At 39.3% G+C, this 72,089-nt stretch overlaps 1 protein-coding gene across 2 annotated transcripts; it reads right to left on the bottom strand.

Annotated features, from left to right (window-relative positions):
- Positions 1-36,893: 36,893 nt before the first annotated feature.
- Positions 36,894-62,216, bottom strand: ela3l (elastase 3 like). 2 transcript variants are annotated; one of them, XM_028805158.1, is made up of 8 exons: positions 62,115-62,216; positions 60,331-60,419; positions 56,717-56,814; positions 56,186-56,314; positions 51,965-52,101; positions 41,807-41,952; positions 39,585-39,737; positions 36,894-36,955 (listed from the first exon to the last, which is right to left on the bottom strand). In XM_028805158.1, the coding sequence occupies exons 1-8, from the start codon at positions 62,152-62,154 to the stop codon at positions 36,938-36,940; spliced, it is 810 nt and encodes a 269-aa protein (XP_028660991.1). In that variant the 5' UTR covers positions 62,155-62,216; the 3' UTR covers positions 36,894-36,937. The 2 variants fall into 2 exon arrangements, with proteins under 2 accessions (XP_028660991.1, XP_028660990.1); XM_028805157.1 differs by lacking the exon at positions 36,894-36,955 and having other exon boundaries at positions 39,561-39,737.
- Between the last annotated feature and the right edge of the window lie 9,873 nt (positions 62,217-72,089).

The following is a 72,089-nucleotide window of genomic DNA, read 5'->3' as shown; positions in this document are numbered from 1 at the left end:
ATAACATCATTTGTGATATAACACACATACAAATTATCCTGAACATCTGGACATAGAGGTAAACTGAAAGAACGGTCAGCATGTTAGGTAAATTAAATGCCTTCCTGAACAGATGAGTTTTAAAGTTGTTTTTTTAAAGAATGAATTGAGTCTGCTGATCTAATTAATTTTGGGAGGTCATTCTAAAGTCTGGGTGCTATACAGCTGAAAGCCTTGTCACCCATAAGAGTACAGGTTAGTGTGGGGCACAACAAGATTGCTAGAATCGGAGAACCTTAGTGGGCGAACAGGAGCATAGTAATGGAGAAGGGCACTGATGTAGTCCGGTGCAAGTCTATTTAAAGCTTTGTAGGTTATCAGTAGAATTTTAAATTCAATCCTGAAGAGTGAAGCAGAAGGGTTATGTGCTCTCCGTTGCCGTTGGTCCATGTAAGGACTCTTGCGGCAGAGTTTTGAATCAACTGGAGCTGTGAAATAAGATTAGAAGGGGCACCTGCCAGCAGGGAGATAGAATAGTCGATGCAGGATGTGATAAAAGCATGGACAAGTTTCTCAACATTAGAAAAGGAGAGGAATGATTGAACACAGGATATGTTCTGGCATTTTGAAGTAAGAAAATTTCTTAATGTGGTTTATGTGGGTGGAATAAGAAAGGGAGGAATCAAAAATGACAAGAGGAATCCTCGCAGTAGAAGAAGGTCTGATGAAATCATCACTAAGAGTGATTAAAATTAAGCTCATTTTCTTAAGATGAGTTTTACTGCCAATTTGCAGGAGTTCAGTTTTGTTGCAATTTAATTTTAGAGAGTTCTGCTCCATCCTGGTTTTAATTTTACTGAGGCAAGTTGTGAACTGAGAAAGCTCTGATGAACATTTCACTTTTAACATTGAAATAGAGTTGAGTATCAGCCACATAAAAATGATAACCCAGTCTAAAGCTGTGAATTATATGGAAATGGGGAAGCATATACTGTAGATACAGAAGAGCAGAGGGCAAGGACAGAGCCCAGAGTTACTGCTTGTGTGATTGGTGCTGAGCTGGATCTGCTTTTACCAAGACTAACAAACTTTAGCCTATTATTTACATACTACTTAAACCACTAGAGGGCAGTGCTAGAGATACCCAAAGAGTTCTCCATTCTAGACAGTAGAATGTCATGTTTGACAGTGTCATATGCTGCGCTTAAATCTAACAGAATTAATATGCTGGTTTGTCCAGAGTCTGCTACCATAAGCAAATCATTGGTTACCCAAAGCAGAACAGTTTCACAGCTGCACTGCACTCTGAAACCACACTGAAAGGGTTCCATCAATTTATTAGAAAGTAAATAATTGGTGAGTTGGGAGGCTACAACACACTCAAGAACCTTTTTACAGAAAAAGTAAGTGAGAAACAGGCTGAACATTGTTAAGATTGTCACCATCAAGACCTGACTTTTTTAATGTTGGCATTACAGAAGCAATTTTAAAAGTGGCTGGTACAAAGCCAGTGTTAAGAGATGTATTTATTATTGTTGTAACAGTTGGGATTATGGCATGAAGGCAGGGTTTAAGAAGTGTGGTAGGGATGGGGTCCAGTACTCAAGTAATAGGCCCCATCTTACAAAGCAGATTATTAACAAGTATAGATGTGAGTGAAAACTTAGAAAAGGAGCTGAATGGAGAAGGAAGACAGGGAAAGATATAAATTGGATGCTGGATTTGTATTAGTTGAATTATGTAGACTTTTTGTTGTATTACAGAAAGGATGGAGGAATTTTGTACTGTCTTCAGTAGAAGAGGTAATTGGGCCAGATGTAGGCTGAAGTGGTTTTATTAACTACAGAAAACAAGACCCTCCATAAGGTGTGCTCTTGGCTGCTGTTGGTGTATTTCTGTTACCCCTTTGATGGTCGGAGAAAACCTAGGTATGCACAGTGAGTCTAGTCTTATGTGTCATTCTGATGACAGGATCGCGGGAATTGTGGGAAAGAGGGGTCCTTTCATCGGATTGGCTGGCCCAGCACTGTTTCAGCCGTGGAATGGCCAAATGGGGGAGGCAGCTTGAAGGATGAGGTCTCCAGGACTCTACACAAATCCAAATCTTTTCATGGGATATATCATCTACTGTTAAATTCTGCTCTGTACTTCTAAAATTTATATTTTTTATTTCTTACTATATTGAGGAATTGTTCTGTTCTGTGAACTGCATTGTATTGTATTAACCCCCTTCTTTTGACACCCACTGCACGCCCAACCTACCTGGAAAGGGGTCTCTCTTTGAACTGCCTTTCCCAAGGTTTCTTCCATTTTTTCCCTACAAGGTTTTTTTGGGAGTTTTTCCTTGTCTTCTTAGAGAGTCAAGGCTGGGGGGCTGTCAAGAGGCAGGGCCTGTTAAAGCCCATTGCGGCACTTCCTGTGTGATTTTGGGCTATACGAAAATAAACTGTATTGTATTCTCTGAAGGCGTTGGCCAGCTGCTGTCAAAGACATTAATTCTGAGATATACCATAGAGCTGAACACCTGATGGAAACCTCTTTAAATTTTATTTATTTTATTTATTTATTTATTTTTTTTATTAATTTTATTGTAATCATTCCTTACAAATAGATAAATTTTTACAAAAAATAGGATTGAAAACAAATCAAACCCCACCCCTGAGAAGGAGAGCATGGCCAAAGGAGTAATACTTAAGGCTTGTAAACATACCTAAATTGTTGAGTTTAATAGGGCAAAAAAGATAAATGGAGAACGAAAAGAAATGCGGAAATAATTATTTCTCTTATTCTAAAATAATATTGATTAGATCCTGCCAGGTTTTGGAAAAATTCTGTACTGATCCTTTAACTGAGAATTTGATTTTTTCCAATTTCAAATAATATAAAACATTGGTTTCCCACTGACTTATAAGAGGAGAGTTAGGATTCCTCCAATTTAACAAAATAAGACTGCGTGCCAAAAGTGTAGTGAATGCAATCACAGTTTGCTTGTCCTTCTCCACTTCAAATCCATCTGGAAGAACACCAAATACAGCTATTAATGGGTTAGGAGGGATTGTGACACCAAGGCTGTCTGAAAGGCACTTAAAAATTTTGGTCCAAAATGATGTTAATTTGGTGCATGCCCAAAACATGTGACCCAGTGAGACAGGAGCTTGGTTGCAGCGTTTGCAGGTTGGATCTTGCCCTTGTCAGAAAAATGACTATAAGACATCGAGAAGTTTTGGGACAGCCACACGTATAATTGTCCCCGGTTGCAAAACTGATTAAATAACAGAGACATGTTCATTCAACTGAGTCCAAAACAGAACTGATTCTCAGGAGAGAATATGGCAGCTTTAAAGGCCAGTAGAGGAAGTGATGTCATCAATACTGGAACCGGAAGTGACGTCATTGGCTGCCCCAGAGCCGGGCGGGATTTCCCTAGAATGGTCTGCAAAAGATCAAGAGGGAAAATTAGTGCACTTCGCCACCCCCCGGTCTGGCATGGAATCACATGTATTTAAGCCCTTTAGTTGTCTCCTAAACACATGTCCGTGACACCCTGGAAACATTTTGGACAGTTTTAAGTGAGACAGATGAGCTCGATATATAATTTTGAGTTGAATAATTCTATGCTTTGCGCATATGGAGTGCGAGTGAATTCTCTGCATTGCTACCTTCCACTCCTTTTCTGATATATTAAGAGATCTTTTTCCCATTGTCCTCTTAGATCTTTGAAAGGAAGGGACTCTAATAAAATTTTATATATTGCAGAAATGGTGTCTAAGTCCTCGAAATTGAGCAGTATTTTTTCCAGCATGGTGGAGGGTATGAGATGAGGAAAATCGGGCAGGTTCTGTTTAACAAAGTTTTTAATTTGAAGATAGCGAAAGAAATGTGTAGCTGGAAGGTTAAATTTGGAATGTAATTGTTCAAAGGAAGCAAAGATATTGTCTATATAAAGATCTCTGAGCAATTTAATCCCAAATCTTTTCCAGATATTAAAAACTAGATATGTTTGCGAGGGTTGAAAGAGGTGGTTCTCCTGCAGAGGTGCCACAGATAAAAGATTTTCCACCTTAAATTGCTTTCTAAATTTGTTCCATATTCTGAGTGAGTGAAGCACAATTGGGTTATTAGTATATTTGTGATAACTTGCATTTATTGGAGCGCAGAACAGGGTGTATAAAGAAGTACTGCAGAATTTTACTTCTATTGAGGACCAAGCCTGTATATGTTCATTTGTGTCCAGGTTTTTATAGCTTGTATGTTTGCTGACCAGTAATAAAACTGAAAATTAGGTAGAGCCATGCCACCTTCAGCCTGAGGTCTTTGTAGGGTCGCTCTTTGGATGCGTGAATGTTTTGAGTTCCAAATAAATGAGGTTATGGTTGAATCTAATTGCTTAAAAAATGATTTATTGATATATATTGGAATGTTTTGAAATAAAAAAAGAAGCTTAGGAAGGATATTCATCTTAACAACGTTAATTCTTCCGGCTAGAGCAGGCATGTCAAACACGCGGCCCCCGGGCCGCGGCCCGCAAGAGAAATCTGTGCAGCCCGCATAACAGATCCTAGTTAGCACTGAACTTGTACAAAATGATTACTATCATTTGTGATTGAATCATTCTGCGTCTTTGGTGTTACTTATTGACTTTTCTTACTTCTGCCTTCTGACAAAAGCGTGTTTTCCCATGGCATTACGGTACCTTAAATGTCATCTGCTAGTATAGCCACGAGCCTTGACCAAAGTTAATGAGCCGCAGCGTCACAACTGAAGTGCTAGGCTACAACAGGGGTGGCCTTAGGCATGTGCAAACTGTGCACCTGCACAGTGCTGCCAAATCCCAGGAGCCACCACGCCAATATATATTGAATATAAAACAAAGAGAAAATAATGACACAGCTGACGGCAATGTGGCTGAAAAACATTCTGTTTCTTGTTAATTAGTACGCTGTATTTACAAATGTCGCTAGAGTCGGAACAATAAGCTATATGTAGTATTATAAAGTTTTGCCGTAATGAGAATATCATGGGCCACCACTTGGTTTTCAAGTTACGAACACGCGTATATAGAAGCGTGTCATGAGCACGAGGCAGCTATGCAGTGTCCGCAACGGATGTGGCCATCCGCCGTGCATAAGATACCATATTGACATTGCCAGGCGAAGGGGCCACCACGAGCCTAGAGCCGCCCCTGCTAAGGCTACACTACTGACTGGGCTGCTGAGACTGGCCATTGGGCAGAACTGACCATCACGAGTAGTAATAGCCCGCATATTTTCACATTTTTTTGCTCTAGTTTCATGTAATTTTGTACTAGTATTGTAACGAACAGTTAGTGTACACGAGAAGTTGGTGAGTTGTTTATTAACATATTTTTGTGATTTTGACTTTGTAAAATTATTGTAGGTCAGGTGGCTTTTTGCATATCAGCTTATTTTACAATATAAACTTTGAAGTAAACTTAGTAAAGTAAAATTTGATTTTTGGAGGATTTGTTTTCCACCTTGAATTACTGAGCAATAAATTCAGTGAGCATTTTCGTGATTTCAGTTCACACAAACAGGGCATTGCGCTGTTCTCTTACAACGTTGAGAATGCGCCTGAGAATATCCAAATGGAATTGATTGAAGTGCAGACAGATTCTATTCTGAAGGCAAAATACAACGAAGTTGGTGTGCCAGGCTTGTATGCTTACTTGCCACCCTCGTATGTGCAGATCCGTAAGTTGGCATCGAGAGTTCGGAAGCACTTACCTTTGTGAGCAATTGTTTTCGTTAATGAAAGCTACCAAAACCCCACATCGCTCAAGACTTACCGTTGAGCACCTTTCATCCCTCATAAAAGTTGCAGCTGCACAAGATTTCAAGCCTGATATTGGCGAGCTGGTTGCTAACAAGAGATGCCAAGTGTCGGGACAAAATAAATAAATCTCACACTGGAAGGCTCCTATATAAGCAATGAATATAATATAATGAATATAATATAATAAGGACCTAGCTAAGAGGCTAAGACTCTAATTCTATACTGTTGTATGGAGACTGCATGGAACTAAATTGCTTTTCTTTAAACCTTAAACTTTAAGTGTTACATTTTTTAAAGTTTTCAGTATTGGAAAGAAAGCTACAGTAATTTTGTATAATAGTATAATAGTATTTGTTACAGTACGGCCCGCTGACGCACGTATGGCAGTCGAAGCGGCCTACCAATGGTAGTGAGTTTGACATGCCTAGGCTAGAGTGAGATGAAGGGTTGACCATCTATGCACGTCTTGCTTAATTTTTTCCATACAGACGGCGAAATGTTGTTGATAAAGAGCTTTATGTTTATTTGTGATATTTACCCCTAGGTATTTAAGCTGATCTGCTATGGTAAAAGGTAGGGTATCCAATCTAATATTATATGTTTGTGAATTCACTGGAAAGAGTATACTTTTATTCAAATTAATTCTGAGACCAGAGATCTTTTGAAATTCTGTAAGTGCTGTTAAAACTGCAGGTACAGTGTTTTCTGGGTCTGATATATATAAAACCATATCATCTGCATATAGAGAAATTTTCTGTTCTAGTTCTGCTCTGATAATCCCCTTTATCTGATAAGAATTTCGACAGTGGACCGCCAGTGGTTCAATGACGATTACAAACAGCAGTGGTGACAAGGGGCATCCTTGTCTGGTGCCACGTTCTAGTTTAAAGTAGTCTGAACAAATGTTGTTAATACAAACTGAAGCTTCTGGATTGGAATACAATAGTTTGATCCATGCACAAATGTTCGGGCCAATCCCAAATTTCTCCAATGCAGTGAAAAGGTAGTTCCATTCAATCATATCAAATGCTTTTTCTGCATCCAATGATAATAATATCTGTGGGGTGTTTGACTTTGCTGGTGACTATATTACATTAAACAGGTGTCAAAGATTGGAAGATAAGTGTCAGCCTTTAATAAATCCAGTTTGATCCTCTGATATTACCGAAGGCAGCACTTTCTCCATCCTTCTAGCTATAATTTTTGAGAGTATCTTAATATCATTATTCAGAAGTGAAATTGGTCTGTATGATGCACATTGTAACAAGTCCTTATTTTGTTTAGCAAAGGCGGTGATTAATGCTTGACGAAAGGTTTGAGGTAGAATTTTATTGTCTCTAGCTTCTGTAAATGTTGCCAATAAGAGTGGAGCTGGCTGAGTGGAGAATTTCGTATAAAATTCTACAGGGTAGCCATTAGGGCCTGCTGATTTCCCGCCTTGAAGTGACTTTATAGCATCTAGTAATTCTGATAGGGTCAGAGGTTTATCCAGTTCCTCAGCACTAAAAGTATCTATTTGTGGTATCTGTAATGTATCCAGAAATGCATTAGATTGTGTGTTGTCTTCTTTAAACTCAGTAGAATATAAGGTTTTATAGTAGTCTCTAAATGTGTGCATTATATTTTTATGGTCAATTTCATCTCCATTCGTGTTGGTGATTACTGGGATTGAATTGCAAACTTCTTGCTTGTGGATTTGTTGAGCTAAAAGCTTATTAGCTTTCTCTCCATGTTCATAGTAATGATGTCTTGATTTATAAATTAATTGTTCAGTTTCTTTAGTTGTCAAGATGTTGAGTTCTGTATGCAGAGCCTGCCTTTTCCTATGAAGAGCCTAACTTGGACGCCTGGCTTGTTCATCTATTCTAGTAATTTCACTTCTTAGCTCTGACACTTTCTTGGTTTCTAATTTATTTCTGTGGGAAAGATATGAAATAATCTGTCCTCTTAAGAAGACCTTTATAGTTTCCCAGAGTGTTCCTGCAGAACCCTCTGAGGGTGTGTTTGTCTCTAGGAAGAAACTGATTTGGATATGAATTCTGTACAGTTCTCGTCTGCTAATAGAAGTGGGTTAAGACGCCATCTGCGAGGTTAATGTGAGGGGCATAATGATTTTAGCTCCAAGACTAGAGGTGCATGGTCGGAGATAACAATTGTGTCGTATTTGCACGATTTAATCGTAGGCAGGAAATAATTATCTATAAAGAAATAATCAATTCTTGAGTAACTATGCTGCACTGGCGAGTAGAAGGAATATGTTCTTGAGTTTGGGTTTAGAAACCTCCAGGGGTCTGATGAGTTGTGGTCGGTTACAAATTGTGTAATTGTCTTTGCAGTGTTAGATGTCTTCCCCACTGTGACAGGAGTCCTATCTAAGAGTGAATTTAAAACACAAAGTCCCCAGCCATTATAATTTTATGAGTGTTCACATTGGGAATGGATGCAAATAGATTTTGCATGAATTCCTTATCATCGACATTGGGTGCATAAACATTTATCAAAATCATTTTACAGTTAAATAAGTTGTCCATGACCATCACATATCTCCCTTCAGGATCCGATACTACATCTGATGCTACAAATGGGACTGTTCTATGTATGAGAATTCCCACACCTCTAGTTTTCTTTGTAAAGCTAGAATGGAACATTTGGCCAGTCCAGTCTTTTTGCAGCCAGAACTAATCCTTGCTTAGTAAGTGGGTCTCCTGTAAAAATACTATTTTAGGGTGTAATCCTGGTAGGTGAGAGCATACTTTCTTTCTCTTTAATTCGTGATTCAGGCCTTTAACATTCCAGCTCACAAAATGAACTGTCCCATCATGGAGACATTGATTCTGAATTTTTAATGTCATTTTATAGTCTTAACTGGTAGTGAGGCAGTTTTAATCTTAATTTCCAATTTCCCCACCAGTTATTGCCATACAGCCTATTGTTGCGTTGATAGTTATAATTATAAGGATTAAAAGGATAGATTAGATATAGCCTGCTCTCTTACTCTCCCCCCCTTATCCCCCCACCCCCCATTTTGCCTCACATGAGGCTAGACCCCACTTCACAATGTCCCAGGCCTCTGACATACTGAGAGACAGAGCACGTCCAAAACAAATAACCCCCCACCCCCACCCGCAGAGGTGTTTCACAATTTAAAAGTAGAGATATCTATTGCAGGTAAAGTCTAAATACTATCTGCCAAAAATATAATCATTAAGAGTCTTTATGCTTAAAATATAATCTTCATCAATTTTAAAATATTAAGATAATAAAATAATGAACCCTGGGAATGGTGTTAAACAGTGGTCTAGGATAAGCATAGTAAATCCTAATGCTGAAATAGAAATAACAATAAACCAAGGGTATGATGTTAAACAGTCTCCTTTAGGGTAGTAAAAGAAATTAAAAAAAAAACTACTTTAATTACTTCCACACAATCATGTCTATAACTGTAATTAAAACATAAACATATAGTGTCCAAGTAAAGAAAAGGATTTATGATTATCATACCCGTATCTTTACAAGTGGATCAGACAGCAGGTGATAACTCCTTGCCATGCCATGACAGGATACGGCTCATTATTGTCTTTCAAAAGAGTGTCGGGAACAGCTTCTTTAATTCCTTTTCAGCTTCCTCCTTGCTTGAAAATATGTAATATTGGCCTTGAATTTCCACTTTCAGTTTGGCAGGATACAAGAGGCTGTATTTGATATCGGCTTTCCGTAACAGCTATTTAATGTTGAAGGAGGCTGCACGTTTTGCAGCTGTTAAAGGTGAGAAGTCAGGGAAAATACAAAAGAGATTATTTGCAAATACAATATAATCTCTTGCTTGTGTCTGAGAAGTGCCATCACATCAAGCTTACATCATAATCGCTCAAAGCGAACAATAAAAGACCTAGGTTTAAAGGTGCTTGATCTGCGTATACGATAAGCTGCTGCTATCTTGGTATCTGATTTAAAGTCATCTCCAATTATTTTAGAGAGTAATTCTACTGCAAATTTCACTGGGTTTGTACTTTCTTGTTTCTCAGGTAGACCTTTGATTCTAATATTATTCCTTCTGCACCCATCTTCCAGGGCCGCAAGTCTATCTCCAAGTTTTTTGCATTCGGAATTCGCAGCTTTAGCTTTTTCATCGCCGTTAGATGCCAATTGTTCCGCTGTTTCAATTTGAGCCGTGAATGCCTGCTTAACGTCATCCAGCTGATCGGCAAGTTTTTTCAGTTTGGATTTATTTTCTTCAATGTGTTCCTCTAGTTTCCCCACTATACCTTTAAAGGTCGTGTCAAAATGATTAAATAGACGCATTTCCCAGTCTTTGTTATCCTTCTTGGGCGGCATGGTGGCGCAGTGGGTAGCGCTGCTGCCTCGCAGTTGGGAGACCTGGGGACCCGGGTTCGCTTCCCGGGTCCTCCCTGTGTGGAGTTTGCATGTTCTCCCCGTGTCTGCGTGGGTTTCCTCCGGGTGCTCCGGTTTCCTCCCACAGTCCAAAGACATGCTGGTTAGGTGGATTGGCTATTCTAAATTGGCCCTAGTGTGTGCTTGGTGTGTTTGTGTGTGTCCTGCGGTGGATTGGCACCCTGCCCGGGATTGGTTCCTGCCTTGTGCCCTGTGTTGGCTGGGATTGGCTCCAGCAGACCCCCGTGACCCTGTGTTCGGATTCAGCGGGTTGGAAAATGGATGGATGGATGGATGTTATCCTTCTTAATCTCACTTACGGCTGTAGCCGTGGCAGTAGCCAATGTTGTGATCATCTCTTTCAGTTTGGACAGATCGTTTCGGCTTTCGTGCTCCGCGGGTGGAATTGCAGCTCCTATTACAGCCGATGCTTCGGGCTCGCGAGGAGTAGATGAGAGCACGTACTGCAGGGCCTTTTCTAGTTTCGAGTAATCTTCTGAAATCGGCGATCCATCGTAACCTGCATCACTTGCACCCTCGCTCCCATTTTCGCTCTCGACTGAGACGATGCATTGGGGCGGGGTCCTAGGAAGTCTGTGCATTCGTCTGCCTGTTCCAGGTCAGTCTCCAAGAGGCCGTACCTCGTACTTGGGCTTGATGTCTGTCTAGAGTTTGATGTAGCTTTAAGTTTCTTTTCCAGTTCTTTCTGACCTCTCTTCTTGTTTATATACTGTAGTGGAAGCTCCTCGGGTAATAATAAGAAATACGTGAGAAAATAAAGCCGCTGCTAACGGAGCTCCGCTTCAGATGTCCATCTCCTGTAACGGACGAAACCAACTCCAAATAAAACAGCTGCTTTAAAATTTAAAGAAGGAAACCTCCTTAAATTTTAAAGCAGCTGTTTAATCTAGTGCTGAAAGAAGGTCTGAGTTATATTGGTCAACAAGACTATCTAGTGCAGATGGAATAGAGAAGACAGGAAAAGATCAGAAATGGATCCAGGTGTTGTCGTACAACAACTTTGTTCTCTGCTAGGAGAAATAAAACAAGCTTTCTATAATCACCCCACTTTTGGGATTGTGTCGGCATCTGCTCTGTTCTGGAAAGCTCTACTCTGCAAGACTGGGGAAAAGGACATTGCTTCCAATGATGCCCTATCCTCTGATACACATAACAATGCCCTCTGCTTTCTGAATATTTTTTATTTGTTCTTAGTCATGTAGTGGGTGCAGGCAACACGCTATCAGCACATGCTCCCAACCTCTCACTCACTCACTGTGCTGCTACAGCAGCCAGTGTTAATATTGTTATTAGACTGTTTGGTACATTCCTACCTCCACCCCCTATTTAATTAATACATATTGTTATGTCCCTATCTCGCCTTTTGCTATTGGTGCTGCTTTAGTCTTTGATTTACCATCCGCCATATTGTATTTTAGCTTAAGGAAATTATCGTCCTTTTACCTTTGAGTTGTCAGTGGTTTTTCACATCCTAATACTTGTATAACTTCTTGCCAGAAATCTATATTAAAGTATACGGATTCTCAGCCTTGACTTTCTTGGTGAGTAAAACTATCTGTCCACGTTCACTACAACCAGCAGGGCGACGCACACTCTGTACAGACTGGGTCTTGGGAGAGAAGCCTTGCTAATACGGCATTTGGCGACAGAATACTCACTCTCTCCTAAAGCAGCGGGGAAAATTCACAGTGGCATTTTCCTCCTGGTCACCCGGAGGTAATGTGGTAGGTGGGTTTTGGGACTGGGTGTCTCTCCCCTATAGGTTGCACCCTTTTCTATAAGCAGGCACCAGTTTCTTGTTTTTTTTTTGTAGCCATATGACAGCTTCGATCCCCCTTTGGGTTATAGCAGAAATCTGTGTGGCCTTTAATTTTGCAGCATCCATCACTTTTCTTGGAACAAGTGCTACTTGGTTTCTTTCAGGTGGATCCAGGACCCCTTTGCACTGTGTCCTTTTTTTTCTTCCCAGTTGTACATCATTAGTCTGTGTAACCACCTCTAAAATTTGAGGTTGCAACGTGATTGTGTCCTCTATAATAGTTGTTGGAATGAGTGTTATTTGGTTCCCTTCAGCTAATTCAGGAACCAGTTCACACTGGGTTCCTATATGCTTTACCATACAGGATTCACTCACCTGTATAGCCAATCTATTCCTGGCAGCTGTCCAACTCCCAAACATAGTAAAAACTGGTCAAGTGCTTTGAGTGGAACCTTGGTCATATCCTCAATCCCCTTGATTGCAGCTTCCAAGGTATTTAATACAGTTTATAAAGCCTGCACTGGCTGAAGCAGTTCCTCCAGTTTCCGAAAATTGTCTTCCTAATTGTCTCTTTTACAGTAACTGCAATTCTAGAGGCTGAAAGAACCTTCAGGTGTTTTTATTGAGAGGGCTTGACTGTTGGGGGAGGGGGGGTTGGGCTGCTGAGGCTGGGACAGGGGCAGAGACAGTTTACACAGGACAAGAGTGAACATTAAGACAGGTGAGTGAACTGCTGCAATGATTGGGTATAGCAGCTCTGAACCAACAATTGCTATTCTGAGGCTGTGTTTCTTTTGCAGACAGAATGCTCTATAGAAGAGTGGGAGTCTGCAGGTGTGTATCTTTTGTATTAGAATGCTGTGTAAAAGACTGTTTTTCCTTTGGCCAGAGCTGGGCCAGGAGACGGGGCACAACTTGAACAGTATATATATCAAAACGAGTCTATACAAAGCAAAGCATATAAATCTCAATCAATGTATATATCTGAATGCATGTATTGAAAGTAGTATATTTGAACCGATATATAGTGATGTGTAGGTCACAGACTTGCACAAGAGAGAAGGAGGGAAGTCTAGTTTTCTGCAAAAATCAGCTTCATTGTTGCCAAGATACTAACATTCTCAAAGCATTTATTCAAACAGGAGCTGTCAGTCAAACACATGCAGCATGCAAGCAGTGACAATGACATTGTCCTGGAATTCACTCCCTTCTCAGATCAAAAGAACAGATAGCCTTCCTGCACAAGTGAGGAGACAGAAAATGACCCTAAGGCCACATCAGTCTCTTGTTTTAAATATTCCTCACATCAACCATCGGGCTACAGACACGTTACATGAGGAGCCTGCAAACTTGCAGTTGCACTGGCGGCAGACAACCAATCTCTGCCTGCATGAAAAGAGTTTTGGCGCACAGCACAGTTGGGAGTTTGTCAGGATCTCAAAAATCTCACAATATATGGTGTGTGTGTGCCTGTGTATTTGTTAGATACCATTTTTGAAAAGGACAGAAGGCTTTTTTTCAGAAATGTGTTGGTTCAGGTACCCCTCAAACCTAACTTTACTAAAATGAAAAAGATTAGGTACTAGTAGTGCAAACACATTATAGAACTTTTTCAATTTTAAATCTTTTGGGAAGTATTAATTGTAAATTGACACACAGGTAAGAAAACCCAAAAGAACAATAAGTATAACATTCTTGGGATGTGATTTTTTTAAGCACTAATTAATTTCAGTGTCAGTCATGCATCAGTCAGTCAGGAAACGTTCATTTGCAAATCAGGCAGAGTTTATTTCTTTTCTCACCCACAGATCTCTTCTCTTAAAGACACTGGGTTTACTAAAGATAAAGTTTTTAGCAGTACCTTAATTAACCTACATGTATTTTCTCAGTACAATCAACACCAAATAGTACAAAAACTATTAAAATATCATAAGTACAGTACTACAAGTAAAATGTTAAACTTACCGAACAGATAAACAAAAAAAAAAATGCTTTGAGGCAGATGTAATGCAATTCAGTGCTCACAAACCTCCAAATCAGACATATAGTGAATATGGTCTCGAAAGTCGGAACAACACTGGTTGGTTTCATACAGTACTGTGCAAAAGTTTTAGGCAGGTGTGAAAAAATGCTGTAAACAAAGAATGTTTTCAGAAATATAAATAATGATTGTTTATTGTTATCAATTTACAAAATGCAAAGTGAGCGAACAAAAGAAAAATCTAAATCAAATCAATATTTGATGTTACTACCTTTTGCCTTCAAACCAGCATCAATTCTTATAGGTACACTTGCACAAAGTCAGAGATTTTGTAGGATTATAGTCAAGTGTATGATCAACCAATTATACCAAACAGGTGCTAATGATCATCAATGTCACACGTAGGTTGAAACAGGAACAGCTGTGTAGGAGGTCTTAAAACTGGGTGAGGAACAGCCAATCTCTGCTACCCAGGTGAGGTTGTGGAAGACAGTTTCATGTCATGGCAAAATTGAACACAGCAACAAGACACAAGGTAGTTATACTGCATCAGCAAGGTCTCTCCCAGACAAAGATTTCAAAGCAGACTGGGGTTTCAAGATGTGCTGTTCAAGATCTTTTGAAGAAGCACAAAGAAACGGGCAACGTTGAGGGTTGTAGACGCAGTTGGTCGGCCAAGGAAACTTAGTGCAGCAGATGAAAGACACATCAAGCTTATTACCCTTTGAAATCGGAAGATGTCCAGCAGTGCCATCAGCTCAGAACTGGCAGAAACCAGTGGGACCCAGGTACACCCATCTACTGTCCGGAGAAGTCTGGCCAGAAGTGGTCTTCATGGAAGAGTTGCAGCCAAAAAGCCATACCTCCAACGTGGAAACAAGGCCAAGCGTCTCAAGTATGCACGAAAACATAGGAACTGGGGTGCAGAAAAATGGCAGCAGGTGCTCTGGACTGATGAGTCAAAATCTATATATATAATTCACTAAGCCGGGAGACAAGTAGCCACCCATGGAAAGCATGCCGGAAGGGACGTGGATTCACTAAGCCGTCGACAAGTAAGCCGCCCATGGCGCACGCAGAAAGGAGCCACGCCCACCAACTCTAAGACCATTGGATACGACAACAACTCACAGAGCCACGCCCACCAACTCGGACGCGACGACTGGGAAAAAACGCCATCATTTATGTTCGTCTGGTCTAGAGGCCACATGCATCTCTGAGCCACGTTCACTTTTCATTAGTCAACCTCAGTCGAACCTCGATTTACACAGAGGCAGCGCCAGAGAGAGACAGAGGCACACAGGCAGCCCGAGAGAGAGAGCTGCGCACACACACGGGCAGAGCCAGAGAGAGACAGAGGCACACAGGCAGGCAGTGAGAGAGAGAGCCGCGCGCACACACGGGCAGAGCCAGAGAGAGACAGAGGCACACAGGCAGGCAGTGAGAGAGAGAGCCGCGCACACACACAGGCAGAGCCAGAGAGAGACAGAGGCACACAGGCAGTGTGAGAGAGAGCCGCGCACACACACACAGGCAGCGCTAGAGAGAGACAGACGCAGAGAGACAGAGGCACACAGGCAGCCCGAGAGAGAGAGAGCCGCGCACACACACGGGCAGAGCCAGAGAGAGACAGAGGCACACAGGCAGGCAGTGAGAGAGAGAGCCGCGCACACACACAGGCAGAGCCAGAGAGAGACAGACGCAGAGAGACAGAGGCACACAGGCAGCCCGAGAGAGAGAGCCGCGCACACACACAGGCAGAGCCAGAGAGATACAGAGGCACACACACAGACAGATAGATAGATACTTTATTAATCCCAAAGGGAAATTCACATTCTCCAGCAGCAGCATACTGATACAATAAACAATATTAAATTAAAGACTGATAATAATGCAGGTAAAAAAACAGACAATAAGTTTGTATAATGTTAAATGTTAACGTTTAACCCCCCCCCCCCCCCCCCCCCCCCCAAACCCGGTGGAATTGAAGAGTTTCATAGTTTGGGGGAGGAACGATCTCCTCAATCTGTCAGTGGAGCTGAACAGTGACAGCAGTCTGTCGCTGAAGCTGCTCTTCTGTCTGGAGATGATCCTGTTCAGTGGATGCAGTGGATTCTGCATAATTGACAGGAGCCTGCTCAGCGCCCGTCACTCTGCCACAGATGTTAAACTGTCCAGCTCCATGCCAACAACAGAGCCTTCCTTCCTCATCAGTTTGTCCAGGCGTGAGGCGTCTTTCTTCTTAATGCTGCCTCCCCAGCACACCACCGCGTAGTAGAGGGCACTCGCCACAACCGTCTGATAGAACATCTGCAGCATCTTATTGCAGATGTTGAAGGACGCCAGCCTTCTAAGGAAGTATAACCGGCTCTGTCCTTTCTTGCACAGAGCATCAGTATTGGCGGTCCAGTCTAATTTATCATCCAGCTGCACTCCCAAATATTTATAGGTCTACACCATCTGCACACAGTCATCTCTGATGATCACGGGGTCCATGAGGGGTCTGGGCCTCCTAAAATCCATCACCAGTTCCTTGGTTTTGCTGGTGTTCAGGTGTAGGTGGTTTGAGTCGCACCATTTAACAAAGTCCTTGATTAGGTCCCTATACTCCTCCTCCTGCCCACTCCTGATGCAGCCCACGATAGCAGTGTCATCAGCGAACTTTTGCACATGGCAGGACTCCGAGTTGTATTGGAAGTGCGATGTATATAGTTACAGTTGGTGGGCGGGTCTCTGTTAGTTGCTTTTGCGAGCGGGCACATGACCAGGCAGTGTGTATGCTTCGAGAGCAAAGGTGGACACAAAAGCACCATCTAAGAAGAATCATATTTGTCGTGGATGTGAATCACTGTATGCAGCGTGTAAAACAGTTTGCGAGGGGTATTCCATGGTCTTAGCAGTGTCTGTACTTCGATGTGAATCGATGTATGCAGCGTGTAAAACGCTGTATTGTATGTTGCCCTCTCCAGAGTTACATCTTTTCATTCACCTACAGTTGTATCCTCAAAACCAACCCCATTTGGACAACTGTGTCTTTCAGGAAGTGTTCACCCATCAATTCATAATTATGCGGTGTATGCTATGCCGCGGGTTGGCTAGTTTGAAATATTTGGCTGTAGCAGAAGGAATTTTGTTCGTCGAACGGCTGGAGAGCAGTACAATAATGAGTGTCTGCAGGCAACAGTGAAGCATGGTGGAGGTTCCTTGAATGTTTGGGGATGCATTTCTGCAAATGGACTTGGAGATTTGGTCAGGATTAATGGTGTTCTCAATGCTGAGAAATACAGGCAGATATTTATCCATCATGCAATACTATCAGGGAGGCGTATGATTGGCCCCAAATTTATTCAGCAGCAGGACAACGACCCTAAACATACAGCCAAAGTCATTAAGAACTATCTTCAGCGTAAAGAAGAACAAGAAGTCCTGGAAGTGATGGTATGGCCCCCACAGAGCCCTGATCTCAACATCATCAAGTGTGTCTGGGATTACATGAAGAGACAGAAGGATGTGAGGAAGCCTACATCCACAGAAGATCTGTGGTTAGTTCTCCAAGATGTTTGGAACAACCTACCAGCCGAGTTCCTTCAAAAACTGTGTGCAAGTGTACCTAGAAGAATTGATGCTGTTTTGAAGGCAAAGGGTGGTCACACCAAATATTGATTTGATTTAGATTTCTCTTTTGTTCATTCACTGCATTTTGTTGATTGATGAAAATAAATGATTAACACTTCCATTTTTGAAAGCATTCTTTGTTTACAGCATTTTTTCACACCTGCCTAAAACTTTTGCACAGTACTGTACATGTAAAGGTTAATGCAATACAGGACATAATTTGCACTTATACCAAGTAGTGCAGTATTTTCCAAATTGTCTGAAAGTACTGTTCTACTGATGCCAGATAATTCAGTATGATCAGAGATACTACATGAATAAACCTAAAGATGCTGCAGGAGGAAAGTATTAGTTTCAAATGAAATTCAAAGTTTCATGCTCATGGAAATGCACAATACTGATTTATAAAATACTATCTATGAAATGTTCCTGAAATAGCACTCAAGTATGAGATTAGGGCATTAAACACTCTTAGCTGTTTATTAAATGTTTCTGCGTTGATCAGTACCTCTCATTCCTGCACTAGCAATAGGAATCTGACATTCATGACACTTTGTGATACCTGTGTGTGATATTTTTTCTGAGGTTTGGTTTTATTTATTGATTGAAGTCACAACTGCACTAAAAGGTGAAAAGTACTCAATCAGATAAAGATACAAAGTGTATGAAGAATGTATTCTTTATTTTTTAGACATTCAATCTTTGCAAGCACTTAATAAATCAGAACAATTGGTATTAGATATGAGTTGAATATAGATACTCGGTTGATGCTGGTTTTTGAGGAAGGAGTAAATTACTGCCTCAATTACATTTACATGTGCATCACTTGTGGGAGTTAATCCATCGGGCAGTGAGAGAGGTCTGTGGGAGTGCAGGTTTAGGTAAGAATAGTGAAAAGTTAGTATAGGTTAGTGTGGAGCATAAACTTGCTGACTTTTATTAAGCATTGAAATCAGAATACACCAGTTGAGTATGGTTCACGGAGTAAAATCGATCACTAGGGTGTAGGAAATGTCCGCAGATACTGACAGAGGTGGCAGATTGAAAGGGTTGTTGTGGGGCGCATCTGATGGGTCCTGATGAAGAGCAGAGAAAGAGACAGAGGAACATGTGAGTTTATGTTTCCAAGTTGAATTTTAACCATTTATTGGATTATTTACAATGTAAGAAATACCAAATTTATTTGTTGTGATAATTAACATCCACAAAACCCTGTTGTATGGATTATTTATTGGTTGGACTACACTTTATTGATGGACGCTGTTTATTTTAATAAAAGTACTTTGCACCACCTCTGCTTGTTATCTATCCTCATTGCCTGGCTCATCCTTGGTTCATGACTATGATGGTCTTAGATTCAAGGAGTTTGCCGCCTGCAGCCAACCTGGACTATCACAGACCAAGCTTAAGAAAAATGAATAAATTAAACTTTTAAAACCCTGCCACTGTCACAGTAGAACAGATCCCATCTGTTTCAGGAGGAGTCCCTAAGCCATCTATCCTACACCAAGATGTGAGCCACACATTAAGCATTCTGATGTCTTCAGGCTTACCTGAACTGGTAGGTGGCACAGGCAGAACTTGAGAGGATATTGCCTTGTCAGTTCTGCTACTCCTTGGCATTTAGCTCTTAAAACCTGGATTGCAGAACTGACAGAGTACCCTTGTGTATGTCATTTGTTCTGACATGAATATTGAAACCAGATCCATCCCAGCTCTGGCCAAAAACCTACCCACATTTCCAGAGAGGTCTCCTACCTGTGCACCTGGAAGGCAACCCACCCCACAAGTCTCTCAGTCTCTAGAGCAAACCTGCATCTCAATCCCCCTAAAGCTCTTTTAAATAATTTAAAATGTTTAGAGGGAAATGTTATAGTCATAAGTTACTTTTACTGCCTATATATTAATGTTGATAATCTTACAAATAGCAGAGCACAAGAACAGGAGTTTTTGAAAATAGTCAGCGACTGCTTTTTAACACAGTATATGTTAAAGCACCAATGAGAGGAGAATAAGGTCTAGATTTAGTGTTTTCTAATAATCAGGATAACGTTCATGGAGTGGATTTGATGGAACCATTGGAATCTAGTGATCATAATATAATACATTTCACAGTGTTTTAGCAGAGCACATTCTTAACAACTACAGTGATCCCTCGCTATATCGCGCTTCGCCTTTCGCGGCTTCACTCTATCACGGATTTTATATGTAAGCATATTTAAATATATATCGCGGATTTTTTGCTGGTTCGTGGATTTCTGAGGACAATGGGTCTTTAAATTTCTGGTACATGCTTCCTCAGTTGGTTTGCCCAGTTGATTTCATACAAGGGACGCTATTGGCAGATGGCTGAGAAGCTACCCAACTTACTTTTCTCTCTCTCTCTCTTGCGCTGACTTTCTCTGATCCTAATGTAGGGGGTGTGAGCAGGGGGGCTGTTCGCACACCTAGACGATACGGACGCTCGTCTAAAAATGCTGAAAGATTATCTTCACGTTGCTATCTTCTGTGCAGCTGCTTCCTGAAGCGACATGCTGCACGGTGCTTCGCATACTTAAAAGCTCGAAGGGCACGTATTGATTTTTGACTGTTTGTTTTTTTCTCTCTCTCTCTCTCTCTCTCTCTCTCTCTCTCTCTCTCTCCCTGCTCCTGATGGAGGGGGTGTGAGCTGCCGCCTTCAACAGCTTTGTGCCGTGGTGCTTCGCATACTTAAAAGCCAAACAGCCCTATTGATTTGTTTGCTTTACTCTGTCTTTCTGACAGTCTGTGCTCCTGACGCGCACTCCTTTGAAGAGGAAGATATGTTCGCATTCTTTTAATTGTGAGACAGAACTGTCATCTCTGTCTTGTCATGGAGCACAGTTTAAACTTTTGAAAAAGAGACAAATGTTTGTTTGCAGTGTTTGAAAAACGTTCCTGTCTCTCTACAACCTCCTGTGTTTCTGCGCAAATCTGTGACCCAAGCATGACAATATAAAAATAACCATATAAACATATGTTTTCTACTTCGCGGATTTTCTTATTTCGCGGGTGGCTCTGGAACGCAACCCCCGCGATGGAGGAGGGATTACTGTATAACTGTTAACATTACGTTAAGTATAGACCAAATTTTGAGCAAATGTGGCAAAGTCTAAAAGGGATAAAATGGAATAAAATATTTGATTGTAAAGACAGTTACTCATGTAAAATGTTTGCATTTGGAAATTTAAAGAAAAATCAGCAGTAGGTAAATATTGGAATGCATTGATATGCACTGAGTCTTACATGTAACCACTCCACCAATGAACTGACACCCTAAAAGCTGATGCCAGAGACAGGTAGAGGATTAATAACAAGAAGGACAAAGAAGGTACAATGCCAAGAGGTACTAATCATTAGCATAATGAATAAGGGACACGGATGAACAGAAATTAATTAGTGGTCTTTACTAATTTTGCAACAAAGGTTGCAAAATGCAATTAGGTGTTACCCATTAGCATCTTAGGAGTGTCAGAACATCTTGTCTGTGTTAAGAAATACATAACAGTGGCTCTTTCCACAGACAGAAAACAGCTGTTTGCTATCTTTAATAAATGTCTAAACTGGAACTTTTGGACTCTACATGATTTCCTGGCTTTATATATTACTAGCAAGCCCGCGATTCTCGAAAGAATCGCAAATCCAAGAATGGCAATCACTTTCTCTTCCCTCCGATATTTGGAAGGATGAAATATCATGGAGGGTAGGTGTGTCCTGGGAAAGTTCATTTAATTAAATAAACATATTTGTACTAAAGCGGTTTCTTTTTGGAGCTGTGACTCATCTGGTTCTGGTGTTTCAGAAGCGCGTTGTAGGCGCCTTCGTTTATTGTTTTTATTCATGCAGTCTCTTTTTTGTTTTTCTATGGCTGTGTCGTCAGTGAGAAGTTGTTTGCTGACGGCGGCGGATTCGCGTGCTGAAGTGACCATAGCGGCGGATCCGGGCATGGAGGGCCACATTACTAAACGAACGTGGTATATGCGGTGGTGTGGGCGGTCGCATTCGGGCAGCTGTACAACCTGGCATGCACGCTTTACCTCAGGTGTAGTTCACAGGTCGTAGCCATGGTAAAGTTTTCATTTAATTAAATAAACCTATTTGTACTAAAGCGGTTTCTTTGTGTGGGCGCCTTCGTTCATTGTTTTTATCCATACAGGCTTGTTTACAGGTCGTAGCCATACGGGCTCGTGTTTGTATTACTAATCGTTGAGCTCCTTCCATTTGGAGCCGTGCCTCCTTTGCCTCTGCTGTGTCAGAAGCGCGTTGTGGGCGTGCTCGTTCATTGTGTTTATCCATATGGGCTCATTTTGTATTTCCGTTAGTTGAGCTCTTTCATTGTGGAGCCGTGACATCTTTGCTTCTGGTGTGTCTGAAGCGCATTGTAGGAGCCTCCGTGTATTGTTTTTATCCATGCGGTCTCGTATTTGTTGTCTGGAGCTGTGACTTCTTTGCGTGTGGTGTTTTTGAAGAGCGTTGTAGGAGCCTCCGTTTATTGTTTTTATCTATGCGGTCTCATCTTTGTTGTTCTGTGGCTGTGTCGTTAGGTAGACGTCGTTTACTGTTAGGAATCATAATTGAACATGCCACACAGACTGCTGGCACAGTGGATTAGAGCAAGTTTAGTTTACAGGTTGTGTTGTTTGGGCGCCACCTACTGACTCTGGGAAGCCGCTGCGTTTGACTCTGGGGCGCCGCGGCGCAGTGCGCATGCACTTCGGTGCGTCCGCCGTACATAAATTAAACTGCCGTTTAGTAATATAGATTGGATATTATTGGTTGGGTGTTTTTATTCTACCACAACTGTTTTTATTCTACCACAACTGAAATGCACCAAATGGTTATTCATTTTTTCATAAATCAAGAGCTACTGGTCAAGGAGATGGCCTTGGGATAATTCTCCATGATGAGGTCCTAACTACTTCTAACAAGTAGGTGAATTTACCTCCTTTGAGGCATTCGTATTTGTTAAAACAGATTCTAGTACAGTCAACAGATCAGCAATTTGACAGCTTTTTATCTGATTTATGTCCAAAGAATGATCATATAGTGTTGAAGGGGAATTTTAATATACACATTGATTTGGAAATGAACACTTCAAGCAAGATTTTACTCATTTGATAAACTCAGTAGGATTTTTCCAGATTGTCAGTTGCCTGACTCATTGTTAAAATTACAAATTAGATTTAATTATTACTTACAGAGAATTTAAATATTTCTCCATTAAATTATTTCTGATCAGTACAATTACATTGATTTTATTTTATACACTTTCCAATGTTTGAAGATAATTTCTGCTGATTTAAATAGCTTTTGAAAAACATTATTGGACTTTCTGTAGGAAACGATAAAATATATTTTTCATGAAATAACTGCTAGTCTTAGACATAATGAAACATCTATCACTCTTTTAAATGATTTAAAAATCTGGTGCTACATTTTCCTTCCTCTCCAAGCTCCCTAGTCTGCATGCACTAACCACACCTCATCTTCAAAGGTTATAATAAATATAGAAAAAACGTATTTTAGAATAATAGATTGGAATTTTCTTAACTTCTACAAAAACCCCCATAGTACATGACTCAAACTAATTACCTCCATACTTTTCTGCATTGTCTTCTGTTTTGATTTTGCTTTCCAAGTACATTATCTGCAGGAGAGAAATAACATTTAGCTTTTATCAGTTTGTAATATTAATGGGACTGGTTTCAGGGTTTTCCCTGAGCGATACCCTGTGGCTCCCTATTCCCTCTGGTAAAACATATAGCAAAACTGACACAGACAGACACGGGAGACACACTGATAAAATAAATAAACGTTTAATTTCTATTTCTTCCCACAGGCACAACACAGTCCCCACAATACTTTTGTCTCTTATTCCTCCTCCACTCCTCCTCCCGACTCTGGCCTCCAGAGTAGTGGCTGCTGGCTCCTTTTATAATTCACCTGGAAGTGCTCTAGGTGCTTGATGACTTCTTTTCCAGCTGCAGCACCCCCTGGCGGTGCCTGCAGATTCCAACAGGGTTGCACCAAACTCCAACTCCCATGAAGTCCTGCGGGAGTCTGAGGCACTGCTGTAACCCAGGGGGGTTGGCATCTAGCGTCCCCGCGGAGGTAACGTACTGGCCACACAGAAGCAAAGACTATCTGCCAATAGTTTGAATATTGTGAGGCTCACTAAATTCCTCTTTACTTAGTATTTATTTGGATTAACTTTATTAAATTCAGTATTATGATTATTTACTTGTGATGAAAATTCTTTTCATTAGGTTATATTTTTTATTGAAGATTATAAATAGGAGACATAATTAAAGGAAACTTGCATATTGTGCTTGCCACCTACAGATTTCATTTTTTTCCATTAGAATATAAGTTAGCTAAATAAAACCAGAAACTGGATTAAAGTGACCATCTATTTTATACCTAGTGTTAATATTAATTAGGGGTATCCACAATGAAAAAGGTCTAACATCTCATGGGACATTAATAAGTGGACCAATGCAACAGCTGGGATCAATCTGTAACTTTCAGCAATTACAGATGAAGTATTGGAATAATGACTAAAAATAATCAGGTACAAGCTGCTTTATCTTGATCATTGTAGATAACCGCAGATAAGTATAAACTTAGAATTTGGGCTGTTGTAAATATCTGCAAACAAAGGAAATGTCTAACACGAAGGAGAAACAAACCATACAAGAAGGAGATCAAGCAATGGATCAGGCCATCAACCAATTGAACCTCTGTTTAATGTAACATATTCAAGTTCCAGTTAAAGGGATCATGGATCCCTAATGCAAACAAGTCAATGAAAAGTTTGTGTTATCTGCTGTTAACCAAAAACGAAAAATGATCTTCTTGGTCCTTGAATTGTAGAAGGTATCCACCAGTGCTTGAGTATCATTACTTTCCTACAGCACAGTCTTTCTAAGAGGATTTCAACTGTGAAGTGATGGGTAATATAAGAAGAAAAGTTAATTATCTGCACGCACAATAAGACAATTGATCTTTTAACAACATATACTTATTCAATATTTGTTTTTATTAAGGGAACTACTGCAAGATTATTCTGAATTTCATTTGTTTTGGATTTAACTTGTACAGTATATGAATGGGTATAAATAATAGCAAATAGTTTAGAATAAATGATTAGCATAACATGTTCAGCACCTAGTGCAAAAACAATGTGCACGAGGTAACAATTTTTGGAATAAATTCATTTTATAGACCCATTGACACTTGGTGTGAGAGGGCAATATTGCTGCATTTAAGGATTCATGGTTGTATGCAATCTGGACAGCGTCCACTACCTACCTGACAGCTACTGTATGTAAGAGACTAGCACTAGAACTAGCATTAGAGACTAGCACAACATTAACATTAACAAGATAAAAAATGGAGTCAAATGGTGTGGCAGGCCGTCTGCTCGTCTCGTTAATTTATGTTTTAATTTTGTTTCCATGTGTTAGTATATCCTAGCGGCTATTGTCCATGATTGCATTCAATCACGCAATCCCAACATGACACGCTCCCAACAGCGGCACCAAAGGTGAGTCGGCATTGCTGCTAAACAATGGCAGCTTAATTTTTCCTCACCAGGCTTGAACTCTTGATGCTTGGGAGTTGTCTTTGATGCATGTTCCCTTCTACAGGACGCAAGCCCTGGCCCTCAGGCGTTGGAAACCAGATTTAATTTCCCCAGTGTGTGTTCTAGGGGAGTAAACACTGCTAATCTTCACAGGCTCACCCGAAACTCACCCCACAGCAAGCTTTTCTATGTTTATCAAGGCTGCTCTCCTAAACATGAACATGTCAGTGTCTAATAAAACTCTTATCATGCAAGACTTTATTTTCTCAAAAAAACTGGACTTCTTTTTCATCCCTAAGACTTGGATTGTTAATGGTAACTTTTCTTGTTTTACTGACTTGTTACCACCAGGTTTTTCATTTTTGAAATCTCCTTGGCTGTCTTGCTAAGGTAGAGTGGGGGAGGGGGCAGGGGGGTGTTTGTGGGCATTGCCACTGTTTTTAAAAGTTTGTTTTTGTGTCAGAGCCTTATAAGAGGTCTGTTTAGAAGGTTTGAACTGCAATTTTTTGAAGTATGTAGTTCTTCTTTGTTGCGTGCTGTGGTTTATAGGCCTCCTATAATTAATGATATGTTAGTTTCTGAATTCTCTGATCTCTTGACTGATATTACTCTCTCCTATGATAAAGTATTTATTGTTGGTGATTTTCATATACACGTTTGTTGTCATTCTAAACATTCGGTTAATGTCTTTTTATCATTATTGGAGTCATTTGATTTTATCCAGCATATTAATGCTCCAACTCATTATCTTGGGCACACCCTTGATCTCGTTCTTACATGTAATATTACAGTTAATAATATTGATATATGTGATGTTGTTATTACTGATCATAAAATCTAATGATGGATGTGAATATTACTGTTGATGTTACTACTATGTGTTGCACGCTGTTCTCACTTTATAATTCTAATATATCTGATTTTAAAACCATGTTTTCCAGTTTGGATCTACAAAGGCCAGTGTGATAATATTGATGATTCTTTCTTAACTTTAAATTCATCATATAAAATGGTTTTAGACCTAATTTTTCCCCTCAAAATATACTGCAAAATGGAAAGACCTCCTTGGCTGAATGAGACCAGATAGATAGATAGATAGATAGATAGATAGATAGATAGATAGATAGATAGATAGATAGATAGATAGATAGATAGATAGATAGATAGATAGATAGATAGATAGATAGATAGATAGATAGATAGATAGATAGATAGATACTTTATTAATCCCCAATCTATCTATCTATCTAAGGGAAATTCACATACTCCAGCAGCAGCATACTGATAAAAACACAGTGCAAGTTAAAAAAAAAAAAGAAGCAAGGTGGAGAGTGCGAGGCAGGTATAACAGACAATAATCTTGTTTAGTGTTAACGTTTACTCCCCCGGGTGGAACTGAAGAGTTGCATAGTGTGGGGAAGGAACGATCTCCTCAGTCTGTCAGTGGAGCAGGACAGTGACAGAAGTCTGTCGCTGAAGCTGCTCCTATATCTGTAGAGAGATACTGTTCAGTGGATGCAGTGGATTCTCCATGATTGACAGAAGCCTGCTCAGCGCCCGTCGCTCCGCCACAGATGTCAAACTGTCCAGCTCCGTGCCTACAATAGAGCCTGCCTTCCTCACCAGTTTGTCCAGGCGTGAGGTGTCCCCCTTCTTTATGCTGCCTCCCCAGCACACCACCACATAGAAGAGGGTGCTCACCACAACCATCTGGTAGAACATCTGCAGCATCTTATTGCAGATGTTGAAAGACACCAGCCTTCTAAGGAAGTATAGTCGGCTCTGTCCTTTCTTACACAGAGCATCAGTATTGGCAGTCCAGTCTAATTTATCATCCAGCTGCACTCCCAGGTATTTATAGGTCTGCTCCATCTGCACACAGTCACCTCTGATGATCACGGGGTCCATGAGGGGTCTGGGCCTCCTAAAATCCACCACCAGCTCCTTGGTTTTGCTGGTGTTCAGGTGTAGGTGGTTTGTGTCGCACTATTTAACAAAGTCATTGATTAGGTCCCTATACTCCTCCTCCTGCCCACTCCTGATGCAGCCCACAATAGCAGTGTCGTCAGCGAACGTTTGCCCGTGGCAGGACTCCGAGTTGTATTGGAAGTCCGATGTATATAGGCTGAACAGGATGGGAGAAAGCACAGTCCCCTGCGGCGCTCCTGTGCTGCTGACCACAATGTCAGACCTGCAGTTCCCGAGACGCACATACTGAGGTCTGTCTGTAAGAGAGTCCACGATCCATGCCACCAGGTATGAATCTACTCCCATCTCTGTCAACTTGTCACTAAGGAGCCGAGGTTGAATGGTGTTGAAGGCGCTAGAGAAGTCCAGAAACATAATTCTCACAGCACCACTGACTCTGTCCAAGTGGGAGAGGGATCAGTGTAGCATATAGATGATGACATCCTCCACTCCCACCTTCTCCTAGTATGCGAACTGCAGAGGGCTGAGGGCGTGGCAGACCTGTAGCCTCAGGTGGTGAAGCAGCAGTCACTCCATGGGCTTCATCACATGTGATGTCAGAGCGACAGGACGTGGTACCTTTGGGACTGGGGTGATGCAAGATATTTTCTAAAGCCTCGGGACTCTCCCCTGTTCCAGGCTCAGGTTGAAGATACGCTGTAGAGGACTCCCCAGCTCCAATGCACAGGCCTTCAGCAATTGTGGCGATACTCCATCTAGACCCACTGCTTTGCTGGCACGAAGTCTCCTCAGCTCTCTGCTTACCTGGGCTGCTGTAATTGTGGGAGGGGGGAAACTCTCTCCTATGCTGGTATCAGCAGAAGGCTGGGTGGAGAATGCAGTACTCTGAGGTGAGAGTGGGTTAGGGTGGTCAAACTTGTTAAAGAAGTTGTTCATCAGGTTTGCTCTCTTCATGTCTCTCTCGATGGTGGCACCCCACTTTGAGCTGCAGCCAGTGATGATCTTCATCCCATCCCACACTTCCTTCTTGCTGTTATTCTGCAACTTCTGCTCCAGCTTTCTCCTGTACTGCTCCTTCACCTCCCTGAGCTGGACTCGGAGTTCCTTCTGCACGTGCTTGAGCTCATGTTGATCACCGCCTTTAAAAGCCATTTTTTTCTGGTTCAAAAGGCCCTTGATGTCACTTGTAATCCATGGCTTGTTGTTAGCATAGCAGCTTACTGTTTTTTACTTTAAGTACAATGTCCATACAGAAGTTGATGCAGTCAATAGTGCAGTCAACAACCTCCTCAATGTTCTCACTATATGATCCCTGCAGGATATCCCAGTCCGTAGTTCCAAAGTAGTCTCTCAGAGCCTGCTCTGCCTCAGGGGACCACGTTCTGAATGAGCGTGTGGTTATAGGTAGCTCCCTCACTCTTGGTTTGTAGTGAGGCTGAAGCAGAACCAGGTTATGATCTGCTTTCCCAAGCGCAGGCAGCGGGGTGGTGCTATATGCGTCCTTAACGTTTGCATACAGTAGGTCAATAGTCCTATTTCCCTGGGTGTTACAATCCACATACTGGGAGAAGGCAGGTAATGTTTTGTCCAGCATCACATGGTTAAAGTCTCCAGCGATTAGTACAAGCGCCTCGGGGTGCTGTGTTTGTAGTTTAGCAACAGCAGAGTGGATGATGTCACCCGCTATCTCCACGTCCGAGCAAGGAGGGATGTAAACAATAACAACTGATAGTTTAACAACTGAAACAATAACAAGCAACTGATGTTTGTCTGTAGCATTGCTGAACTGAGGTGGAAGAAATACCAGCTGACCGTATCTGCACAGATTTTTAGGATTTTTGTGTTTAACTTCCAGAAGGCAGTTAAAAACATGAATATGATTACTTCTGTGATTTGGTATGATCTCATTCTAAAAAATCCAGGGTCTTATTTAAGGTGTCACACACATGCGATTAGGGGATGGTTAAGTTCAGGGTGGTAAAACGATAGAAAAAGGGTTGCTGATGAGTATTAATGCTTTCTCTCTTCTCCCTACAAACCTAAAGAAGAATAAACAAAGTTCTTCTCACTTCCTTCCCGTCCTGATGACCTCACCCTACTTCCTGTCGGCTTAATATAAAACCAAGTTCATTCACCTTTTCATTTGTCTTTAGGTAAGACCTGTATCAGTCCTTTGTGAGCGCTACAACTACAATATATGGGGAGGATCCCCAAATCTTTGTTTTGTCTGGCAACCTAGTTATTTATAAAGGCAAATAACGCACCTATTCACCCCCATTCAGAGATGGGATTAATTAGTACTGTTCATTCATGTGAGCAGTATCATTCATTCTTTGTCCACAAAATCAATTCTGTCTGCTTTGGCATTGTTTCAGCTGGCTATGTACTTCCTGTTGTTAATCATGGCGTTATTTTATATCATCTATATGCTACACCGATCCCTCTCCCACTTGGACAGAGGCAGTGGTGCTGTAAGAATTATGTTTCTAGACTTCTCTAGCGCCTTCAACACAATCCAACCTCTGCTCCTTAGGGACAAGCTGACAGAGATGGGAGTAGATTCATACCTGGTGGCATGGATTGTGGACTATCTTAAAGACAGACCTCAGTATGTGCGTCTTGGGAACTGCACGTCTGACATTGTGGTCAGCAACACAGGAGCACCGCAGGGGACTGTACTTTCTCCGGTCCTGTTCAGCCTATATACATCGGACTTCCAATACAACTCGGAGTCCTGCCACGTGCAAAAGTTCGCTGACGACACTGCTATCGTTGGCTGCATCAGGAGTGGGCAGGAGGAGGAGTATAGGGACCTAATCAATGACTTTGTTAAATAGTGCGACACAAACCACCTACACCTGAACACCAGCAAAACCAAGGATCTGGTGGTGGATTTTAGGAGGCCCAGACCCCTCATGGACCCCGTGATCATCAGAGGTGACTGTGTACAGATGGTGCAGACCTATAAATACCTGGGAGTGCAGCTGGATGATAAATTAGACTAGACTGCCAATACTGATGCTCTGTGTAAGAAAGGACAGAGCCGGTTATACTTCCTTAGAAGGCTGGCGTCCTTCAACATCTGCAATAAGATGCTGCATATATTCTATCAGATGGTTGTGGCGAGCACCCTCTTCTATGCGGTGGTGTGCTGGGGAGGCAGCATTAAGAAGAAAGACGCCTCACGCCTGGAAAAACTGATGAGGAAGGCAGGCTCTATTGTTGGCATGGAGCTGGACAGTTTAACATCTGTGGCAGAGCGACGGGCGCTAAGTAGGCTCCTATCAATTATGGAGAATCCACTGCATCCACTAAACAGTGTCATCTCCAGACAGAAGAGCAGCTTCAGTGACAGACTGCTGTCACTGTCCTGCTCCACTGACAGACTGAGGAGATCATTCCTCCCCCAAACTATGCGACTCTTCAATTCCACCCAGGGGGGTAAACGTTAACATTATACAAAGTTATTGTCTGTTTTTACCTGCATTATTATCAATCTTTAATTTAATATTGTTTTTTGTATCAGTATGCTGCTCCTGGAGTATGTGAATTTCCCCTTGGGATTAATAAAGTATCTATCTATCTTTTTTGGAATTCTTTGATGTTATTTCACTTTCACAGCTAAAAAGTACCATTGAGATAGTTAGACCTACTTTTTGTCCTCATGATGTTTGATGCATTTGAGGTGTTTGATGTGCTGGCCCCAGGATTGTTGGATATTATAAATGATTCTATTAGTGAGGGGACTGTGCTCTAATTTTTTAAACATGCAGTGGTGTGACTATGACCCTGTCTTAAAAAGACACAAGATAGATTCTGCTGTTAGTCAATTTTCGCCTGATTTCTCAATTGCCATTTTTGGCTAATATATTATAAAGAACTATTTATAATCAATTGATTGATTATCTTAAAATCAATAATTTTTTTGAGGTCTACGAATCTGGCTTTAGGCATTATCATGGTGCTGAGACAGCCCTCCTGAAAGTATTTAAAGACATCTCTCTTATTACTGACTCAGGAGGTGCTACAGTCCTTGTCTTCCTAGACCTAAATACAGCTTTTGATACTATTGACCATGAGATCTTGCTGTTACGGCTTGAGCATCTGGTGGGGCTAAAAGGGGCTGCTCTTACCTCTTGTCTTTCAGTTCCTCTTTCTCATCTGCTGCTCCTGTTAAATGTAGTGTTCCTCAGGGATCCATTTTGGGTCCTATTTTATTTTCTATGTATCTTCATCTTATTGGAGCTATTTTTAGGAAGTTTAATGTTTCTTTTCCTTGTTGTGCTGATTATATTCCTGTGTGCAATTCTACAATGAATCGGTGGCACAGTTATCTCGAAGAACTAAGATTCTGGATAGCTGACAATTTTTTTGAAATCAAAGTAAAACAGAAGTACTGACAGTTGATCCTGCAGCCAAAGCTCAGACTGGTTATGAATTTCTTGGCTCTTTTGTGGACTTTTGCGATCCTTAAATTGAGAATCTTGGGATTATTTTTGATAGTAACCTGTCTTTCAAGAAACAGATTGATTCTGGGGTTGCTTTTTTCAGCTTCGTCTTTTATCCAAGGTTAAGCCTTTTTTGTTATCTCCAAGGGATCTTGAGAAAATGACTCAAGCATTTATCTTTTCTCGGCTTGATTACTGTAACTCATTGTATTCTGGAATCAATAAATCCCTGGTACTCAGGTTGTAGCTGGTTCAGAATGCTTGGTTTTTGGGTGGGGTCAAAAATGTTTGCTTCTGTATCTCCAATTTTCTCCTCAATCACTCTCTTTACATATGATGTAGGCACTAGCAGAAATCTAACATGGTCTTTTGGTTCGATGAATGACTGTCAGTTGTCCCTCAGTGTCATTACTCTTCTTTCAGTGGAACAGCCTCTCTGCACCACTTGCAAAGGTTGTGACTGATGGCATTTCTCCCCACAGGTACATGTGCATGGTCACCCAGATGATTTTGCTTACATTAAAGGTGATGTTATTTTCCTGGCACCACCAAGTCAGAATATTGACCTCTTCTCTGTAAGTCATCTTGTCATTGTTGGTAAACACGTTTATTATGGTGGTGTCATAGGCAAATTTAATGATGGATTTGGAGCTGTGTTTGGCGATACAGTGCGGTAAACAAGGATTATAAACTTACAATAAGATGGAAAATAATGTTTATTTTTGTGTACTTCCACTTTATCTGGATTGGCTATTGTTGGAGGTAGAAATACACAACACATATTATTCATATTCAAAAAGCAAAACTTGCATTTTCCATGTGCTGAGCACTATGCTGAATCCACATGAATGAAAGGATGTTTAGACATACCCCCCTGCTGTAACCTCCCTGCAATTCAGATGCACAGTCTCTCTCATGCATTGTTGTTTGAGCATTGTTTGCCTCAAATCTCATTTGCTCGCTACTTGTGTTTTGTGTGTAACTGGTCAATTTAATGTTCAAGCATTGGGAGAATAGATTCTAAATGTTTTCTTTTAGGAAGTCTAGCACTGCACTTGCTCTCTCTCTCTCGTGCTGGAAGCTGCAGCTCGGTAGATGTGAAACAGTTTGTGACTCACATCTGATTCTGGCTGTTTCTGTTTGCTTTTTAGATGAGCTGAACTCTTTCATAAATCTAGTTCTCTTTACCCCGTTTTCTAAAAGTGTTTGCTGTTGCTTTATATAGGTTTGTGCTTTAATGAGAAGCAGTTAAGTAAAATTTTGATATTTTAAGCTGCAGCACTATAGATGTGAAGGAAATGTAAAACATGCTGCTGATTCTTACTATTCTTTTTGCTTTTTAGCCTCTTAAGCCTAATTGCAGCTTGAAATTGGCAATAAAGTTAAAGGAGAATTTGAATGGTTGTCTGTGGTTGAATTTATTTGACCAGATAGGACATAATTGCACAACATAGAACATGCAGTCTGGAGTTTACACACACATGCGCATACGCTTGGCTCTTATTAATGCCAGCTGCCATTAAGGAACCCATGTAAAAATATCTTCCAAAAAAAACAAACATATTAAGTGGTCAAAGCAATCCCTCCAGGTCTAAGAGAAACCATAAACTGCTATTTCTCGACGAGAAAATAAAAATCTTATAAAAAGTGACTTGATGCATGATTTGATGTAAAGTATACATGATGATGTGCATAGGTTATTTGCAAATAGAAATATTTTAGTGCATTATTTAGTTGACAGATTAGTTATGTGTAAGTACGTCACATGAAAAATGCTTATCCTGACTTTGTTTTTTTTTAATGATAACTTTGTTTGAGTTTGTTTCTTTAAAGAAGAACTCAAGAATTTTAAATGAGTTAATCCCACTGCACTACAGTCATTCTTTTTCAAATATTCAGCTTTTATTAATACGTTTCCTGAAAAAGGTAGTTGCCCTTATTTTTGATGAACATTAGAAACAGAGCTTCTGTTTTACGTGAGATTGAAGTGCATTTTCAGGTCACATTTGAATTGAAATATGTTTAACTTGTTATACCATTTTTATGAACTATATGTCAGTTCCTGAAAGTATTTGAAAAGTATTCATTTAGTATTCAGAATACATTGCATATTTTGAGTATTCAATCAGGATACTAATCTGAATGCATTAAGGACACTATTCTGTATCTATTGTAAGTACTGCCCAACACTTTATATGTGGTTATAATTTGATGATGGCTAATGTCAATCTTTATGAGGATAGTGAAAAGCATGTATGAGATGCACTGAATCTATACCCAAAACCTACTGAATATCTGTAATGGGATTGATTTTAACATGTTTATGAACTATAATATGAATAGATCTCTAGTCATGTTACAACAAAAATTTCCAAATTTCTACAACACTTCTGTAATAATCTAGATTTAGAATTGATAATCCTCTTTCAGAACAATTTATTTACTGAAATGGCTCTGAATGACTGTTTCCAAATGACAGACTGGGATATGATGTCGGAGTCACATGAGGGTGATATTGAAAGGCCCAGTTACTCCCTCACATATATTAACATCTGTGTCCACACTGTGGTACCCTCAAAGACAGCATTTCTTTTCAAACAACAAGCCTTGGATTCCTAAGGATTTAAAAAGTCTCTTGAATGAGAACAAGAGAACATTCAAATAATTAACAAAGAGACTGAATAATTACTGGATTCAAGAAATCTAGGGCTCAAGTGCTAGAAGGGGATATGAACAAAACTAATGCACTGAGTGAATCTCCTATTTCTACCTTCTTCCAATGACTTGTACTCCCACACCATCCCTGCTACATCATCAACTCCTATTACTGAACTACAACTGAATGACCAGTAATGAGTTAATCTCTGACCATCAGTATTGCCTGTCCATAACTGAAAACCATGTGAGGAAACAACTGAGGAAGGAACACAAAGCTGTGGGACCAGATTGAGTCAGTACTCGAGTTCTTAAGGTCAGTGATGACTGATTTTGTGGTATCCTCTGTCACCTATTCAATTTGTCCTTAAGGCTCCAAAAATTGTAGCTGCTGTGGAAAACATTGTGCATTGTTTCTGTTCCAAAGAAGGCAGGTGCCTGTTCATCTAATTTTTACAGACCAGCAGGACTCACATCATGAATACCTGTTCCTGGACTATACAAGTTCTCTTGTGGTAGACCACCTGGACCCGCTTTAATTTGCTTATCGGACAAGGATTGGAGTGGAGGCTGCAATTATCTATCTCCTCCACAAGGTTTGTTCTCCTAGACAAAGCTGGCAGCACTGTCAGTATTATGTTTTTTGATTTCTCCAGGGCCTTCAGTACCATACAGACATCCCTGTTAAGGTGTAAGCTCAGAGATATGCAGGTGGATGTGTGTCTTGGATGATGGACTATCTATGGCAAACCGCAGCTTTTGAGGTTCATTGACTGTGTCTCTGATATTGGTGTGAGCAACACTGAAGCACCACAAGGAACAGCCTTGTCTCCTTTTCTCTTCACTCTGTACAACTCAGGCTATAAATATAATGCCAGGTCATGTAGTTTGCAGAAATTCTCAGATGATTCTGCACTTATGGGATGAAAGAAAGAATAGAAATCAGGTGGAGAACTTTGTTTCTTGGTGCAGAAGGAATTGCTTGTACCTAATGTCAGCAAAGCCAGAGAACTGGTTATTGCATTTTGCTGTAGTAAATAGCCTCTAGCCTCTGTCACAATTAAGGCAGTGTGTGTAAAAAAGGATGCACTTCTAAAAGTAGTTTGGAGTCCATGACAGGTTGGACTGGTCTTATAACATAGAGAAACTATATAAGAAAGGGCAGAGCAGGCTCTTTTTATCTTAGGAGACTGTATTCTTTTCATATGGGTAGTGACATTCTTCACATACATCTGTAATGGCTTGTGTGATTTTGAATGCTATGTTGCAAATCCTCTCCTCTGATACACTAACATGAATTATTCAACAGAAGTGTGTCAAGAAATGCTATTTGGGCTCCTTTATACAGTACCAATTGTATTGCACCTGTATTATCCCTCACTGTGACTGTAACTGCCATGTCAGAAGTTTTGTTTCTTTTTAAGCTTCTTTCTTTTTCTGATATGTGTTCAGATGTATGTATGTATGTATCTATTGTGGTAGATAGGGGCGCTGTCGACCCCTTGAACCCTCAGACAACACGTTGTGACACCAGGTAAAAGTCCAATATTATATTTATTATAATAACAATGGGCACAAAGCACCTCCACCTCCACTATACTCTCAAAAATCAATAATCAATCACAATAACAATAAACAAATCCTCCACTCCACCCAGCAGCTATGTCGCACTCCCTCCCAACTCCGGTCACCGCTGGGATCTCCCACAGTCCTTTTATAGTCCCTGACCCGGAAGTGCTTCTGTCCCTCAGTTCATGTGATTTCATAGAACTTCCAGGTCAGATGGGAAACTCTCCTTTTCTTCAGCCCGGCCATCCCTCACACTATATATCTATAAAAAGCCAAATTTCCCCCTGGGAACAAATAAAGTTCTCTATTCTAAACATTGATTTCCTAGTAGAATATGACTATGTATCTGGAAGTAGGAGTAGGACACATCTTGGAATGAGTTAAGAGGAAAAGAGGGGGTGAGGGATCATTACAAGAGAACAAGATTGAAAAGGAAAGAAATGAAAATTTGTTATCATTGGCAAGACATTTGGACAGAATGCTCTCTGGTGATTGCTTTAGTTCGGTTTTCATCAGCCCTAACAGATTATTTGGGGCAGTTTATTTAGGAACATAGAGGTTGGGCAGCAACCTGATTGTCAAAAATATATCATTTGATTGAGGGACGGATGGCTAAACTGAAAGGTTTTTTGTGGTGTAACAGTTTTATGATTTTGTGCTTGGTTACATAAACTTTTCCACTTGGATTTTATAAGGCATTATAATATTATGAATGTTATGAAAACATTTTGTATAATTGTCAAAGGGCGATACCTAAATACACAAACCACAGTAGGTAAGTGGATCAGACCTTCAATTCGGGTGAATAAGGGCAGAGCCGACTAGTATGTGAAACAGCATCAGTTTTAAAGTAGGAGAGAGTATATGCATTTCTTGTTTTAGAGATGTTCTCTGTTTTTTTAAGTGCAGAGAGGTTTAGAAAAGTGTTTCCAGATAAAAAAAAGCAAACAAACATAGAGCAGACACAAATATACAGAGAGCCGAACTGTCAAATCTGTGTCCTGTCTCTTTTTTCCATCTCAGTGCTCATTACAGTATTTATGGTGATGTAAGCACAATGTAATGGAAACACCACATATGACAAAAACAAGAAAATACACTGTTAAAACTAGATTTTTCTCAAAATTAACAACAAAGTACAAAGTTGAATTATTTGCAGATGTATTTATTAATAAGACAAGTATCTTCTTAAATTAGTTTTCAGCAATAGCCTGAAAAACAAACAGAAGAAAATATGTTACAGAAAAAAATCAATTAAAATGTATTTTAAGTCATAATTAATTATTCGCAAAACAATGTCAAATTATAATGACATAGGTCCATAAATATTTGGACAGAGACAACTTTTGTCTAATTTTGGTTCTGTACATTACCACAATGAATTTTAAATGAAACAACTCAGATGCAGTTGAAGTGCAGACTTTCAGCTTTAATTCAGTGGGGTGAACAAAACGATTGCATCGTCGTTATGTCATTATCAATTAAGCAGATTAAAGGCCTGGAGTTGATTTGAGGTGTGGTGCTTGCATGTGGAAGATTTTGCTGTGAACAGACAACATGCGGTCAAAGGAGCTCTCCATACAGGTGAAAAAAGCCATCCTTAAGCTGCGAAAACAGAAAAAACCCATCCGAGAAATTGCTACAATATTACAAGTGGCAAAATCTACAGTTTAGTACATCCTGAGAAAGAAAGCAAGCACTGGTGAACTCAGCAGCGCAAAACGACCTAGACATCCACGGAAGACAACAGTGGTGGATGATCGCAGAATCATTTCCATGGTGAAAAGAAACCCCTTCACAACAGCCAACCAAGTGAACAACACTCTCTAGGGGGTAGGCGTATCGATATCCAAGTCTACCATAAAGAGAAGACTGCATGAAAGTAAATACAGAGGGTGCACTGCAAGGTGCAAGCCACTCATAAGCCTCAAGAATAGAGAGACTAGACTGGACTTTGCTAAAGAACATCTAAAAAAGCCAGCACAGTTCTGGAAAAACATTCTTTGGACAGATGAAACCAAGATCAACCTCTACCAGAATGATGGCAAGAAAAAAGTATGGAGAAGGCGTGGAACAGCTCATTATCCAAAGCATACCACATCATCTGTAAAACACGGTGGAGGCAGTGTGATGGCTTGGGCGTGCATGGCTGCCAGTGGCACTGGGACACTAGTGTTTATTGATGATGTGACACAGGATAGAAGCAGCCGAGTGAATTCTGAGGTGTTCAGAGACATACTGTCTGCTCAAAACCAGCTAAATGCAGTCAAATTGATTGGGCTGTGTTTCAAGATACAGATGGACAATGACCCATAACATACAGCCAAAGCAATCCAGGAGTTTATTAAAGCAAAGAAGTGGAAAATTATTGAATGGCCAAGTCAGTCACCTGATCTTAACCCAATTGAGCATGCATTTCACTTGTTGAAGACTAAACTTCTGACAGAAAGGCCCACAAACAAACAGCAACTGAAAGCCGCTGCAGTAAAGGCCTGGCAGAGCATTAAAAAGGAGGAAATCCAGCATCTGGTGATGTCCATGAGTTCAAGTCTTCAGGCTGTCATTGCCAGCAAAGGGTTTTCAACCAAGTATTAGAAATGAACATTTTATTTCCAGTTATTTAATTTGTCCAATTACTTTTGAGCCCCTGAAATGAAGGAATTGTGTTAAAAAAATGCTTTAGTTGCCTCACATTTTTATGCACTTGTTTTGTTCACCCCACTGAATTAAAGCTGAAAGTCTGCACTTCAACTGCATCTGAGTTGTTTCATTTCAAATTCATTGTGGTCATGTACAGAAGCAAAATTAGAAAAAAAGTTGTCTCTTTCCAAATATTTATGGGCCTAACTGTATATATGTAACTGAAAATGAATTGATACTCTTAGTATTCAATTTCTAGCCTGCCCCTGTCCATAAGAGAATTCTCTGATTCAGTCAGCATTTATAGAACTACTGATTTTGTTTCACAAATGAATCTTATATGTATGAAAATAAAATTGCAAATTGTGTTATTTCATTTTATTTTACATTTTTGCAGAATCCTTGCACCTAGACTTTGAAAAATAAATAGCAAAATAGAGACTACATTTTCATTTAATAATTTTAATTTGCAATTGAGAGGTGCAATTGAATTCATTTATTATATGTTACTCTTCATTATTATACAGAATGGGACGATGGAGGAGGGACTTCTTTCTAATTATTATTTGTGCTGGTAGTTTAAAAGATCTACATAGTATGTGAACACCTACTTCACTGAGATTTTAAGAAAAAAAGTACACCATAGATGACCCTAAAAGGTCCTGAAGTATGGCATTTTTTCTTGTATGCTACATTATTATGAACATCTTTGTGCTACTTAGTGTTAGAGCTAGCAGCTTACTGACTTAGGAATAGGTATTTTCTATAATTAATGATTTTAACTTTATGAAACTTATCTTTTTAACATATTTTTATTACTATATCTTCCCTTTTGACCTCTTGATGACAAAAAAGAGGAATGGGGATGAATTATGCATAAAGATGAAAAGGTGAACAGAACCCATCCATCTATTTTGTAATCCATAGCGTAATACAATACCCAAATGATGTGTTATCTGAATAATCAACTAATATTTAATTTGCCTGAATAACCTTTTCATAAGTGCATATATAAGTATTCCTCTGTTTTCATAGATTACTGTATTAATATTGTTTATGGTGCATGTTAATGATACACAAACAGTGATAAAAGAGAATCTACTGCTGCTACACTTATTTGTTTGCATACCAAAGTATGAGCCTAATAGCATTGACATATTTTAAGGGTGTATTTGCTTAATAAGAAGTGCTAACTTGTACCTTTTCAATCCAATCATTGAAGGCTGACACGCGAGTGAAGACTGTTGGTTTCTTCTCATAGTTGCAGCCCAACCCAGACACAAAGCTTGCGATACCATGAACCTCCCAGATCCCATGACCATTCCTGCAGTTCAGGGGACCACCAGAATCACCCTGGAAAAGGACAAAACTCAGTAGGATATCTGTATTTATAATACATACAGCTCAAAAAATTAAAGGAACACTCAGAGTATAGCATCAAGTCAATGAACCTTCTGGGATATTGATCTGGTCAGTTAAGTAACAGGAGGGGGTTGTTAATTAGTTTCAGCTGCTTTGGTGTTAATGAAATTAACAACAGGTGCACTAGAAGGGCAACAATGAGATGACCCCAAAACAGGAATGGTTTAACAGGTGGAGGCCAGTGACATTTTTCCCCTCCTCATCTTTTTTGACTGTTTTTCACTAGTTTTGCATTTGGCTACGGTCAGTGTCATTACTGGTAGCATAAGGCGATACCTGGACCCTACAGGGGATGCACAGGTTGTCCAACTTCTCCAGAAGTATGTGCCATTGCCAGAAGGTTTGCTGTGTCTCCCAGCACAGTCTCAAGGGCATGGAGGAGATTCCAGGAAACAGGCAGTTACTGTAGGAGAGCTGGACAGGGCCGTAGAAGGTCCTTAACTCATCAGCAGGACCGGTATCAGCTCCTTTGGGCAAGAAGGAACAGGATAAGCAGTGCCAGAGCCCTACAAAATGACCTCCAGCAGGCCACTGGTGTGAATGTCTCTGACCAAACAATCAGAAATAGACTTCATGAGGGTGGCCTGAGAGCTCAACGTCCTCTAGTGGGCCCTGTGCTCACTGCCCGGCACCGTGGAGCTCAATTGGCATTTGCCACAGTTATGCTGCCTGTAACATCATTAAGCATGACTGGTTTGGTGGTGGGTCAGTGATGGTATGGGGAGGCATATTCATGGAGGGACGCACAGACCTCTACAGGCTAGACAATGGCACCTTGACTGCCATTAGGTCACTCAGTCAGTCATTATCCAACCCACTATATCCTAACACAGGATCTCAGGGGTCTGCTGGAACTAATCCCAGCCAACACAGGGCGCAAGGCAGGAACAAATCCCTGGGCAGGGCGCCGGCCCACCGCAGGGCACACACCCACACACCAAGAAAACACTAGGAACAATTTAGGATCGCCAATGCACCTAAGGTGCATGTCTTTGGACTGTGGGAGGAAACTGGAGCACCTGAAGGAAACCCATGCAGACACGGGGAGAACATGCAAACACCACATAGGAAGGACCCGGGAAGCGAACCTAGGTCTCCTTTCTGCGAGGCAGCAGCGCTACCACTGTGCCACCATGCCACCCCTGCCATTAGGTATCGGGATTAAATCTTTGGACCCATTGTCAGACCCTATGCTGGTGCAGTGGGTCCTGGGTTCCTCCTGGTGCACGACAATGCCCGGCCTCATGTGGTGAGAGTATGCAGGCAGTTCCTGGAGGATGAAGGAATTGATACCATTAACTGGCCCCCACACTCGCCTGACCTAAATCCAATGGAACACCTCTGGGACATTATATTTCAGTCCATCTGATGCTGCCAGGTTGCACCTCAGACTGTCCAGGAGATCAGTGATGCCCTGGTCCAGATCTAGGAGGAGAACCCAGGACACCACCTGTCGTCTCATTAGGAGCATGCCCTTATATTGTCACACATGCATACAAGCACGTGGGGGCCATACAAACTACTGAGTATGATTTTGAGTTGCTGCGATGAAATTTTGGCAAAATGGACTAGCCTGCCGCTTCATTTTTTTCACTTTGAATTCAATCCTCTGTAGGTTGGTAATTTTCATTTTCAACAAACGATATGGCATCCTGTCGTTCCTAACACATTACCCAGTCCATATCAGTATAGATATCCAGCAGGTTTTTTTTTCCCTTTGAGATCTGATGTGTTTTCAAAGTGTTCCTTTAATTTTTTGAGCAGTTTATATACACACACAGATCAGGCACATCATTAAAGCTGCCTGCCCAAAATCGTTGTCTTCAAGAACTGACTGTTCACCATCAACCTATTATATCATACCCTTTGTCAGTTTAATAGGATAATCATCATGATTCACTTCATCTGTCAATGGTTTTAATGTTGTGGCTGATCAATGTATATTTTGAATCTGTTGTCATGTTACACAGTATACATCTTTTTTTGTCACCACTACTTACATTGCATCCACCAACAATGCCATCACCTCCTGCACAAACCATAGTGTTTCTTAATCCAAATCCCCACCAGTCTGGTTTAGAACAGGTGTCATAATCTACCACTGGCATAAGAGCTTGCTGTAAATTGTCAGAAATTGGTCCATTTGCTGCAAGAAATGAACAAGAACAACAGAATCATAATGCAAAAAAAAGACAAAAATTCTCTCGTCACAACTCATCTTCTTACCTTCTACTGTGGAGAAAGAACTTAATTTCCAGAAAGGGTAAAGTCCACATTATAATTTTCCATTTTTTCAGATTGACAGTAACTTTTCAAAATACATATTCTCTGCATAGGCAGGTAAGGTGTATTAATTGAGGTGAGTTACATTTCTGATGTTTACAGTATATGGTATGACAAGTTGCAAGCTGGCAATGGGTTATCAGAAGCAAAGAACAAGGTGACATGCTCACCCAGTTTGATGTGAGTGCTGTAACGCTACTTAGCACGGGCGTCTCTATGGAGACTGATTGTGAGACATCATGGAACATTGCTGCACCTCCTGATGTTGCCCTGGGTCCTCTTTTTGAGTTACATGTTCAATTCAGGCAAATTCCAGCTTCATTCAAAAGAGAATAATGGAACTATCATTCCCTCAAGTTTGCCAAGAATGAGGTTGTTCTGATCGATGGGCAACATAAAAATGATCCACTGCCACCTGGTCTGCACTTTGTGCTGAATAATGACTTATTCTATGTGTAGCTGAGCATGAGGGTGAGGTCATTGTTTTTGGTTCCACTAACTTAGAGGCAGCAAGTCTACGAACTAGCAGATACCCATCATTTAGGAGCCCACTTGGGAAGTGAAAAGACATTGGAACAGATTAAACTCTGGTTTTATTGGTCGGAAATTAAAGAGGGTGTCCACTTCTTTTGTGCTTCCTGTCCAGAATGTCAATTGTGGGAGATTGCTCAGACAGACTGTTCCCCTCTATTCCTGTCCAGCTCATCTCATTTGAGCACATTGGGGTAGCAATTGTAAGACCCCTTGAACCCTCTGCACGTGATCATAAATATATTCTGGTTAGAGTAGACTATGCTACATGATATCCATATTAGTAGGTTATTCCCCTGAGATGAGCCAATTCTAAAAACATTGCATGGACATGGTTAGGGGTCTTTGCACATGTCATCATCCCTAAAGAAGTTCTAACGGACCAAGGGAGGCCATTCACCTTTGCCAAACTACTCAAAATTAGGCACTTAAAAGCTGTAGTACACAATACTAAACTAGGATGGTCAGCAAGGATGGGAGGACCTGGGATCAGTTACAAAGCACCTTGAGCATGGGAAAGGCACCCTGGGGATTATTGGATATACTAAAAGAAGGTTGGGAGGAAGAGGCGCTCCCTTCCACCAATATCCTTGAACATATTGTAGGACAGACTGGTATTATCTATTTTACTATTCTGGAACCTGAGTCCTGGCTTAGCAAACTGTTGCCAGACACTCTTGTCGCCAGCTAAAAGTGCATGAATGGGTCTCAATTCAGAATGCAACCTCTGTAGCCTTATTTGATAAGATGATCAATACCAAACCATTTAACAACGAGGGACATCTGTCTCTAAGGCACAAAATGGACTCAAGTTCTACACAAAGGACCATAAATCCAGGACGAGTAACATTGATGGGCAGAATTTTGCACCAGTGGTCATTAGAACATTAGAACAATCTAGACGAGAACAGGCCATTCAGCCCAACAATCTCAGCAGTTCTATCATCTTAATTCTTCTAAAATAACATTGTCTAGTTCTGAAAGTCCCTAAAATCCTACTGTCTACTACACTATTTAGTAGCTTATTCCAAGTGTCTATCGTTCTTTGTGTAAAGAAAAACTTTCTAATGTTTGCATGAAATTTACCCTTCACAAGTTTCCAACTGTGTCCCTGTGTTCTTGATGAACTCATTCTAATAAAAGTCTGTATCCAATGTAATAATTCCCATCATAATTTTAAACACTTTAATCATGTGTAGCCCGTCTACTCTAACTGTGTGTAGAAAGGGGCCCTGAGTTGTTTACTCCAATGCCTAATTTATTATGATTCTAATTACTTTAATATTTTGAGTCTCGGGTCACTATGAATAAAACATTATCAAATAATTCTAGCAATACACTGGTTAGATAATAACAAATAATGGTAAAAGAAATTACCTGTTAACATTCGTTCCTAACCCAATAGTTTATTTCACACCAACTTATAATAAACACCAGGAAACTGGGTTATAAAACAATAATGAATTCCCCGTTTAATTATAAGTCAACCAACACAATTAATAAACTGAAAATAATCAGGAACTATATTACACTATTAATACTAAAAAAAAACACATTCAGTCTTGTCACTCTATTTGAAACAAAACGTTGCAGGCCTGATTTGTGGCTTGGGAGCGTTGCGACCAAAAACTTATCGGTCCTTTCACTCCAACAGGAGCAACAAAATAAAATGAAAAAGGTACCTTACTTGGCAATGTTATCAGTCCAACTAATCTCTCTGACCTCTCTGCCTCTGTCTATGCGCAGGTAGCCGCTGTTTAGTAAATCCAAAAATGTCTCCGTCCTCCAAATAAGCAAACGTCCACCATTAACTTGTAGAGCTGAGTTAACTCCTGCCTCTGGTAGTTCGCTCCGTTACTCCCCTCGTTGAATTAACAAGTCGTTCCTCACCAGATAGACCCTGCGAATATCTAATCGAACTTCTTCGTCTATCTCAGCAGTTCGTATCCCGGTAAATTATCTGGTTGATAATTTATCTCTCAAACTTTCTGCTACACCACCTTGGTGTCACGTTCTCTCTTTCCTTTTTCTCTCTTCCTCCAGCCCTTCCGTTTTTACTGCCACTTCCGGTTATCAAAATAAAAGTCATCATAACTACGTAAACAAACTATTACACTAAAATTAACAGTTTACAATGCAACATTTACATTTTTACATTAATTAGAGATTTAAACACATTTCTATCTGGGCTACACATGTTTCCTCTTAATCTTCCTTTCCTTAAACTGAAAAGGCTCAGCTCTTTTTAATCTTTCTTCATAATTCATCCTGTGTAGCCCTGGAACCAGCCTAGTTACTCTTCTCTGGACACTTTCTAGTGATGCTATATCCTTTTTGTAACCTGGAGACTAAAACTGTACATGGTACTCCAGATGAGGTCAAACCAGTGCATTATAAAGGTAGAGCATAACCTCCTTTAACTTTTGCTCTACACTTTGTGCTATATAACGTAACATTCTGTTAGCCTTCTTAATGGCCTTTGAACACTATTCTAGAAATTGATTGTGTCAAGCCAACTACAACTCCTACATCCTTCTCATAAGGTGTACATTTGATTTTCTGACCTCCCATTGTATATTCACACCTAACAAACCTAACATTTTTACTTCCTACATATAATAATTTACATGTACTAACATTAAATGTCATCTGCCACAATTCTGCCCAAATCCCTTTGTAATGATTTAATAGATTGCAGATTATCATCTGCCAACTTAACCAGCCTGTTACTTATATTCCTATTTATATCTATTAAAAATAATAGTGACCCTAGCACTGACCCTGTCTTTAAATCAGCCAATTCTGAGAAGGTTCCTCTCCCCATAACCCTCTGCTTCCTGTGTCTGAGCCAATTTTGTACCCATCTGCAAACAGCACCTTGAACTTCCACTTCTTTTACTTTGATACCCTGTGATGCACATGTGGTACCTTATCAAATGCTTTCTGAAAGTCAAGATAAATAATATATGCTTCACTTCGAACATACCCTTTTGTTGTTTCCTCACAGAATTCCAGCATGTTAGTAAAACACGACCCCCCCCTATTCTGAACCCATGCTGACTGTTCAGTAAAACTCCTGTTCTTACCAGGCGTTGTTCAATCTTATTCTTAATAATTCCTTCCATTAATGTTCCAGTGATGCATGTTAAGCTTACTGACCTATAGGTACTTGGATCTGCCCGGTCATCCATTTTATATAACAGGATAATATTTGCAGTGACTTACTAAAAATATGCATCAAAGGTTTATATTTATATATACTCGCTACTTCTTCATTTCTGAAGACCTCACAGAAATACAAGTTTAGCACATCTGGCATTTCACTGTCTGTATTTTTTACATTTTTTAATGTAATTTTTTAATTCTAAGAGGATGAACATATGTGCACTCAAGAAGCCAATGACCCAACTCTTTTCCTCCCTTTAAAAACCCATGTTGACACACTAAATAATTGCTCTTCTGTCACTACACTACAACTTGACCTGGCCATAATTTGGCTGCCCATAGCCAGAACGCATAACTGATAGAATATGGCTGAGACAGAGGTCGAGCAATCCCTTTACTCCAGGGGGCAATTGTGTTGGACTGAAAAGGTGGAATAGTCATCTGTGTTGGAGTTTGGACAAGGATGCCATTAGTCCAACCTTGCTGAGGGACATTGTGGACAGGAGCAAAAGAGAGAAAGTGACTGTATTAAACCATGCATTCATCTTTCTAATGACGGTCACTGACTGATCACCAATTGACTTAGCAGGTGTAACAATATTAGCATCTGAAGACAGTTTGTGTAAAACCCTGGAAGAGAAGACTGCAGTGTCACCTGCAACCAGAAGGTGCAACACAAAAGCCAAGAAGGAGACTATCCTGAACAAGGAAAAGAAAGTGCACTGAAAAATCCTTCCATGTGTCTGAAGAAAACTGACCAAGAAAGGAACCAAGCACCGCTCACCTCAAGCTATCATTATACTTTGATCCTGAGAACTATTAACTGCAGTTTAATAGAGTGGACAAACCAGCTAATGCACAATGGTATTAGAGTTAACTGTAACTAAAGATACTAATCTTGTGAACGATAAGTTCTGGCTATTATGAGTTTCTCATTCTAAATTCAAACGGAATGGGCAAAACAGCATTTCACACGCACACTGAGATAAAGAACTTGGTGTGATGGGGTTGATCCCTGAGCCTAGGCAAAGGGTACCAACTGTGAGCAAATGAACAGCACTTGCTGGCAATAGAAACTCCATAACCAGCCAGAAAATGTATCCATCTTAACCTCATGAATTGAAAATTCAGGATTTGTAGGGAGTGTGCCTCTTCCTATAAGAAAGGAAAGTTCTACCTAATCCAAGAGGTAGAATTGATATGTTTTGTGCCTTTTTCTACAGGAGATTAAAAGTTAAACTAAGCTTTCATTATTTTATGTTTTGTGTTGTTTGTCTTTTGCCCATTTATTGACGTTGTTCATAAATTGTACAGATCTCTTCATATTTCTAGTGTCCCAGCCAGAACGTGAAACAGAGATCCGACACCCCTTTACTGCATTAATTTGCCATCCCAAGATGAGTGTCTTATTGATTATCTATCAATCAAAAAATCCTACATCATGCAGTTAAGCAATAAATAAAGTTTCAGCCAAAATTAAAAGAGAATATGGAACATGCATAATCAGACCAGGCTCACTATTATGATTGATGCTCTACTCTGCATGAGTTCTAGCCAGGAGGCCTCATTCCCATCTTCCATTCCAAATTAATGGCACGTTGGCAAGACCCATTCAAATATAAGCAGAGAAAGGGACTGGTGGACTATTTGGTTAAACAACTGAATTGCTGAAGAGCAGAACAAGTATACTATGTTAATTTGTTGAAACTGTGAAAGGACAGGGAACATGATCCCTACTCCGGAAAACCTTGTTTCTTCTTTGCTCAGAAAACAACCCTTAAATTTTTTGCAATTTTGATTCCCAAATACAGTAGCTGGAGGAAGCCATCTTGTCTATCCTAGAAGTGGTGAATGAGCTACCCGGAAGAACTTCTCTTATTGTGCATGACATCATTACTGAACCAGGAGTTACAGTCTAAAAATGTCTGTATAAACAAGTGAAAGTGTAACGTGACATTAGAAAGATGCTAGATCTTGGAGTGATAGAGGAGAGTCATAGTTCCTGGTCTATTCCCATCGTTCTGATTCTATAGCCAGATGGAATCCTGGTGTGTTTGCAATGTCTTTTCCTGACTTAATCAAGTTTCTCAATTCAATGGTTATCCAATGCCACAAGTGGATGAACTCCTCGAGTGACTTGGTAAAGCCCAATATTTGAGCACTCTTGACTTGATTAAAGGGTGCTGACAAATTCCTTTAACAAAATCTACTAAGGCGAAGACCATGTTTAGCATCCCAAGCAGCCATTGGCAGTATCATATACTCCCATTAGGACTGCATGGGGCACAAGCAACCTTAAAATGTCTGGTGGATAAAGTGCTTCGTTCCCACAATGCCTATATTACTGCCCATTTAGTTGATGTTGTCGTCTATTCAGGAAGCTAGGAGGAACACGTGAAGCATGTACAGGGTGTACTTCTAGCACTAAGGGAAGAAGATCTTCAAATCAACCCAAAAAATTTTATTTTGGTTTGGTTGAGGCTAAATGCATGGACTTCTAAGTAATCAGAAGTACAGTATGACCACAGTGTGCCAAAGTTGATGCTGTCATAAAATGGCTCAATTCCAAAGACCAAGCAGGAAGTCCAAGCTTTTTTAGGAATAATGGGGCAATACCCCTTCGGTCTGTCCCACATTTCTCCGAGGGGGGTGGCACCCTTGATAGATCTCACAAAGAGGTGGGTCCCTAACTTGGTGCTATGGGATAACTTAAAACAGACCCTTATGTCAACTCCTTATTCAAAGTCCTACATTGTCACGGTTCTCTCCATGCTAATGCCAATGTGTCACACTTTCTAAGACTTAATGTAAGTTATTGGGCTTGGTGGCCAATGTTTAACTGTGGGTGCAGTGGATTAGACTCTTTGCTCTTTGAATGAATAGGGCATTGAGTTCAGCTCTAGCCTTAATAATCTGTTGCTCAAGATCCTTCTCAAACAACAGGAGGTGCCTTTTTTTCTAAACTGTCTAGATTTTAATTCAGAGATTATTAGGAATTTAATATGGGCTTGGTGAGTGAGAATGTTTAACTGCAATGCAAATTGCATTAGAATAATGTATTGAGCACTGGTTACATGCAAGAAAATCCTGTAGTTTATTTCCAAGCTGATGACAGAAATGTTTGATTTTGTAAAAGAGAGGTGGTGTATTTCAAGTGAGGGATACATAGAGCGGAGAGGAGGTTAATGAAGATGCATAAAATAAACACAATGATCTAAAAGACACAATTAAATAAAAGATCAATTTAAAACCAATAGAGTTATAGAGTTAGAGATTGTATTTTATAATGGACAGAAAAAAGAAGGCTATTGCTGAGGGATTTAGGAAATGGTCGATACAATGTTTACATAATGAACTTCTGCTTATGCTTTGCGTAATTTTACCTTTTTTCCAAATGTTTCATCTCTTTAATAGGATTTTGATTTTCTTTGTGTATTAATGTCCGGCTTTCATTCTGGATAGCACAGATATCATTCCAATGCACCAGTTTTCTCCATATTAATTAATATAAATATTTTCCTATAATAAATTTCTTATCAGTTTTGTATTGTATTTCATCAATAAAAGTACAAGTTCACTTAATGTGTTGCAGTTAAAGAAATAATTTAACTGGAGGCTGCAAGTACAAAGACCCAGCACATTCAGATGAAGAGGGATGGAGTTTGAGGCCCTGAGGCTCCAAGAAATAATATTAAGTTTAGCTATTATCAAGAAAAGTAAATGATTAATGAAAGAATACAAACAAAACAGGCAGGGAAAAAACAGTGCTCAACAACTAGTGAATTCAGAATATGATCTAACTTAGATGAAGTTTTACACAACTCGGGATCCCATCGTCCCATATTACTACTCACTGATCAGCAATACCCCCACAATATCAATACCTCATCAAACTCAGCAGGTTTCCTGTCTTTCATATACGCTGCATATTAATTAAAACAGTAACAAAAAGCAAGAGAACTGACAGCTCTATTTTGTGGTCATTATTATTTTATGAACACCCTTGCATTGGTGCAGTCACATTGTTTACATTTTTGCTATGATGATTGCTGGTCAACTGACATGGACATCACATTATACGTTATCACCCCCTGTCTTTTTAAGTAAGCTGTGTGCAGCTTCAGGCATTCAAAAAGTGGATTCATTACTGAATTATTTCAGCTTCTAGCTAGAGTGAAGGCTTGAGTTAAGATTTTCCTTATTTAGAGTATGATTTGGTTCAGCAATTCTGGTTTTGAGGTTTAGTTCTGAATAATTCTTCTACTAGTTCTGATCTCAGCCTATCCACTGATTAATATTTCTTGTTGCTCCTTTAAAGTTTATGCATCCCTAAATTCTTTTCTCAAAATAGGACACTCTCTTCCTTCAAAGTGTCCATAACATACATCAGGGCAGGAAGTAGATTGTCATGATTGGGAGGTTTCTGTTATTTTAGTTGTATCTTTTGTACCTTAAAAAGTATCCTTTGTGAGTGCCATGAAGGACAGATGGACATCCCTGCTGGACGACAGCATGACCTCTTGCCAGGATGAAAGGTGCCAGGGGATGGACGAGCAAAAGCTGGAGGCCACGAGCATTTCCTACAACCTGGAAGTGCTCCCCACAAGTCATGCTGGGTCACTGGAAGGCATTCTGGGTCCAGTATAAAAGGACCCTGCTGCCTTACCTCAGAGAATCAGAGTTGGGAGGCAATGGCCGACACTGAACTGGAGGCAGAAGGAGAGGAATGAGCTTTGTTGATTTTGTATTATATATGGTTGTGCTTTATTGTACAAAGTGCATGGAAGATTAAAATTCATTATTTTAATCTGTGACTGTGTTGGGATTAATCAATGAGTCCGGGGTTTGGGGCTTAGAGGCATCCCCTACTGGTTAAACCTTTTTCAGTGTCATTATTTTTTACAATTTTAATTTTATGAATTACAGCTGATACCACCATTTTTTTATTTGATGTTGGCAGTGGGGTTCCACTTCCACCATATGTATTTGGGATTTAAAACAAAAACTTCTATGGTGGTTAGCTAAATTAAAATGATTCTTTAGAAATTTAGGCATGTGTATAGTAAATGTTTTGAACCTTGGTTATTTTAGTATTTTTTGATGTTCTGGTTTTGATCTTTGCATGTTACTTTTAGATTTTGATTTTATCCTCATTTGTCAGTACATTTTTTTTCTTCCTCTGTCTTTTTAATTATAGTAGAACAGAGTTGGAACCAATGAATTTATCTGTTGCTACAAGAGCCTAATCTGGAAAGTCAAATATGGGGTGTGATAAAATGTGGCTTAATTTCAATTTAGCTGGGTACAACAAAAACAGGTGAAGATAGACATCTCACTCATTCCTAATTGCAGGACTCATCAAACACAGCTGTGACACTGTAAAAGGGCTAAAATCAAGAAAAAATGGAGAAAATAACTGTCATATGAGATCCCTTGGTCTCAATGAGCTTCTTTCAGGATGCAAACTTCATGAAGGGAGAACCCAGGATGCAAACCCTGGTCTCCTTAATGTGAGGCAGCAGCACTATCACTGCACCACAGTGCCACCCAAAACCATTAGTATAATTAAAAAATAAATGAAACCAATGAATTCTTTAGGGTATAAACCCCTAACAGATGCAGAAAAAGGAGACCCTGACATACAGGGATTAATAGTGAAAAGAATGATTGCAGTAGGTGCAAGATATAGAAGCTCATGCTTTAAGCAGCCATCACAATGAAGTGTCACATGATTTTCTCCAATCATTTATCAATTTCTAATTCTACCTCTGGCCCTCTAACATGCCTAATAATCAGTAAGAGGATACTGTGCTAATAACATTCATTTTCAGTGGAGGCAAACTACACAAATATTTTACCTTTTATGTCAAGACAAACATCAACAGAAAATGTATAACACTTCTAGGTAAGTCAAAGCCCAAGACAAAAATTAAATCCCATCACATTGTTTCTTGAATAGAGGCATTTGCAGCATTCAAAAACGAATAAAAAAGTGAGACTACATTTGTGCATTAGGAAAAAACAACAACTGTGTATTCAATTTACAGACTGAATCTTGACCTAACATTTAGGTCATTGTTCTGATTCACAGCTAATTCACATTACTATAGGCTTTGAAGAAAAAACATATTTTTCTGCTCCTGGGTGATGCTCATACAATACTGAATGAATTTACTTACTGTAAAGTCGGCCCCAGCCTGTGATGTAACATGGTTCTTTGTTGGGCAGGATTGTGCCAGGGTCAGGGATGCATGCCAGCTGGATACTGCTGCTCAAAGTAACATGTTCAGCCAGTTTAACAAGTGCAATATCATTCCTAATCAGAGGAAGACAAAGAAGCAAAAGTAAATGGTTTAACTGATATGTAAGTAGGCCTTCATTTTGTTGTGTTATATATTAGTATTAATAATATTATTACTAATGGATAAGTTTAGTATTTGTCCATAAGTGAAAATTATGTTTTAATTATTATAGTATACATTATTTTGCCAATGAAAGATGATGTTCTTTAGTGAAGCAATTTTTGTAAAACAAAATCATGTGGTTTAAAACAGGGTCAATGGAGCATCAATGTAAACTTGAAAAAAAACCTTAAAAGTTTGACTTAAGTCAAAAATATTCTCAAGTATTAATCTGTGTCTTGGGATTGCATCCATATCGTAAAACAGCATATGCATGTTTTTTTTGAAAGTACAGTGGACCCTTGACTTACGAACTCAATTCGTTCGCGAGGGCTGGTTGTAACTCAAGTTGGTTGTAAGTCAAGACTATTTTTCCCATAAGAAATACTGGAAATACCCATAATGCGTTCCGAACCTCCCACTGCAACACTTACTTAACCTTTTCATAATAAAAAAAGGGTTGTATAATGTGCATAATTTACCAAAACACCAATAATTTTTCTAATGTACTAACCAAAAAGTAATAAAAAGTGCCTAGCCTACCAGAAACAACAATTTCATACTGTACTCACCATTTAATTTGACATCTTTGGGCTGCAGGAAGGGAGGAGGATGATAATGAAACTGAAAGTTTTTTAAAGGCTTTCTTTAACTTGCGCTCAGGCATTTGCAATCATTTCAATAGCTTCTTTTGCGTTAATTTTAATCTCCTCCTGCCCACAAGTTATTCTGATAAGAATTTTTCTCAGCATTTCCTTGCGATGATACAAGGAACTGTTTCTGAACTCTTTTTCTCCCAGGTAAGAGAATAGGGTTTATCCCAGCTGGTATGCCAGTCCATCCATTATTATAATATACATATAATAATAAATACATTTTAAATAGAAATTAAATAAATAAAAATTGTGAACAGTAGTTGACTACGATTTTCATTGTGATTGTGGCAGAGATTCAGATCTCAGACTTTTAAGTTAATTTCTTCTGTTGTTGAATTCAGTGATTTACACCTGGCTTTGAATATCTGAGGGTTTAGCCTAGCAATATCATACATAAACCTTGGTACAGTTTTACTTTATCTACAGTGAAGTATTTTACTAACTAAACATTAAGCAATCAGTACTTCAAATATATTATTTCAGTAGCCTTCTTAGCTGCATTCAGTGGTAGGCTAAGCTATTGTAGAGACATTCTTGACTATGTATGCTAAGTTTTTTTCAAAAATTTTCTGCTTGGATACATAGGGCAATGCACTAATAGGTGCCATCGTGCATATGTTCCATCGATATTACCTATGCTTTGCTTTAGATGTTTTGAGCCCTGGCTTACTTTTAAATCATTTTTCGGCATTTAGAGAAATAGGTTGTTATACCCAATTGCACACACACCCGTCAATACTCCCACTCACACTAATTTGGAATTGCCATTTCACTTAATCTGCATATGTTTAGGGATGTGGGGGGAAACTCCACTTTCACACAAGAAGAATGTACAAAGTCCACATGACCAGCGTCTGGGAGGCTGCAGCACTACCACGTCTCCCTAAATAAGAGATACTCATCAATGCAGTATTCAGATTGCTGGTTAATGACTTCTGGTGTGGTGTGGTGCTATTTTACTTTCTTAATTGCATGAAAACTCCATCCACAATATTGGTTGTGATCAGACAACTGAACAGGTCATCCTAAAGGCAGATCATCCTAAAGTGAGTATTGGGAAATTTGAGGTTTCTGGTGTTGGAAACATCAATGAATGAAGATAAACATTAGTGCAGAAAGTGAAAACAACAGGAAAATATTGTGTTAAGAACAAATAAGAATAAGACTATTTAATTTAACAAAAAAAAAAAATTACAGCATTAGTTTTGGGGGAAAAAAAAAACATGGCTTTTTTTTGGAAAACAGAAAAAACATTTTGCACTGGTAAACATTTTGATATTTTGTGTGGAAAATAGTAAGAAATAATGTTCTGGGGCCAAAGTTATAAAACTTTTCCTGGATGTGATTGTGAAAATATGCAGAAAACAGGAAAATGAGTACACAAAAAAAATCAGATCTATAAAACATGGCATATACACAGTTCTATGCAATTTAGTTTTATGAGTTACATCTTGTAAATATAAGTTTAGAGATCATATGCAGCCTTTTAGCACCTCTCTTCTGCATTCTGGTGAGCAGGAAAGGAGTAAGGTGCCAGCATCTGACATGGCAGATACCAAACTGCTGAAAAAAATTAAAGGAACACTTTGAAAACACATCTTGCTGGATATCTATAATGATATGGACTGGGTAATGTGTTAGGAATGAAAGGATGACACATCGTTTGATGGAAATGAAAATTATCAACCTACAGAAGGCTGAATTCAAAGACACCCCGAAAATCAAAGTGAAAAACTGATGCGACAGGCTAGTCCATTTTTCTGAAATTTCATTGCAGCAACTCCAAATCTTACTCAGTAGTTTGTATGACCCTCACATGCTTGTATGATTGATTGCCTGACAATGTAGGGCATGCTCCTAATGAGACAATGGATGGTGTCCTGGAGGATCTCCTTCCAGATCTGGACCACAGTATCACTGAGCTCCTGGACAGTCTGAGGTGCAACCTGGTGGGATTGGATGGACTGAAGCATAATGTCCCAGAGGTGTTCTATTGAATTTAGGTCAGGCGAGTGTAGGGGCCAGTCAATGGTATCAATTCCTTCATCCTCCAGGGACTGTCTTCATACTTTCAACCTCATGAGGCCGGGTATTGTCGTGCACCAGGAGAAACCCAAGACCCACTGCACCAGAATAGGGTCTGACAATGGGTCCAAGGATTTCATCCTGATACCTAATGACAGTCAAGGTGCCATTGTCTAGACTGTTGAGGTCTGTGCATCCCTCCATGGATATGCCTCCCCAAATCAACACTGACCCACCACCAAACCGGTCATGCTGAACAATGTTACAGGCAGAATAACGCTCTCCACAACTTCTCTGGACCCTTTCACGTCTGTCACATGTGCTCAGGGTGAATCTGCTCTCATCTGTGAAAGGCACAGGGTGCCAGTGGTGGACCTGCCAATTCTGGTATTCAGTGGCAAATGCCAAAAGAGCTCCATGGTATAAAAAATAAACAAAATTCAGAACCTCAGCTTAAATGTTAAAAGATCCAGTGACCATAATTTTCTCTACCAGAAAAAAATGACATTGCTTTTCTACAGTTATCTAAGTTATTGTCTGCAGTGTATTATTGTCATTTTAGTGTGGTATAATTTGCAACTTAAAACACTTAATGCAGTTTGGATGATAATGATATGTTCTGTTATTTGCTTATGTAAATGGGTGACAAGGAGATTACACTGTATTCCACTTAATTTCTGACTCCATACCAACCTTAATTCTATTTGCTCCTAGCTAACAATATTTATAATTTTAAAGACTTCAGAAGAGTTATTGGTCTGACTACAACTGATTTCATGGATTCCCTATTTTATACATTTTCTGTTCCCATTTTCCCTCCAATCCACCCTTTGTCTTAGCAATTTCATATCTATTTCATATCCTTTCAATTTAATTAAAGCCCTTTTCTAAATAATATTCTTTCTATACCCACTAGACTCTTTATTTTTGTTTTCTAATTGCTTGCCTCTCTTGTTGCCAACACAAATCTTCTTTTGTAGTTCACTGTCAGAGCACAAATACATTCTATCAGTAATTTATTTTCTGCTGATGCTCCCCAGGAGTATGGTGGTATTTTACTTCTTCTTTACTTTATAATGTTAGCTTTTGCAAGAGGTTCACTGAAGACTATATTAAATTATATCCATAAATTCGAGCATTGTGGATCATCCCGTATTTGCCAGGTTATCTATAAAAAGGTGCTATTTGTGATTTCACAATCTTATTTGACAGTAGCGTGGATTGCTCAAAACACTAGACAATTATGAAAAGCCAAATTATCATTTAAAAATATCTCAAAGTGCACTTCAAAATTTGTTATTTGGATTCTTTCACTCACCCTAGAGCAACCAGAATAGGGTTCCATTTTTCATGAACAATCATCTTTTCCACAAGAATGGCCCTGGAGTCTGCCTCAACTTCCAAAAGGTTGTGCTTTCCCACTTCAACTCTATAGGTGAATGCTTTGCTGGGAGGAAAACAAAGGAATAAAAATTGCTGTTAGATGCAACAATAAATGTACAGTATGTGAGAAAGTAATGAGGGTAATGATCATGTGAGCACCTCATTTTAGTTCATTTTTCCAAATTCTGAAAAATGATTTATTTACTAATAGTTCTTCTTTGATATTTCCACAGACCTCTGTTCTGAGCCATGCCATGAAAATTCTCAGTGTAATAAACCAATTGCAAAGTTGTTTAGAAGCACATATTTATTTCTAATTAAAAGGTTGCTTATAATTTAATCTCCAAAGAACTGTAGTTTCTCTTCATCACCTGAGGTCATTTTGGACATTCTATTTATGAACAATTAAGGAAAAGCTAAAATGACAGTAAACTAGAAAAATGCAAAATGAAACAACCAGACTTACTTGATACAGTGTGCAGCTGTCATTACCCAGTTAGTAGAAATCAGAGAGCCTCCACAAGTGTGCCTCCATTCATCATTCTTTAGGTACTGCAGAGAGATCTTCATGAAAGAGGAAACCATATTATAGGCTGGCTTGAAGTACTTATGTGTAATGAAACTGTATCTTGACAAAAGCAAACCTTACCAGGGTGTGTACAAGAAGCATCTTAAATTATAATGAAAGCAGGTTTATTATAACAATTGCATTATTGCAACAAAAGTCCAGGTTTGTTGTTTTTTCTGTAATAAATTGCACGAGTCATACCAAATTTCATTTGGTGTATGATTATTTTCTCCCTAACCCTGTGATTCCAGTGCCCTGTATAAATTTGTAAATATCTTCCATTTTGTCACATTGACAATAGTGACATATTACGGCCTTTATAATCTTGATTGCATTTTCAACACAGTAAAGTACAGCTACAATTCTCATTATAAATGAACCTCGTTGAAAATATAACATTGGATGATTTCTCAACCTTACCTGTAAGTGCACATTCAATCTCAAAAACAAATAAGAAACACTAGTTGTCATCCTATATCTCAGGCATTCTTACAATTTATTTCCTGCTTAAATAAAATGATTGCCGATAATCCTTCTGTTTCACTGACCAAAACCCTAGGTGAATCTCTGTATATGCTTGTCTCTTCTGATAATTAAGTCTTACTCAAATAAGACTTAGTAGATGAGAAGTCCAAGGCTACCACATGACTTCCTCCAGTAAATGCTTCCTTGGGTGAGTATTGTAACACATTTAGAAGCTCACAAATGCTTTTGAGTACTCTTTACAATATCAGAGAGCTGCTCCCTAAGACAGAACTAACTAAAACATTTCTGACCCTTTTGCCTGAAGATTACTTTAAGGATTCTGAGCTTCCACTGCTTTTCGCTTATTTGACTGTAGTGTGGAGTAACAAACTTGTTGTCTTTAATTCATTTTTTTTCCTGACTAAATTTCATCTATTTAAAGATGCTGTCCTAATAACTTTATTTTTCTTGTTTCCTGGTTTTTGCTATTTGCCTTTAACCTTCAGCGAATTAACAGCCACCACACTCACCCACTCTTTCTTTTCACTGTTTTTGTTACATATAGCTCAGTACATCCAGTGGGGCGCACAAGGACCATCAGTGAAAAAAAAAATCAAACTTGAGGCAGGTAGCGTGTCCACAGTCTGTGAAACAAGTCTGGTTGCATTTTTGACTCTGTGTAAAACTCTTTATTCTAACACCTTGGGCAAGCCTTCATGTTATCATATTTAACTGATCAGATTTTAAACTGTCCTCAGAGACACACATTCTAAGCTTGTATAAAAACCCACCCTTCACTGATATGGAACATGCTTTGTAATTCAATTAATCAAAGTGCAATAGTGCTGTCACCTAAGGGATCTATGTGCAGGACATGTTGTAGATCAACTCAGGCTGTATTGGAAAGAGCATCCCATGACATTCACAAAATGAGATTTCTGTGTTCATAGCATGTGAATTCCACCACGTTCTTTTTATTGTTTTTAATAAAAATTCAACACACAGACACATAATGTAATATCCCTTAGTAGCACCAGAATCCAAATTTTAGAGCAACTTTAAAAAAAAAGTCCAAATTAGTGTAAGCTGTCTAAATTCATGCAGTAGAAGTACATAATAAACATGAATAGCTGTGTCAAATAGTTTAAATATTAAAATATGTGCTTCAATTACAACATTTTAAAGTCTAAACATTCTCAATTGTAATTGAATTTTGTAATTTTTTAGACTCTGATAGAGGTCCATAAAGGGCTAGATCCCTAGTAAAGGATCAAAAATGTAAATTTTTTTTTACAATTTTTTCAGATTTGTAATCACTGACCTTGACATAATCTAAAACAATACCCCTCAAACATATATTTGAAATTTCTCATTTGTAACCTTCTCGGAGGTGCTCTTAGAGGGCTAGAACATTCTGTAAAGAATCAAATCTCAAAAATATTATCATATATTTGTGAACAGCAACCTTGAAATAGCATAAAATGAGACTCCACATGCCTATATTTCTGAGCCCCACTTTTTCAAAGTTTTGTGAAAGGAGTAACTTGGACCTCTTGTAACCCGTTAAAGGGTGAACCCCTGGGGTCGGTTGATGTGGCATGCACAACTTCAAGTTCTTCCGATCATTTTTTGCTGAAGACACCTATTGGTTTACTCTTTACCATAAGGGTATAATTTCCAGCACAAAATTTGGTCCATAAATGGCCTAAAAATTAGTTTTTTTCCAAGTCTAGAGGGACAAAAATAGGGGAGAGTCTGAAAAAGCTTGACATCTTGCATAACCAGACATCAAGATACATTAAAAGATACAGTATCATATGTTGGTGTTTATTCATAGCGGTCAGCCAGTAGCTGCCAGACACAAAAAAACTCAACATTTTCCTTAATTTTTCACTTAAGCTGGCACTGAAGTCTTCAATCTGCCTCAAGAAAGATTTAAAATATGAAGAGGTAGGGGAAGTGACGGTGAAGGTGTTAGGGATGAGAACGGCGCCCGTACACATGCGCCGCATGGCTGCCCTGCTGCCGAGAGTTGATTCTATAGTAAAATAAAATAAAAATAAAAAGAGGAATAACCTTGTATGTCAATCATCACCCCATAAGCGGATAGTAGACATCACGTAGTATATGTGTACCAACTTTCAAGTCTATAGGTCAAACGGTGTGTGAGATACAGGTGATTTAAAATCCTGAACAGACAAATGAACAGCCACGGTAGTGTATTATATATAAAGATAAGTTGTTATTGCTTCTATTTTTCAAGTGTTCACCCTTAGAAAATGGACATTAATCAGAAATAGAGGGCTATACACCATTACATGCAGGCCTTGCTTTATGCAGCCACAGAGAGGACTCTCATAAAAAAAATAAATATTCTCACCATTAACTGGTATGTACTTGTGCTCCTAACATATGTATTGGACGTTGTGAAAATGCTCCTAAATATTAGTCCAAATACTACAGAGTGTGAAGATGCTTTTTCAGGCCTAAATCTCACCTTTTCTAACATGAAGTCCCTTTTATTGGTCCAAGTGTGACAAATTTGTATGCAGCTGTATGCATACATCATAGGCTTTGTTCATCTAAGGTTGGTGGCACTGTAAAGGACAAATTGCACCTTGGAATAACAATGAAGGTTAATTCCTGACAGAGAAACTAATTGGTGGGGTCTAAATTAGGTCTCAAAACAAAATTTGAGAAAACAATATTAATGCTATATTTTAGCTCATTTTTGATAAAATAATTTTATGTACTTTGGAAAAAGACCACACATTAATATGATATTATCCTTTAAAATCATATATTTGATCAAATATTCTTTTCCAAGATGCTGTTTCTTTTTATACTGAAGTAGAAAAATGCTATGCATTTGTGTACAAAATGTACAAATAAACATTCTCGTAAAAAGTTTCAGTTAACTTTCAATCCTCTATGTAAAGCCTTGTTACTAGAAAGACTATCCAGACTACCACATTTGCAAAGATGGTAGCCCAGCAGACAACCATATTAATTTAAAATTTGTCCATCCTTACAAAAAACTTTCTTACCTGCCATGGCCAGCTGTGTGGACGGGCGTCCACTCCATTCACCACCCTGGTGACAGAAGGCTCAATGGGGGGAACTCCACACCCATAGGCTAAAAGAAAGACATTCAACTTAAATGTGTCTATATATTTGACAAGCTAAGAAAATAATGAAAAATTAGCTAAATGTGGATCAGCAGTATAGACTTTGGAAGGTGACATCTCCTAATTTTCCTTTCTGTTTCTCTGGTTTCTGTGTGTTAATCTTTCTGAAATACCAATAGTCAAAACCATTTAGTTCATTATCTGGAGGGCCTGGCAGAAACCGTGTGGAAACAGAGCATTAACCCAGGTTTTATTCCAGCAGCATCAGGAGCAAGATAGGAACCAAGCTTGGGAGAGGCACATAAGACAACTGCAAGAGCCAGTCATAGAAAGTTAAAGTTTTAAGTTAAACTCATATTAATGTTTGCTTTATTTGAATAGAATATAATTTCTTCCATAGTCATAGACAATGGTATAGCCTTTTCCCCCTATAAGTTTGTAAGAGATGGAATCTTCTTGCTATAACTGAGAAATAGTGTGTTAATAAGCTTTAGTTGTGTTTAGAACAGGTCCCAGTAAACAGGGACTTGAAAGATCCATTTTTAAGTTAGAAATGGGATAAGCATACAGTTTTCTGACCGTTTTGAAATGGTTCAGAAATTATAAGTGATTAGTAACGATTTAAGATGTAACAAGATTAAGCTTTGAACTGAATTTTTTCTTATTATAAATTTTTTCCTTTTTTTTGCTATTTTAATTTTCTTTTTTGTGTGAACTGTTTTACTTTAAAATTTAACTAAACTTTCAAAAAATGAAGATATTTTGTCTGTGGAATCATTTCTGCGCGTCAGGCCTTTGTTGAATCCCATTTTTTGAGTTAGAGCTGCAGAATTTTGGAAACGTTGGGAAAACACAGCTACAACAACTATATACCAAATATTACTCAAATTTGTAAAATGTATACTTGCATTTTACCTGAGAACTTGTTACAGCACTCTGCACTTGAACTCAGTGAAGAGTGCTAAACAAAAATAAACTGAATTGAACTGAAGTATTGCAAGTATCATCTGCATCAGCCATATTACTTGGTTCTAGCAAATTCGCTTGTTGCTGCATGTGTCTAGCATAAATTCATTATCTCCTGATCTTGTCTACTAGTACGGTTCATCAGAGTGAAGAGATCAGATACTTCACTAAACTATTTAATACATTTTGGCTTAGCATCTGTTTTTGGTTAATTAAAAATATATGCTATCCAAAAGTTGGCCAAATCACTCCTTTACTCACTTTCTCTTTATTTTTCACCTTTCATTTTTCCTGCAATTCCAAGGCTTCCATGCTATCATTAGTTCAAATGTCTTGTCTTCGCAGATAACTGTAGCACATCATCTCTGTTCTACTTTTTTCTGATCTTTTCACTTATTATCTTCTGCTAATTTTTCTTTCAGCTTCCATTTGAACTCCATATTTTACTGATCACTTCTTAGTTGCCTCTTAGCAATAAAAGTAAGTGGTATTAAATGGTACAGAGGCAAACCACTGTATATAGTAGTTGATTAGAAGATTTAATGAAGGAGTCATAAAGTAATACAAAAGAAGGGTTATGAAAATAGCAAGAGAAGAAGTATTAAAAAGAGCTTAAAGAGCAAAAGGACATCTGGAGTATTTTCCAGTACTTTGGAGAAAATGCATAGCTTTTTAATGCACAAGAAATCGATTCACTGTAGAATGTTTTAAGCATACCCTTTCAAAAATGTACATACCACTGACAGTGAAGATAGCAAGCAGTACGACTGGAATCATTGTATTCACAGAAAACAAAGTGTCCTTTGCTTGAGTTTATAAAGACCTTTTATCAATCTCAGGTGTAATTGTGTATATTTGATCATAAATCAGCCCACAGACTGACATCACTGGAAAATCTCTTATCTGCACTTGCAAATATATTATTGTCATGTGTTCAGATCCCATAGGAGTCATATTCTAAAATTCTGTTAAATATTTACATTTGTTAAGTTAAATCTTGCTCTCAACCTTGGAAAAACTGAGAACTTTAAACAAATATAAAACAGATGTATTTTTTAAGACTGGAATTCCAAGAATAAACTAAAGGACACACATGAACTTTGGGGAAAGGCTCCATGTTCACTAACCACAAATCTTTGTAGAGGAAAAGTGTCTATATACAGTATGTCTATCACATGGTGATTTACCAAGCAATTAATATAATTTCATATAATTTAACATAACATTCTGAAATCCACAAAAGATAATTAGACACATAAGTGTTTAATACATGTTATATTTTAAGGAAACAAACAAAAGTAAAAATAGTATATTGAACTAAACTGACAATATGCCATGACAATGTAGTAGATCAGGGATCAGTAGAATAGGATTATAGCATCTTGTCAAAAGTGTGTGAGCGCTATAGAGCATGACTCTCCATCCCAGCAGGGATTCCCATCGATCCTCTATGGCAGGGGTCCCCAACCCCCGGTCCGCGGCCCACTACCGGGCTGCAGCAGTCTGACAGCCGGGCCGCAAGAGAACTGCCGGCAACGGAGACTCACTCAGACTTTTCAGAACGCTAGGCAGGCGGGGCTTTGCAGTGGCACAGAGAGAGGAGAGAGACCGAGGTGAGAGAGTATTACAACTAAGTATTTTTATGGTCCCGACAGTTTCCCCATATGACACGAGTCTATAGAAATCATGTTACTACGAAGTACATTCAGCAGATGCTTTCATTACAACGAAGTGACCTTGAAATGCTTGAACGAATCATCCACAGAGCAGTTAGATCTGTGGTCACAGTTCAGTTGTGCACGTTTGCACAATGATCCCCAAACAGAAACATTGTAAAAAAAAAAAAAAGTCTCTTTCTTCAAACTTTCCTCGTAATGTTTTTTTTTTTTTTGCTGTTTTTGTTTTCTGTGGTTTTCAGTGATACCTTTTGCTTATTGCTTGTCAACATTTGAAAAACATCCATTGGAATTTAACTCATTGTCACCCACCTATAGAAACGGCAGACACGAAGAAAAGATAGCAGTGTTAATGTTTGTGATGTGCAATCTGTTGGAATGACAAATGCAATGCATATGTCTTTGTTATATGCAAAAAAAGAAAAAAAATCTCGGGTTGCAAACGTATGCGAACTGCTTAATAACTTAATAATAACAGAAATGCTATGTAAATTGTGTATAAAACTACCCGCCCCCACCCCACAATCCCCGACCGGTCCGTGGAATAATTTGCATTTAATAAAGTGGTCCTTGCTGTCTCTATGGCACTCACAGGTGTTATCAATTCAATTAAAAGATGGAATTTTTAAATGTGTCAGCTCTTGCAACTGTTCTACTCATGGGGCTGGAAGCTCTTTTTTGGAATCTTTGCACATTTTTACTTGAAATAGTTTTTTTTACTATTTAATTTCAGCTTTGATGATGCAATTTAGTGTTTTGTTTAGTGGGTGGTCAACACCATTGTGTGACTATTCCTACATAGCCACAATGTGCTATGGAGCTTGTAGTGTTCTGTTGTCTTTATTGCATAGGTTAGGCCATGATACTGACTCACAACCAAACTGGGCATTGCAGATACTGGTGCATTTAAATTGCAATCAATTGAAACCATTTGAATACAGACAGGTGATTTCCATGTAATTAATTATGCGATGTATAAAGCCAATTGGTTACACCATTGGTAACTTAGTTGCCTCATATTAAAGGGGATTATTTTGTCTTTTATATTTGTAATTAATTTACCACTTTACAGAGATTTGTTTACACATTGAAATTAAAGAGCCCTTTTCTGTCGATCAGTGACAAAAAAGCCAAATTAAGTTCACTGCAATACATTGTTATTTAACAATACAATATGATAACTTCCAAGGGGGTGAAACATTTTTAAAGGCACAGTAACTAATAATTTTGCAACTCTATTTCCAATCCAATCCATTAACACAAAGACAGCAATAGTATAAAAAAATATAACTTGAGGGGGTGGTAAATGCCATGATCCCCCTGGAAAGCAATAATACCCTACCTTTTTATACCAGAGGTCCCAATGATGTCATACACTGGATCGCTCCTGGTTACATGACAGAAGTAGGACCTGATGTTCAGAATCAAAAGGAATTCCAAAAAAGATAGTAAAATACATCAAAACTCAGAATTATAACATCCCCTAGAAGCTAGCAAATTACTCTTTAAATTTTGTAAATATGACATGTTAAAGGTATGATCACAGTTTGGGATATTTTTTGAGTTTATTTAGTGTAGGGAAATGATGTTTCTGGAAGAAAAGGGGTTTCTTCACAGGCCAAAAAAATTAAGTTTGGTTATAAGTTTACTTTATATTTTTTTATATTTATTTATATTATATATATCCAAAGAGAATGTGCCATACGTTTATTTAACCAAACATTTTGAAAAAACTCCACCAGTGGAAGTAACTCCTTTATAATCGAGTGATTACTTTTCAAAGTGCACCTCAAAACTTTTCAAGGCGTTTATTCTAACCTCTTACAACGAACATTATTTTGAAAGTGATAGCCTTAGATCAACTTCAGTTATATATCTGCTCTGGCAAAAAAATATCTTTACATCTTTTAAAAGAACTGAACAACCAGAGTGGCTTTTGGGAATTTGGGGAGATGATAGAAATCCTTAATAAAGACATCAACTAATTCTGTAGCCAAAGATATTTTTTTAAAAGAACAAATCAAGCAGCTGTAGAAAATCTACAGTATCTAAAATTACAAGAACTGTGGTACAGTCTCCACAGGGTGGAAGGTCCGTGATAAAAGCCATTTCTCCATCACAGACATTGGAGGCTGTATGCGTCCTTTGCTATTTGTGGCCACATTTTTTATTATTTCCTATATTTTTAACCCCACTGAATGACCGTTAACAGTGAATTGTGGCCCATAGTATTTCTGGGAAAAACTCTAAGGCCTTTGAAAGTAAACCTGCTCATAGACTGATCCTCTCCAGAGTTATTAATTTCTTCTTTCATGTCTGAAATTTTTGATCTAGTTTTAAAGTTCTAATGAACCTGCCAAACTAATGAGTTCTGGTTCTTTGTTAGCTTCTGTTATGTTCCCATTTTGAACCTCCCTCTTCTAATTTGTGCCATTTTTGAAATTTCTGCATGTATATGTTTTTTAGGTGTATTCATTTTATCATTACTCTATTGACACCATTTACTTTGGTTTGGCATTTTATGTCATTAACTGCATAGCTGCTGTTGTATCATTTACTTTTGTTATGCATTTTGTCAGTCAAGTGACACATCAGTATACTTGTGTTATGTTAAGGCCATACAATACAGTCATATGAAAAAGTTTGGGAACCCCTCTCAGCCTGCATAATAATTTACTCTACTTTCAACAAAAAAGATAACAGTGGTATGTCTTTCATTTCCTGGGAACATCTGAGTACTGGGGTATCTTCTGAACAAAGATTTTTAGTGAAGCAGTATTTAGTTGTATGAAATTAAATCAAATGTGGGTCCCCTTGTAATTTTGCTGATTTGAATGCATGTAACTGCTCAATACTGATTACTTGCAACACCAAATTGGTTGGATTAGCTCATTAAGCCTTAAACATCATAGACAGGTGTGTCCAATCATGAGAAAAGGTATTTAAGGTGGTCAATTGCAAGTTGTGCTTCCCTTTGACTCTCCTCTGAAGAGTGACAGCATGGGATCCTCAAAGCAACGCTCAAAAGATCTGAAAACAAAGATTGTTCAGTCTCATGGTTTAGGGGAGGCTACAAAAAGCTATCTCAGAGGTTTAAACTGTCAGTTTCAACTGTAAGGAATGTAATCAGGAAATGGAAGGCCACAGGCACAGTTGCTGTTAAACCCAGGTATGGCAGGCCAAGAAAAAAACAGGAGCGGCATATGCGCAGGATTGTGAGAATGGTTACAGACAACCCACAGATCACCTCCAAAGACCTGCAAGAACATCTTGCTGCAGATGGTGTATCTGTACATCGTTTTACAATTCAGCGCAATTTGCACAAAGAACATCTGTATGGCAGGGTGATGAGAAAATAGCCCTTTCTGCACTCACACCACAAACAGTCGCTTTTTGTATGCAAATGCTCATTTAGACAAGCCAGATTAATTTTGGAACAAAGTGCTTTGGACTGATGAGACAAAAATTGAGTTATTTGGTTATAACAAAAAGCGCTTTGCATGGTGGAAGAAGAACACCGCATTCCAAGTACAATGTTCTGAAATGGCTGTCACAGTCCCCTGACTTGAATATCATCGAAAATCTATGGGATGATTTGAAGCAGGCTGTCCTTCCTCGGCAGCCATTAAATTTAACTGATTTTGTATGGAAGAATGGTCAAAAATACCTCCATTCAGAATCCAGACACTCATCAAAGGATATAGGAGGTGTCTAGAGGCTGTTATATTTGCAAAAGGAGGCTAAACTAAGTATTGATGTAATATCTCTGTTGGGGTGCCCAAATTTATGCACCTGTCTAATTTTGTTATGATGCATATTGCATATTTTCTGTTAATCCAATAAACTTAATGAAATACTGAAATACTACTGTTTCCATAAGGCATGTCATATTTAAAAAGGAAGTTGCTACTTTGAAAGCTCAGCCAATAATAAACAAAAATCCAAAACTTTTTCATATGACTGTAAATGCCCAATCCTCACCTAGTAGGCAAAGTGGAGAGGGTCCAATTCTGACGTTACCTGAGGGTAAATCTCTAGTATGATAGATAGTAACAGCATACTAAACTTGAAGCATTTCACATAATAATATTACATGTTATCTGAAAATATTGCACATTCTGAGAACAAACATGTATTCACATGAGAAAAACAGATATGTAAGTACTGTAGTTGAAAATGTACTGGGATATTCATTACAGAAAAAGGAAACAGCTTGTAGTGTGGATGATTGACCGGAAAAGAAGTTATAGAGCCTGATGGCTGTGGGGAGGAAGGATTTCCTGTGATGTTCAGTGGAGCACTTTATGCTAGTCAGTCTACTACTGAAAAACTCCTCTGTCCAGTCACAACACAATGAAGAGGGTGATTAGCATTTTCAATAAAAGACTGAAGTCTAGACAGTATTTTCTGATCTGCCACAGCTTCCAAGCTGTCTAGTTTCTCTCCTACCACAGAGCCAGCCTTCTGAATTAGTCTGTTTAGCCTCTTAATGACTGCCACTTTCATGCTGCCCCCAAGCATAACACAGTGAAAAAAGCAGCACTGGCAACCACACACTCATAAAACATTTGTAGAATAATGTTGCAGACCCTTAAAGATCTGAGTCTTTCTAGGAGATGCAGCCTGCTTTGACCCTTCTTAGATATGGCCAGTGAGTTCCTGGACCAGTCTAGCTTATTGTTCATATAGATAGATAGATAGATAGATACTTTATTAATCCCAATGGGAAATTCACATTATCCAGCAGCAGTATGCTGATACAATAAATAATATTAAAGATTGATAATAATAATAATGCAGGTGAAAAACAGACAATAACTTTGTATAATGTTAAATGTTAACGTTTACCCCCCCGGGTGGAATTGAAGAGTCGCATAGTTTGGGGGAGGAACGATCTCCTCAATCTGTCAGTGGAGCAGGACAGTGACAGCAGTCTGTTGCTGAAGCAGCTCTTCTGTCTGGAGATGATACTATTTAGTGGATGCAGTGGATTCTCCATAATTGATAGGAGCCTGCTGAGCGCCCTTCGCTCTGCCACAGATGTTAAACTGTCCAGCTCCATACCCCCAGATACTTTTACAAAGACAGCAAGCCCACCAACTCTGCGCTTTCCACTTTTAGCCCATGTTCTATCTATCCGCATACAGTGAAAGCTATTGATGTGCACGGTAGAGTCAGAAATAAGCTTGTGCAGCCATGTCTCAGTAAAGCACATTAACCTGCACTTGCGAAACTCCCTGTTGTACTTAACTAGTGCCATGAGCTTGTCTATCTTGTTAGCCAGTGATCTAACATTTCCCATAATAATAGAGGGGAAAGTATAGCTTGTATCTCCTTCTCATCTCTCTTGTACTTGCTTGTTGCACATTCCCACCTTCTTGTTTCCCTGACATTTCAGTCCTTCGTAGCATCCCCTTTTCGTCTTTCTCCTTAACTCCAGAGGTATATCCAAAAATATTATTTTGTGCTCTGCTGCATCTGAATCTGCATGAGCAACTGATAGCGTGAATAAACCAGGAACCAGTCCATGTTGCTCGCCACATTAACATTAGTGGTGTTCAGGCATAGTGATGGGCTGCTTGATACTGACGTTTAAACACTATGTCGAGCTTTTGAAACACCGCTTTGAGGCTTGTTTCAAATGTGCCAGTCATGTGATTTTAAGGCACACTAGCATCATGACATCACTTATATCTGTGTAGTCAGAAGCCGATTTGGTCAGTCATTCACCTAACTAATTTTTTTGGCTCAAAGCATAAAGGCAGTGGCCCTGATGCATTGGTAAGGCCGGGTTTATACTTCACATGATGCGACACGTGCTGCAGCAAACGCTACTGCTACGCAAGTGTTGTACTGTTTATACTTGCACATACTGTATACTTTGCGTAAATCTGGAAGATTCCAACAGGTGGCAGTGTGAGATTCACTGTGTTGTGAATTGCCTGAAACATCCATTAAAATCCGAGGACACTTTGCCACAGTATCTCTGAAAAGGATGTTTAATAATTACATCCATCAATTCAGGGATGCACCCATTAAAGCAAGCATTGGGCACGAGACATAAACAATCCTTGGATGGGGCATCAGCTCATTGCAAGGTGAACACAAGCAGACGCATACACTAGCGTCATATTAGCATCACCAAATCCCCAAACCTCCATGTCTTTGGAAGGAAGCCAGAGCACACTGTGGAAACCCACCAGGAAAACCTGCAAATTCCAGGCAGAGAACACCAGGGACATGACTCCCTGAGAAGCAGCAGCTCTACTGCTCTACCACCATGCCGCCCCCACACTATTAAAAGTGTTCATTATTTAAATGAAGTTAATGACTTACCTGTAAAATGTAACATTCATACTTTAATGCATTTCATCATGAAAGTGGTAACAATTATAAATCTAAGGATTATAAATGTGCAGAGAGCTGGAATATCATAAATTTAATGTGTTTTTTGTGGCGATCTATTGCTGCTTGCCGCTGCTGTCAGTTCAGGAGAAAGCCCCAGAAGTATGTAGTGATTAACAACTGGGTTGATTTTGAGATGACGTTTACGACAGTCTACTTCAATGATAAAATAAACTACGACATTAAAGTGTACATTCATTTTTTTCTCTGTGGCTCAAATACACTGCCATACATTCTGATGCTGTTGTGAAGGTGCAAAAAAAAAAAAAAGAAGGCACAGAAGATGGGATGTGAGACTTTTAAAATGTTTTGTGTCATTAAGTTGGGGAATATGCGACATTAGAATATAAAAGCACCACAAATGCATTTGTATGTCGGCATTTTGCTTCACCACATCAAACCATTCATCAAACACCGCACACCAATTTTTTTGAAAAGTCTTGCTTCCTGAAAAGTTTTTGCTGATTGTGACAGGTACCTACTGGGTATGCACCAATATAGTTTTGGTTTTACTGCATCACATAGGAACTCAGCAGAATTAAAAGTGTTTTGCTCCTGATTTTCTTTTGTGTTCAATGTCTGGTGCATCACGTTGCAGGGTCCAACAGTAGTCAGCAAGCATTGACAGATTCCAGTTGCCCTGGTATCGTTTCTCCATCGTAGCAATGTCCTGGTGAAACCTTTCACCGTGTTCGTTACTGACAGGACCGAGATTTCCAGGGAAGAAGTCCAAGTGTGAGTGGAGGAAATGAATCTTGAGTGACATGTTGCATTTCATTGTCTTGTATGCTTTGAGAAGTTTTTCTACCAGCTGAATGTAGTCAACAACATCTTTGAAGGCTTTCCAGGCAATTTTTTCTGGCCCAACTAACAGATCTTCAAACTGCTCGTCACTCATAACATGTTTGATCTGGGGGCCAACAAAAATGCCCTCTTTGATCTTGGCATCAGTTATTCTTGGGAACGTCTGTCTTAAATAACGAAAACCTTCACCTTCCTTGTTCAGTGCTTTCACGAAATTCTTCATGAGTCCCAGTTTTATGTGAAGTGATATTTTTTCCGGATCGACAAGCAATTCATGTGCCACATTTTTCTGTCCTGGAACTAACTTTTTATGGAGTGGCCAGTTCTGTCGAGAATAGTGTGACTCTTTGGCACAGCTGTCTCATTCACAGATGAAACAACAGTACATTGTATAGCCAAGCTGCTGTCCTAGTAACAGAGCATCAACTTTAAGATCTCCACAGATATTCCAGTTGTACCTGCTATACTGGATGTGCTTCAGCAACAGTTCCATATTCTCATACGTTTCTTTCATGTGTGCTGCATAGCCAACAGGTACTGAAGGATAAACGTTGCCATTGTGTAGCAGAACAGCTTTCAGGCTAAACATTGGCGTCACTTCACTGATTTGTCATTCTGCCAGGTTATGATCACAACCCAAGGCCGAGAACAATCCTTCAATGTCACAACAAAAACAGAGACAGTCGTCTTGTGCAAAAAATTTGGTTATATCATGATGTTGACCTCGAAACACAGAAATTTTCATACCTGGTGACAGAAAACACCATTCCTGCAGTCTCGAACCCAGCAGCTCGTCTTTTGCTTTTGACAGACCCAAATCTCTGACCAAATCGTTCAATTCGAACTATGTTATCAGATGTGGATCGCCTGATGAGCACTGTTCAAAATCCGGGTCAATGTCACTGTCAGTACCCTGCATTGCAGTTTCTTCATCTGGTTCGTCTAAGGTCCAATCCTCTGGTGGTTTCGGAATTGGAAGACTGTGGTCATCTGGCATGGGTCTCATTGCTGAAGACAGTGTGGTGTTATGGGTCCACAGCTCCTTTAGTAAAGGCCAGTTTGTTTAAAATAAATAATCTGCGGTGTGGGTGTTTCTCACCTAAGTGCACAGGTGAGAGACTGCCCACATCCGTGGTTGTTCCTGTGGCTAATGGGCTGCAGCTGCTATGTCCTCTCTGCATATATAGAGAAGCCCAAGATGGTTAGAGAGAAGAGGGAAGAAAAAGAGAAAAAGGAAGAAAAGGAGAACGAGATGAAAAAAAGAAAAAAAAGACGGAGGTTACGGGAGAAAGCAAGCAAGAGAGAGAGAGCGTGCGCCGGTACGAGTGAGTGAGCAAGCGAAAGCAGGCTCTCGGCAGCTGAGCAGACAGCCTGGGGTTAGGCCGACACCCAGGGCATAGTACAATACAATACAATACAGTTTATTTTTGTATAGCCCAAAATCACACAGGAAGTGCCGCAATAGGCTTTAACAGGCCCTGCCTCTTGACAGCCCCCCAGCCTTGACTCTCTATGAAGATAAGGAAAAACTTCCAAAAAAAACCTTGTAGGGAAAAAATGGAAGAAACCTTGGGAAAGGCAGTTCAAAGAGAGACCCCTTTCCAGGTAGGTTGGGCATGCAGTGGGTGTCAAAAGAAGGGGGTCAATACAATACAATGCAGTTCACAGAACAGAGCAATTCCTCAATATAGTAAGAAATAAAAAATATAAATTTTAGAAGTACAGAGCAGAATTTAACAGTAGATGATATATCCCATGATAAGATTTGGATTTGTGTAGAGTCCTGGAGACCTCATCCTTCAAGCTGCCTCCCCTATTTGGCCATTC

The sequence above is a fragment of the Erpetoichthys calabaricus genome, chromosome 7, assembly GCF_900747795.2.
Source record: "Erpetoichthys calabaricus chromosome 7, fErpCal1.3, whole genome shotgun sequence".
In the NCBI taxonomy this organism is placed as follows: domain Eukaryota; kingdom Metazoa; phylum Chordata; class Cladistia; order Polypteriformes; family Polypteridae; genus Erpetoichthys; species Erpetoichthys calabaricus.
The sequence above is the reverse complement of the archived record's forward strand: the minus strand, read 5'-3'. Positions and strand labels throughout refer to the sequence as shown.

What these genes read in the sequence shown, in the direction of transcription:
- ela3l (XM_028805157.1), bottom strand. Translation starts at nt 62,154, where the DNA reads ATGATTCCAGTCGTACTGCTTGCTATCTTCACTGTCAGTG. An exon ending in AGGCTGGGGCCGACTTTACA is followed by an intron (nt 41,953 to 51,964) that starts GTAAGTAAATTC and finishes CATTTCTTGCAG; the next exon opens with CAAATGGACCAATTTCTGAC. An exon ending in GCATTGTTGGTGGATGCAAT is followed by an intron (nt 39,738 to 41,806) that starts GTAAGTAGTGGT and finishes GTCCTTTTCCAG; the next exon opens with GGTGATTCTGGTGGTCCCCT.